General features: G+C 37.4%; 4 protein-coding genes and 1 long non-coding RNA gene across 6 annotated transcripts; 2 read left to right on the top strand and 3 right to left on the bottom strand.

Annotated features, from left to right (window-relative positions):
- Positions 1-22,018: 22,018 nt before the first annotated feature.
- LOC107805332 (putative glycosyltransferase At5g03795) lies at positions 22,019-25,132 on the bottom strand. The gene is made up of 3 exons (XM_016629362.2): positions 24,691-25,132; positions 23,670-24,015; positions 22,019-23,134 (listed from the first exon to the last, which is right to left on the bottom strand). The coding sequence occupies exons 1-3, from the start codon at positions 25,050-25,052 to the stop codon at positions 22,460-22,462; spliced, it is 1,383 nt and encodes a 460-aa protein (XP_016484848.2). The 5' UTR covers positions 25,053-25,132; the 3' UTR covers positions 22,019-22,459.
- Positions 25,133-27,298: 2,166 nt separating this feature from the next.
- Positions 27,299-31,907, bottom strand: LOC107805333 (uncharacterized). 2 transcript variants are annotated; one of them, XM_016629364.2, is made up of 4 exons: positions 31,393-31,907; positions 29,758-30,678; positions 27,806-27,853; positions 27,299-27,724 (listed from the first exon to the last, which is right to left on the bottom strand). In XM_016629364.2, the coding sequence occupies exons 1-4, from the start codon at positions 31,618-31,620 to the stop codon at positions 27,359-27,361; spliced, it is 1,563 nt and encodes a 520-aa protein (XP_016484850.1). In that variant the 5' UTR covers positions 31,621-31,907; the 3' UTR covers positions 27,299-27,358. The 2 variants fall into 2 exon arrangements, with proteins under 2 accessions (XP_016484850.1, XP_016484849.1); XM_016629363.2 differs by having other exon boundaries at positions 27,299-27,853; positions 31,393-31,902.
- A 5,295-nt stretch (positions 31,908-37,202) lies between these two features.
- LOC107805336 (large ribosomal subunit protein eL24) lies at positions 37,203-40,825 on the top strand. Its single transcript, XM_016629366.2, has 5 exons — positions 37,203-37,322; positions 38,892-38,967; positions 39,095-39,196; positions 39,477-39,625; positions 40,444-40,825. The coding sequence occupies exons 1-5, from the start codon at positions 37,312-37,314 to the stop codon at positions 40,598-40,600; spliced, it is 495 nt and encodes a 164-aa protein (XP_016484852.1). The 5' UTR covers positions 37,203-37,311; the 3' UTR covers positions 40,601-40,825.
- LOC142181250 (uncharacterized) lies at positions 40,014-40,248 on the top strand. The gene is made up of 2 exons (XR_012709850.1): positions 40,014-40,120; positions 40,191-40,248. It is a non-coding gene; the product is annotated as an uncharacterized LOC142181250 (long non-coding RNA).
- Positions 40,826-42,470: 1,645 nt separating the features above from the next.
- Positions 42,471-46,897, bottom strand: LOC107805335 (F-box protein PP2-A15). Its single transcript, XM_075254139.1, has 3 exons — positions 46,346-46,897; positions 45,337-45,451; positions 42,471-43,149 (listed from the first exon to the last, which is right to left on the bottom strand). The coding sequence occupies exons 1-3, from the start codon at positions 46,656-46,658 to the stop codon at positions 42,693-42,695; spliced, it is 885 nt and encodes a 294-aa protein (XP_075110240.1). The 5' UTR covers positions 46,659-46,897; the 3' UTR covers positions 42,471-42,692.
- Positions 46,898-72,089: the final 25,192 nt, after the last annotated feature.

Genomic DNA, 72,089 nt, shown 5'->3' with positions numbered 1-72,089 from the left:
CCCCTAGTTGAGATTTTTAGACATAGGGCCTTCATTCCATAGTCTCTTTTTGCCAACATAGGGCTCCAATCCCAAGGTGAGATTTTTAGACATAGGTCCTCCATTCCCTAATCGCCTTTCGCCATCATAGGAGCTCTAAACCCTAATTGAGATTTTTAGACATAGGACCTTTATTCCCTAGTCACCTTTTGCCAGCATAGGGCTCCAATCCCTAGTTGAGATTTTTAGACATAGGGCCACCATTCTCTAGTAGCCTTTTGCCAATATAGGGTCTCCAACCCCTAGTTGAGATTTTTTAGACATAGCGTCTCCATCCCCTAGTCGTCTTTTGCCAACATAGGTTCTCCAACACTTAGTTGAGATTTTTTAGACATAGGTTTTCTATCCCCTAGTCGCCTTTTTGCCAGCATAGGGCTCCAATCCCTAGTTGAGATTTTTAGACATAAGGCTTCCATTCCCTAGTCTCCTTTTGCCAACATAGGGCTTCAATCCTTAGTTGAAATTTTTAGACATAGGGCCTCCATTCCCTAATCGCCTTTTGCCAGAATAGGTGCTCTAACCTCTAGTTGAGATTTTAGACAGAGGGCCTCCATTCACTAGTCGCTTTTTTCCTAGCATAGGGCTCTAATCCCTAGTTGAGATTTTTAGACATCGGGCCTCCATTCCCTAGTCGCCTTTTGCCAACATAGGGTATCCAACCCCTAGTTGAGATTTTTTAGACATACGGCCTCCATCCCCTAGTCGCATTTTGCCAACATAGGGCTCCAATCCCTAGTTGAGATTTTTAGACATAGGGTCTCATTTCCCTAGTCGCCTTTTGCCAACATAGGTCTCCAATCTCTAGTTGAGATTTTAGACATAGGGCCTTCATTCCCTAGTCACCTTTTTCCAACATAGGGATTCAATCCCTAGTTGAGATTTTTAGACATAAGGCTTCCATTCCCTAGTGGTCTTTTGCCAACATAGGGCTCCAATCCCTAGTTGAGATTTTTAGACATAGGGCCTCCATTTCCTAGTCGTATTTTGCCAACATAGGGCTCCAATCTCTAGTTGAGATTTTTAGAAATAGGGCCTCCATTCCCTAGTCGCCTTTTGCAAACATTGGGCTCCAATCCCTAGTTGAGATATTAGACATAGAGCCTCCATTCCCTAGTCACCTTTTGCCAACATATGGCTCCAATCCCTACTTGAGATTTTAGACGTAGGGCCTCCATTCCCTAGTCGCCTTTTGCCAACATAGGGTCTCCAACCCCTTGTTGAGATTTTTTAGACATAGGGCCTCCATCCCCTAGTCGCCTTTTGCAAACATAAGGCTCTAATCCCTAGTTGAGCTTTTTAGACATAGGGTCTCCTTTCCCTAGTCGCCTTTTGCCAACATAGGGCTCCAATCTCTAATTGAGATTTTAGACATAGGGCCTCCATTCCCTAGTTGCCTTTTGCCAACATAGGGCTCCAATCCCTAGTTGAGATTTTTAGACATAGGGCCTCCATTCCCTAGTCCCCTTTTGACAACATAGGGCTCCAATCCCTAGATGAGAGACATAGGGCCTCCATTTCCTAGTCGTCTTTTGCCAACATAGGGCTCCAATCTCTAGTTGAGATTTTTAGAAATAGGGCCTCCATTCCAGAGTCTCCATATGCAAACATAGGGCTCCAATCCCTAGTTGAGATTTTAGACATAGGGTTTCCATTCCCTAGTCGCCTTTTGCCAACATAGGGCTCCAATCCCTAGTTGAGATTTTAGACGTAGGGCCTCCATTCCCTACTCACTTTTTGCCAACATAGGGCTCCAATCCCTAGTTGAGATTTTAGATGTAGGGCCGCCATTCCCTAATCGCCTTTTGCCAGCATAGGGGCTCTAAAACCTAGTTGAGATTTTTAGACACAGGGTCTCCATTCCCTAGTCGCCTTTTGCCAACATAGGGCTTCAATCCCTAGTTTAGATTTTAGACAGAGGGTCTCCATTCCCTAGTCGCCTTTTGCCAACATAGGGCTCCAATCCCTAATTGAGATTTTAGACATAGGGTCTCTATTCCTTAGTCACCTTTTGCCAACATAGGGCTCCAATTCCTAGTTGATATTTTTAGACGAAGGGCCGCCATTCCCTAATCGCCTTTTGCCAGCATAGGGGCTCTAACACCTAGTTCAGATTTTTAGACATAGGGCCTTCATTCCCTAATCGCCTTTTGCCAGCATAGGGCTCCAATCCCTACTTGAGATATTTAGACATAGGGCCTCCATTCCCTAGTAGCCTTTTGCAAACATAGGGTCTCCAACCCATAGTTGAGATTTTTTAGACATAGGGCCTCCATCCCCTAGTCGTCTTTTGCCAACATAGGGTTCCAATCCCTAATTGAGATTTTTGATATAGGGTTTCCATTCCCTAGTCTCCTTTTGCCCACATAGGGCTTCAATCCTTAGTTGAGATTTTTAAACATAGGGCCTCCATTCCCTAATCGCCTTTTGCCAGCATAGGACTCCAATCCCTAATTGAGATTTCAGACATAGGTCCTCCATTTCCTAGTCGTCTTTTGCCAACATAGGGCTCCAATTCCTAGTTGAGAGTTTTTGACATAGGGCTTTCATCCCCTAGTCGCCTTTTGCCAACGTCGGGCTTCAATCCCTAGTTGATATTTTTTAGACATAGGGCCTCCATACCCTAGTCGTCTTTTGCCAGCATAGGGTCTCCAACACCTTGTTGAGATTTTTAGACATAGGGCCTTCATTCCCTTGTCACCTTTTTGCCAACGTAGGGCTTTATTCCCTAGTTAAGATTTTTAGACATAGGGCCTCCTTTACCTAGTAGCCTTTTGCCAACATAGGGTCTCCAACCCCTAGTTGAGAATTATTAGAGATAGGGTCTCCATCCCCTAGTCGCCTTTTGCCAATATAGTGCTCCAATCCCTAGTTGATATTTTACACATAGGACCTCTATACCCTAGTCGCATTTTGCCAACATAGAGCTCCAATCCCTAGTTAAGATTTTAAGACATAGGGCCTCCATTCCATAGTCGCCTTTTGCTAGCATAGGGTTTCCAACCCCTAGTTTAGATTTTTAAACATAAGGCCTCCACTTCGTAGTTGCCTTTTGCCAACATAGGGCTCCAATTACTAGTAGATAATTTTTAGACATAGGGTCTCAATCCTCTTGTCGCCTTTTGCCAACAAAGGGCTCCAATCCTTAATTGAGAGTTTAGACATAGAGTCTCCATTCCCTAGTCGCCTTTTGCCAACATAGGGTCTCTAAATACTAGTTAAGATTATTTTTGAAAATAGGGTATCCTTCCCCTAGTCGTGCCAACATAAGGTCTCCAACCCCTAGTTGAGATTTTTTAGACATAGGGTCTCCATCCCCTAGTAGCCTTTTGCCAACATAGGGTCTCAAAACCCTAGTTGAGATTTTAGACATAGGGTCTTCATCCCCTAGTCGTCTTTTGCCAACATAGGGTCTCCAACCCCTAGTTGAGATTTTTAGACATAGGGTTTTCATCCCCTAGTTGCCTTTTGTTAACATAGGTTCTCCAGCCCCTAGTTGATATTTTTTAGACATAGGGTCTCTATCCCCTACTCGCCTTTTGCCAACATAGGGTCTCCAACTCCTAGTTGAGATTTTTAGAAATAGGGTCTCCATCCCCTAGTCGCCTTTTGCCAATATAGGGTTCTAATCCCTAGTTGAGAATTTTAGACATTGAGTCTCCATCCCCTAGTCGCCTTTTCCCAACATAGGGCTCCAATCCCTAGTTGAGATTTTTAGACATAGGGCCTCCATTCTATAGTCGCCTTTTTCCAACATAGGGCTACAATCCTTAGTTGAGATCTTTAGGCCTAGGGCCTCTATTCTCTAATCGCCTTTTGCCATCATAGGGGCTCTATCCCCTAGTTGAGATTTTTAGACATAGGGTCTCCATCCCCTAGTCGCCTTTTGCCAACATAGGGTCTCCAACCCATTGTTGAGATTTTTTAGACATAGAGTCTCTATCCCCTAGTAGCCTTTTGCCAACATAGGGTCTCTAACCCCTAGTTGAGATTTTAGCCACAGAGTCTCCATCCCCTAGTCGTCTTTTGCCAACATAGGGTCTCCAACCCCTAGTTGAGATTTTTAGACATAGGGTCTTCATCCCCTAGTTGCCTTTTGCTAACATAGGTTCTCCAACCCCTAGTTGATATTTTGTAGACATAGGGTCTCCTATTCTCTAGTCGCCTTTTGCCAACATAGGGTCTCCAACTCCTAGTTGAGATTTTTAGACATAGGGTCTCCATCCCCTAGTCGCCTTTTGCCAATATAGGGTTCTAATCCCTAGTTGAGAATTTTAGACATTGAGTCTCCATCCCCTAGTCGCCTTTTTCCAACATAGGGCTCCAATCTCTAGTTGAGATTTTTAGACATAAGGCCTCCATTCCCTAGTCGCCTTTTTGCCAACATAGGGCTCCAATCCCTAGTTGAGATTTTTAGACATAGGGCCTCCGTTTCCTAGTCGTATTTTGCCAACATAGGGCTCCAATCTCTAGTTGAGATTTTTAGAAATAGGGCCTCCATTCCCTAGTCGCCTTTTGCAAACATAAGGCTCCAATCCCTAGTTGAGATTTTAGAAATAGGGCCTTCATTCCTTAGTCGCCTTTTGCCAACATAGGGCTCCAATCCCTAGTTGAGATTTTAGACGTAGGGCCTCCATTCCCTAGTCGTCTTTTGCCAACATAGGGTCTCCAACCCCTTGTTGAGATTTTTTAGACATAGGGCCTCCATCCCCTAGTCGCCTTTTGCAAACATAAGGCTCTAATCCCTAGTTGAGCTTTTTAGACATAGGGTCTCCTTTCCCTAGTCGCCTTTTGCCAACATAGGGCTCCAATCTCTAATTGAGATTTTAGACATAGGGCCTCCATTCCCTAGTTGCCTTTTGCCAACATAGGGCTCCAATCCCTAGTTGAGATTTTTAGACATAGGGCCTCCATTCCCTAGTCCCCTTTTGACAACATAGGGCTCCAATCCCTAGTTTAAATTTTTAGACATAGGGCCTCCATTTCCTAGTCGTCTTTTGCCAACATAGGGCTCCAATATCTAGTTGAGATTTTTAGAAAAACGGCCTCCATTCCAGAGTCTCCTTATGCAAATATAGGGCTCCAATCCCTAGTTGAGATTTTAGACATAGGGTTTCCATTCCCTAGTCGCCTTTTGCCAACATAGGGCTCCAATCCCTAGTTGAGATTTTAGACGTAGGGCCTCCATTCCCTAGTTAACTTTTGCCAACATAGGGCTCCAATCCCTAGTTGAGATTTTAGATGTAGGGCCGCCATTCCCTAATCGCCTTTTGCCAGCATAGGGGCTCTAACACCTAGTTGAGATTTTTAGACATAGGGCCTCCATTTCCTAGTCGCCTTTTGCCAGCATAGGGCTCCAATACCTACTTGAGATTTTTAGACATAGGGCCTCCATTCCCTAGTAGCCTTTTGCAAACATAGGGTCTCCAACCCCTAGTTGAGATTTTTAGACATAGGGCCTCCATTTCCAAGTCGCCTTTTGCCAACATAGGGCTCCAATCCCTAATTGAGATTTTAGACATAGGTCCTCTATTTCCTAGTCGTCTTTTGCCAACATAGGGCTCCAATCTCTAGTTGAGATTTTTAGAAATAGGGCCTCCATTCCAGAGTCTCCTTATGCAAACATAGGGCTCCAATCCCTAGTTGAGATTTTAGACATAGGGTTTCCATTCCCTAGTCGTCTTTTGCCAACATAGGGCTCCAATCCCTAGTTTAGATTTTAGACGTAGGGCCTTCATTCCCTAGTCACCTTTTTCCAACATAGGGCTCCAATCCCTATTTGAGATTTTAGATGTAGGGCTGCCATTCCCTAATCGCCTTATGCCAGCATAGGGGCTCTAACACCTAGTTGAGATTTTTAGACATAGGGCCTCCATCCCCTTGTCGCCTTTTGCCAACATAGGGCTCCAATCCCTAATTGAGATTTTAGAAATAGGTCCTCCATTTCCTAGTCGTCTTTTGCCAACATAGGGCTCCAATATCTAGTTGAGATTTTTAGAAATAGGGCATCCATTCCCTAGTCATCTTTTGCCAACATAGGGCTCCAATCCCTTGTTGAGATTTTTAAAAATAGGGCCTCCATTCCCTAGCCGCCTTTTGCCAACATAGGGATCCAATCCCTAGTTGAGTTTTTAGACATTGGGTCTCCTTTCCCTAGTAGCCTTTTGCCAACATAGGGTCTCCAAACCCTAGTTAAGATTTTTTAGACATAGGGCCTCCATCCCCTAGTCGCCTTTTGCCAACATAGGGCTCCAATCCCTAATTGAGATTTCAGACATAGGTCCTCCATTCCCTAGTCGCCTTTTGCCAACATAGGGATCCAATCCCTAGTTGAGTTTTTAGACATTGGGCCTCCATCCCCTAGTCGCCTTTTGCCAACGTAGGGCTTCAATTCCTAGTTGAGATTTTAGACATAGGGCCTCCATAACCTAGTCGCATTTTGCCAAATAGGGCTCCAATCCCTAGTTGAGATTTTTGACATTGGGTCTCCATTCCCTAGTCGCCTTTTGCCAACATAGGGATACAATTCCTAGTTTAGATTTTTAGACATAGGGCCTCCATTCCCTAGTCGTCTTTTGCCAACATAGGCCTCCAATCCCTAGTTGAGATTTTAGACATAGTGCCGCCATTCCCTAGTCACCTTTTGCCAACATAGGGCTCCAATCCCTAGTTAAGATTTTAGACATAAGGCCTCCATTCCCATGCGCCTTTTTCCAACATAGGGCTCCAATTCCTAGTTGAGATTTTAGACGTAGGGCCTCTATTCCCTAGTCACCTTTTGCCAACTTAGGGCTCCAATCCCTAGTTGAGATTTTAGACATAAGGCCTCCACTCCTTAGTCGCCTTTTGCCAGCATAGTGCTCCAATCCCTAGTTGAGATTTTTAAACATAGGGCCTCCATTCCCTAGTCGCCTTTTGCCAACATAGGGTTCCAATACCTATTTAATATTTAGACATAGGGCCTCCTTTCCCTAGTCACTTTTTGTCAAAATAGGGTCTCCAACCCCTAGTTGATATTTTTTAGACATAAGATCTCCATCCCCTAGTCGCCTTTTGCCAACATAGGGTCTCCAACCCCTAGTTGAGATTTTTAGACATAGGGTCTCTATCCCCAAGTCGTCTTTTGCCAACATAGGGTCCCCAACCCCTAGTTGAGATTTTTAGACATAGGGTCTACATCCCCTAGTCACCTTTTGCCAACATAAGGTCTTCAGCCCCTAGTTGAGATTTTTTAGACATAGGGCCTTTATCCCCTAGTCGTCTTTTGCCAACATAGGGCACCAATCCCTTGTTGAGAATTTTAGACATAGGTTCTCCATATCTTAGTCGCCTTTTGCCAACAGAGGGCTCCAATCCCTAGGTGAGATTTTAGATGTAGGGCCGTCATTCCCTAATCGCCTTTGGCCAGCATAGGGGCTCCAATCCCTACTCCCCTTTTGTCAGCATAGGGCTCCAATCCCTACTAGAGATTTTTAGACAAAGGGCCTCCATTCCCTAGTCACCTTTTGCCAACATAGGGCTCCAATCCCTAGTTGAGATTTTAGATGTAGGGCCGCCATTCCCTAATCGCCTTTTGCCAGCATAACTCTAACACCTAGTTGAGATTTTTAGACATAGGGCCTCCATTTCCTAGTCGCCTTTTGCCAGCATAGGGCTCCAATACCTACTTGAGATTTTTAGACATAGGGCCTCCATTCCCTAGTAGCCTTTTGCAAACATAGGGTCTCCAACCCCTAGTTGAGATTTTTTAGACATAGGGCCTCCATCCCCTTGTCGCCTTTTGCCAACATAGGGCTCCAATCCCTAATTGAGATTTTAGACATAGGTCCTCCATTTTCTAGTCGTCTTTTACCAAAATATGGCTCCAATCTCTAATTGAGATTTTTAGAAATAGAGCCTCCATTCCAGAGTCTCCTTATGCAAACATAGGGCTCCTATCCCTAGTTGAGATTTTAGACATAGGGTTTCCATTCCCTAGTCGTCTTTTGCCAACATAGGGCTCCAATCCCTAGTTGAGATTTAAGACGTAGGGCCTCCATTCCCTAGTCACCTTTTTCCAACATAGGGCTCCAATTCCTAGTTGAGATTTTAGATGTAGGGCCGTCATTCCCTAATCGCCTTATGCCAGCATAGGGGCTCTAACACCTAGTTGAGATATTTAGACATAGGGCCTCCATCCCCTTGTCGCCTTTTGCCAACATAGGGCTCAAATCTCTAATTGAGATTTTAGAAATAGGTCCTCCATTTCCTAGTCGTCTTTTGCCAACATAGGGCTCCAATCTCTAGTTGAGATTTTTAGAAATAGGGCCTCCATTCCCTAGTCGCCTTTTACCAACATAGGGCTCCAATCCGTAGTTGAGATTTTTAGACATAGGTCCTCCATTCCCTAGTCGCCTTTTGCCAACATAGGGCTCCAATCCCTAGTTGAGATTTTTAGACATAAGGCCTCCATTCCCTAGTCGCATTTTGACAATATAGGGCTCTAATCCCTAGTTGAGATTTTTAGACATATGGTCTCCATTCCCTAGTCGCCTTTTTCCAACATAGGGCTCCAAGTTGAGATTTTTTAGACATAGGGCCTCCATACCCTAGTCGCCTTTTGCCAACAAAAGGCTCCAATCTCTAGTTGAGATTTTAGGAATAGGGCCTCCATTCCCTAGTCGCCTTTTGCCAACATAGGGATCCAATCCCTAGTTGAGATTTTTAGACATTGGGTCTCCTTTCCCTAGTCGCCTTTTGCCAACATAAGGCTCCAATCTCTAGTTGAGATTTTAGACATAGGGCCTCCATTCCCTAGTCGCCTTTTGCAAACATAAGGCTCCAATCCCTAGTTGAGATTTTTAGACATAGGGCATCCATTCCCTAGTCGCCTTTTGCCAACATAGGGCTTCAATTCCTAGTTGAGATTTTTAGACATAGGGCCTCCATTTCCTAGTCGTCTTTTGCCAGCATAGGGCTCCAATCTCTAGTTGAGATTTTTAGTAATAGGGCCTCCATTACCTAGTCGGCTTTTGAAAACATAGGGCTCCAATCCCTAGTTGAGATTTTAGACATAGGGCCTCCATTCCCTAGTCGCCTTTTTCCAACATATGGCTCCAATCCCTAGTTAAGAATTTAGATGTAGGGCCTCCATTACCTAGTCGCATTTTGCCAACATAAGGTCTCCAACCCCTAGTTGAGTTTTATAGATATAGGGCCTCCATCCCCTAGTCGCCTTTTGCCAACATAGGGCTCCAATCCCTAGTTGAGATTTTAGATATAGGGCCTCCATTTCCTAGTCATCTTTAGCCAATATAGGGCTCCAATCTCTAGTTGATAAAATACGGTCTCCATTCCCTAGTCGCCTTTTGCAAACATAGGGCTCCAATCCCTAGTTGAGATTTTAGACATAGGGTCTCCATTCCCTAGTCGTCTTTTGCCAACATAGGGCTCCAATCCCTAGTTTAGATTTTAGACATAGGGCCTCCATTCCCTAGTCGCCTTTTGCCAACATATGGCTCCAATCCCTAGTTAATATTTTAGACATAGGGTCTCCATTCCCTAGTCTCATTTTGCCAACATAGGGCTCCAATCCCTAGTTGAGATTTTTAGACATAGGGCCTCTATTCCCTAGTCGCGTTTTGCCAGCATAGGGTCTCCAACCCCTAGTTGAGATTTTTAAATATAAGGCCTCCATTCCCTAGTCGTCTTTTGCCAACATAGGGCTCCAATCCCTAGTTTAGATTTTTAGACATTGGGCCTCCATTCCCTAGTCGCCTTTTGCCAACATAGGGTCTTCAACCCCTTGTTGAGATTTTTTAGACATAGGGTCTCAATCCCCTTGTCGCCTTTTGCCAACATAGGGCTCCAATCCCTAGTTGAGATTTTAGACAGAGGGTCTCCATTCTCTAGTCGCCTTTTGCCAACATAGGGTCTCTAAACCCTAGTTGAGATTATTTTTAGAAATAGGGTCTTCTTCCCCTAGTCGCCTTTTGCCAACATAGGGTCTCCAACCCCTAGTTGAGATTTTTTAGACATAGGGTCTCCATCCCCTAGTAGCCTTTTGCCAACATAGGGTCTCCAACCCCTAGTTGAGATTTTAGACATAGGGTCTCCATCCCCTAGTCACATTTTGCCAACATAGGGTATCCAACCCCTAGTTGAGATTTTTAGAAATAGGGTCTTCATCCCCTAGTCGCCTTTTGCCAACATAGGTTCTCAAACCCCTAGTTGAGATTTTTTAGACATAGGGTCTCTATCCCCTTGTCTCCTTTTGCCAACATAGGGTCTTCAACCCCTAGTTAAGATTTTTAGACATAGGCTCTCTATTCCCTAGTCGTCTTTTGCCAGCATAGAGGCTCTAACCCCTAGTTGAGATTTTTAGACATAGGGCCTCTATTCCCTAGTCGTCTTTTGCCAGCATAGGGCTCCAATCCCTACATGAGATTTTTTAGACATAGGGCCTCCATCCCCTAGTCGTCTTTTGCCAATATAGGGCTCCAATCCCTAGTTGAGATTTTAGACATAGGGCCTCCATTTCCTAGTCGTTGTTTGCCAACATAGGTCTCCAATATCAAGTTGAGATTTTTAGACATAGGGCCTGCATTCCCTAGTCGCCTTTTGCCAACATAGGGCTCCAATCCCTAGTTTAGATTTTAGACATAGGGCCTCCATTCCCTAGTCGCTTTTTGCCAACATAGGGCTCCAATACCTAGTTGAGATTTTTAGACATAGGGCCTTCATTCCCTAGTCGCCTTTTGCCAATATATGGCTCCAATCCCTAGTTGAGATTTTTAGACATAGGGTCTCCATTCTTAAGTCGCCTTTTGCCAACATAGGGCTCCAATCCCTAGTTGATATTTTAGACAGAGGGTCTCCATTCCCTAGTCACCTTTTGCCAACATAGGGCTCCAATCCCTAGTTGAGATTTTATACATAGGGCCTCCATTCCCTAGTCGTATTTTGCCAACATAGGGCTCCAATCCCTAGTTGAGATTTTAGACGTAGGGCTTCCATTCCCTAGTCGCCTTTTGCCAGCATAAGGGCTCTAATCCCTAATTACGATTTTTAGACATAGGGCCTCCATTCCCTAGTCGCATTTTGCTTGCATAGAGCTCTAATCTCTACTTGAGATTTTTAGACATAGGGCCTCCATTCCCTAGTAGCCTTTTGCCAACATAGGGTCTCCAACCCCTAGTTGAGATTTTTTAGACATAGGGCCTCCATCCCCTATTCGCATTTTGCCAACATAGGGCTCCAATCCCTAGTTAAGATTTTAGACATAGGGCCTCCTTTCCCTAGTCGCCTTTTGCTAACATAGGGTCTCCAATCCCTAGTTGAGATTTTTTTAGACATAGGGTCTCCATTCCCTAGTCGCCTTTTGCCAACATAGGGCTCCAATCCCTAGTTGAGATTTTTAGACATAGGGCCTCCATTCCCTAGTCGCCTTTTGCAAACATAGGGCTCCAACCCCTAGTTGAGAGTTTTAGACATAGGGCCTCCATTCCCTAGTCGCCTTTTGCCAACATAGGGCTCTAATCCCTAGTTAAGATTTTAGACATAGGGCCTCCTTTTCTTAGTCGCCTTTTGCCAACATAGGGTCTCCAACCCCTAGTTGAGCTTTTTTTAGCAATAGGGTTTCCATCCCCTAGTCGCCTTTTGCCAACATAGGGTCTCCAACCCCTAGTTGAGATTTTGAGACATAGGGCCTCCACTCCCTAGTCACATTTTCCAATATAGGGTATCCAATCCCTAGTTGAGATTATTTTAGATATAGGGCTCCACTCCCTAATCTCTTTCTCCAGGAGACACATTATCCTTATTTAATTGCTTTCAGTAGAGAGATAGTGTAGGGTTTTTGTTACAATAACTCACGAAATTTTCCTAGTGAAACCTGGGGCAGAAAAAATTTGTTTGTTTGTTTGTTTTGGTGTCTGAGCAGGTTTGACCTCGAGGCATAGGGTTCGAGACGACCAAAAGAATGAGTCTCAATCCAAAATAAAGAAAAGAAGAAAAAAGAGCAAAAAGAAATGAACTCAAAGTGCTGAAGTAGAGAAAGATGCGGACTGCTCAAGATATGATTAAAGTCACAGGTTTCGCGTGTCCCACCTTGATCTAAAGCTGAAGAATGAACCAGTGGTTACGGCTGACGAGCATCAAGATTCTGATCGGAGTCTACAGCAAGAACAGCCAAGACTCATTATCAAGCTTCAAGAGATTTATAGAAAGGAATCTTGTAACTCGTAGTTGATAGGCTTAGCTAGTTTAGCTTTTTATTTTTCATTTTGATGTAATAAGGAGCTCAGCAAGTAGAAACAGCAGCAACAGAAGAGTAATCACATCTTCCCGGAAGTCTCAGCTACCAAAACTTTCAGAACTACACTGACCTGATTCCTTTATAGCAAAAGATATGTAGGCAGCCTCTGAAGCAAGGTTCGGTCAAATTTTTCAAAAAAATACTTCTCATGGAGTTTCAAACGGGCAAAAATTGCTTGTAATTGCTCATTTTATCTTTGCCCGAAAACTCTTCATTTTTCCGATCAAAGAGGGGCAGCTGTGAGCACGTCATTTTTGCCTTATATGAAATACTCCTATAAAATCAAAGAAAATAGATTTTTTCCGATTATTTGTCATTTTATAGGATTTTTGTAGGATTTTATTAATTGTTTGCATTTTTGCGCACGTTTAATTTTTGTTAAAAAATCATAAAAAAAAATGTCAAAAATATCATGCATTGCATTTAGATTTTTGTTTTAATATTCTTAGGATTAATTTGTTAATTTATTGCTTTATTAAAAATAAAAATCATAAAAATGGCTCATTTTTACATTTTTTCCTTTTTTTAATTTTAGATTATTGATTTTTCACTTTCAATTTAGAACTAAGTGATCTTTATAATTTTGGTAATTAAGTAATTAGTTTAATTTTACATATTTAGATAATCTAGGATTTTTAATTAAAGAAGAAGAAAAAAAATAAAGGAAAAGGAATGAAAGAGGGGTTTTAATACGAATTGGGCTAATTCTTGTACCCAAATCAGGCCCAAAGTTTAACCTAAACCCATTCCCAAATTCGGCACAAAATTTCCTACCCAGCCCAAAAATCGGATCGACCCATTAACCCTTCCCTTCTTAATACCCTAAAACACACATTATCAGACTGGACCTAAGGGATAGAAGCAGAGAACCTTAGACAAGAGCAAAACGGCGCACCCTCAGCTGGGTTCTTCTTCTTCGTTTTTCACCAATCCACAACAAAAAATGAGACTCCCCTCCCAAATTCACATCGAATGAGACACGATTAAACACTCACCATCGGACCGAGCTTCTGGTCCTTCGAAAGGCCAAGCCAAGATCTGGAAACAAAGTTTCCATAAAAAATGGAAAAAACAGAACAGCCAAAAGAAAAACTGAATGTTAGGATTGCTTCAATCTCTAACTCATTTTGATATATGTCATGAGGATTTCAAGGCCCTTTTGATTTTAAAGATTGCGCCTCCTTGTTGTATTGTTGCTGTTCAAGTTTGTTGGGCTTCTTCACTTTCTCTTAGCCTTTATTTGGCTATTTAAGCTTGTATTTGCTGATGTTTAGAGGTATTTATCTCAAAATCTCAAAAATATAAGTGTTGTTTGGATATTCATGTGCTAAAAAACTTGCTGAAATTGAAGGAAATGATATGATTTTTTTTATTAAAATCTGATTCTCTACTTCTTTTAGTCTAGTTTAATTAAAAGACAAAATCCTTAATTAAAAGGTTTAAACAAGAACAGAGCACCATTGGCCGAGTAGTTTACGTTTGGGCAATGCTATTCTCCTTGATATTTAAAGGGCTGTTGATTTTTGTTTTTCATATGAGAAGTCACGAGTGTTGCAAAATCTGAGATCCTGCTGAAACTATTTGTTACTGATTAGCTTGAAATGGAAAGATGTTTTAGTTTAAAATGATGTAGAAATTTGAGGCTCACAACTTTGAAAGCTGCTCTTTGCCAGACAAACAGTTTGAAAAAATGAATTTTATTTTAGTAGTAGGATGAATGAATCATGTATTGGTAATGGAAATTATTCAAATCTTCTGTATGTAATCTGACTAAGTTTTTGATTTTGCTAAGATCTTTGTGCTTGTTGGATTTAATTCGGCCCAGCCTTGTGAATAAGGCCTAATAGAGCCTCACTTTAAAATATTGACATAACCCAATTGTTTTATTATTTTTACCATGTAACTGGACTAATTTGTTTGGGAGGCATCACATGACTAGGTTGTTCCTACTCATTTAATTTGAATATGTTTAGAATTCTTTCAACCTGAAGGCTTTAACTTAACCACGCCCCCATTGTAGGCTAGTGAATGTCCTAATTCTTTAAATAATCATACAAGCTAAAGTCTGGACCACAGTAATCCTACCAACGAAATCCTAAGTCTTTAACCTTAACCATTTATCTCAAATATAGGAAATGAATAATTCAAACATCTAGTTTGCTTTAGGCGCGTAATTAAATTATCGTGGCTATGAGTACAGTTTCCGTGGCATAGTCATGATACCTAATTTCCAAATTCATAGGTGCATTTCATGTAACCCGATTATAACAATTTCGAATAATAAAACCCTTTGAAATAATTCGAGGCATGTCATGCCAAACAAAATTTATAATCCATGGCCCTCATAAGATTAAGTCAAGAGTTAACACTTATATAAAAGGTTTGAGGTGTGCCATGCCCTAAATCTATAACACATGGCACTCGCAAATTTAGATCAAGAACTAATTCTTCTTAAAATAATTTGGAGTGTGCCATACACATATAAAAATTCTTTAATTTATGGCCCTTATATAAATACAAAATTAGTTTAGAAATGCCTTGAACCTTCGTAGTTTGTTTTAGGCGCGTTATTTAATAATTGTCATAATTACGGGTATGGTTCCCGTGACGTAGTTGTGACGCCTAATTACTAAAATTCGGGGGTACATTTATGTGATCCGGCCATAATTTAATCGTTAAAAATTAAACATGTTGTAGATCGTGGGTACGGTTCCCGTGACATGATTCGCAATATGTAACAATAATTAAATAAAAGTAGTTATAAGGTAAAAAAAATGCACAATAGGTTAAAATATGTAATAAATCGGATAATAAGCCAATTTTAATAGTTTAAGCGACCGTGCTCAAACCACGGAACCTGAGAATGCCTAACACATTCTCCCGGGTTAACAGAATTCCTTACTTAGAATTTCTGGTTCGCAGACTTTAAAAATAAAAGTTGAATTTCCTCGATTTGGGATTTTAAAATAAATCGGTGACTTGGGACACCAAATAAACTATCCCAAGTGGCGACTCTGATAAATAAATAATCTCATTTCGAATAATGTCACTTTAGTTGGAAAAACTCCCATATACCCTCGGGTGGGTAAAAAGGAGGTGTGACAGTGAAAAAACCACAACCTACCTTCCAGTAGGATTTTCCCAAATTCTCCACTAAAATCACTGAGCCAAAAACTGCATTTACAAAAACTCTTTTGTAAACCTAGGATTAATTCTAATTCTGTATTGGCACACAACCTCAATTGTTGCGACAATTTCAAGTTAACTCTAACTTGAAAACTCTAAGTACCTAATACAATTGTTTCTAAATAAGCTGAAAGGTACAATGTAAAATCACCTACGACAGTTGAACTAGAATAAAAGATAGACACGTGGAACTGGTTCTTCTATCTGGTTCAAGTAGCTTTAGGTTTGCACGCTTGAAGCACACATAAATTGCTTGCAAAATTGCCTTGCTATTTTGCTCTCAATTCACGTTTAACTTCTGCTTATGTGTATTACATGTAAAAGAGAACAACACTGATATTTAAGGAGTTGGCAATTAGATATTTACTAGGATAAAGATGCTACTCTTCCATGGTGGAAGAGTTCTAGTTGATCTCGTACTCTAACTCTATCCTTTTCCTAAACCGTATTCTCTTTGTGTAAGGAGTCTTTCTCCTTATCCAATATGCAACATTTTCGATCATGATCAGGAGATATCACTTCTGATAAGTTAGGTTTATCTCTTCACGTGCATCTCACATGTTTGAGTTGATCATAACTATGCTTCACAAGATGGACATGGTCCATATCTAAATTCATTTGTCAGTCTTCAAAACTTCACCTTTACTTGGGACAACAAAAATTATCGCCACTGAAAACCTTATGTCCTATAATAGTGACACTAGTCCATTTCAGTCCATCAAAAGATCTCTTGCACTACAAGGACCAAGCACATGATTACCGTACGCTAGTCGCTAGCATATAAATACTGATTTTCAGACTTCTATAGAAGCCTAAGATTAGTAAAATGTGGCAAAATCAGAAATAGACAAGATCACAAGAAGAATACAAGTGTGATATAATAACTGAGCTTACTTAAATTTGTGTCTAATACCATGTAAAAGAATTGAACAATATTCCGAACCCAAAGTTTTGAAGTAATTGCAGGAATAACTCTAGGTATATATGTATAAATCAATTTGAAATCCGATCCCATGTTCATTTTTTCTTTTTCTCGCTTTGGATTCCTTTATTCAACCAAATGTTAACTATTCTTGATTTAGGCAACAAAGAGATATGCATATGTAGCATAGGTTAGCGGAAAGTGCATTTGGATACTAATAAGTACTATAATACTTAATGAAGCCTAACAACAGTGTGGACATAAGAAATGCTAATAAGTACTCCTCCGTTCACTTTTAGTTGTCAGGTATTCTAAATATAAATTTTTATTTTTACTTGTCCATTTTCGACTTTCGTATATCAAGAGAAAAATAATTTTTTTTTTTTTTACCTTAACATTAATTACGCATTCCAAATCATTTTTATATATAAGTATTCTCAATATAGGAACGTGCACTTTAATTTCTGATAGTTCAACATTTGCTGCAACAATTAATCACACCGAAATCGAACTACAAATATGAATTGTATGACCTAATTTAATTTCTCCCACTTCCCAGAAATCACTGAACTCATACATGTGGATTTATGCACAACTTCCCTTAACCAAATAGTACTAGCATATACTGTTGGGAATAAACCCCGTAAAAATAGTATTCACGGTATTAGTGATAAACGCAGAACACTAAGTTATGGTTAAATCAGCAAGAATAGAAATGCAACAATAATGACACCAAGATTTTACGTGGAAACCCTTCTGAATAAGGGAAAAAACCACGGCCAAGAAGAGCAACTGATATCACTATAGCGAGGAATTTTACACTGTGTAGTAACGAGTAAAAAATACTCCTAAGACCACTACACCCTCAAAAGAAATAAACACTCTTTTGCTTTTTCCACCTCACTACAATATCTCTCACACTCTATTTTTCTTCACAAACTATTTTCTTATAGTTTATGGAATACCTTGCTCTCTCTTTTCTCTCTTTTCTCTCTTTGTTGGTGTGTAGAAATGAGAGTTAAAGCTCTCCTTTCATAGCAAAACCTCACTCTCTAAAGCCTACAATATTTGACAATTTACACACCATTTTCACAATTTTAACAAGGTTGGCTACCAAACCAAACCAAGTCAATAAAATTGGCTACCAAATTATACAAATTCAACAAGGTTGGCTACCAAAACAAACCAAGTCAACAAAATTGGCTACCAAATCATTTGAATGAGATGGGCATCATATCAATCTCCCCCTCCAGCCTCATTCATCTAGAGGAGGTAGCACTGTCTTCTAGTTTGAGTGCATGCCGATAAGTTTTTTGCATAGCTCGAACTTGTCTCTTGGTACCACCTTGGTCAACATATCTGCAGAATTTTCACTCGTGTGAGTCTTTTTGACTTGAAGTGATTCGTTCTCCACTTGCTCACGAATCCAATGATATCTGACGTCAATGTGTTTTGTTCTCGCATGGTACATGGAGTTTTTGCTCAGGTCTATTGCACTCTGTCTGTCGCAATAGACAACATAATCCATCTGTCGCAATCCAAGTTCTTGAAGAAATCTCTTGAGCCATATCATCTCTTTGCCAGCTTCAGTAACCGCAATATACTCCGCTTCAATTGTAGATAGTGCGACACACTTCTGCAACTTTGACTGCCATGATATAGCTCCCCCTGAAAAAGTAAACAAATATCCAGTAGTGGATTTTCTGTTATCAAGGTCACCTGCCATATCAGAATCTGTATAGCCCTTCAAAATTGGATTTGATCCTCCAAAACATAAGCATTCACGTGAGCTTCCTCTTAGATACCTGAGTATCCACTTTACAGCTTCCCAATGCTCTTTTCCTGGATTTTCGAAAAATCTGCTAACAACACCGACTGCATGAGCAATATCTGGTCGAGTGCATACCATTGCATACATCAAACTTCCAATGGCAGAGGAATAAGGAATCTTGTCAATTCTCTCTTTTTCCTCCGTTGTTGTTGGACACATCTTCTTGCTCAACTTCAGATGACCAGGAAGAGGTGTGCGAACCAACTTAGCACTTTTCATATTGAAGCGCTCCAGTACACGTTCTAGGTACTTCTCTTGTGACAAGTAAAGCTTCCTTTCGTTTCTCGAACGAGTAATTCTCATGCCCAAAATCTGCTTAGCATGACCCAAGTCTTTCATTGCAAAAGACTTATTCAATTGTTTCTTCAACTCGTCAATCTTAGAAGAATTCCTGCCCACAATCAACATATCATCCACATATAGCAAGAGGATGATAAAATCGTCATCAGAAAATCTTTATGCAAACACACAGTGATCTGAAGAAGTCTTCTTGTAGCCTTGCTCCCCCATAACAGACTCAAACTTTTTGTACCACTGTCTGGGAGCTTGCTTCAATCCATATAGACTCTTCTTAAGTTTGCATACAAGATTTTCTTTACCTTTTGCCTTGAAGCCTTCAGGTTGTTCCATATAAATCTCCTCTTCTAAGTCACCGTGAAGAAAAGCAGTCTTCACATCCATCTGCTCAATCTCCAAATCAAGACTGGCAGTCAAACCAAGAACTGTCCGAATTGAGGACATTTTTACGACAGGAGAAAATATTTCGTCAAATTCAATACCTTTCCTTTGACCAAATCCCTTGACAACCAATCTAGCTTTGTATCTGGGCTTCAAAATATGTTCTTCAGCTTTAACTTTGAACACCCACTTGTTCTTCAAAACTATCATGCCCTTAGGCAATTTCACCAACTCATAAGTATGGTTCTCATACAGAGATTTCATCTCATCTTGCATAGCTTCAATCCATTGATCCTTGTGCTCATCTTCTATGGCCTCCGCATAACATTCAGGTTCTCCCCCATCAGTGAGTAATACATATTTATTGGGTGAATAACGGGAGGAAGGAGTACGAGGTCTAGAAGACCTCTTGAGTGGAATATCTAACTCGTCCACAGCTTCGTGAGTAGGAGCATCTACCTCATCAACATTAGCATTGTTATCCCCATCACCATCAATATGTTGATTTGGAATATGGTTCTAGGCATCACCATCATCATTGAGTCCACCAGTGTCATCCCCATTTGTACGAGGAACTTGATCAAGATTAACTAAACCTTCAGAACTTGAAGATTTTAACTTCTCCGCTTTGTTAATATCTTCAATGGTTTGATCCTCCACGAAGATAACATCACGGCTTCTCACAACCTTCTTCTCAATTGGATCATATAGCCTGTAACCAAACTCATCAAGGCCATAACCAATGAAGATGCACTGCCTTGTCTTGGCAGTTAATTTTGACCTCTCATCTTTAGGCACATGTACAAAAGCTTTGCAACCAAACACTTTCAAGTGGTCATAGGAAACATCCTTGCCATACCAAACTTTGTTTGGAACATCACTTTGCAAAGCAACCGCAGGGGATAGATTAATAACATGTGCGGCGGTCAACAAAGCCTCACCCCAAAAGGAATTCGGTAACTTTGCTTCAGAAAGCAAACATCTGACTTTTTCTATCAATGTCCTGTTCATCCTTTCTGCTAAACCATTAAGCTGAGGAGTCTTAGGAGGAGTCTTCTGGTGTCTGATACCCTGTTGTTTGCAGTATTCGTCAAACGGTCCACAATATTCACCACCGTTATCAGTACGAATACACTTCAGCTTCTTTCCAGTTTCTCTTTCAACTGAAGCCTGAAACTGCTTAAAGACACCTAACACTTGGTCTTTAGTCTTCAAGATGTAGACACAAAGTTTCCTTGAACAATCATTAATAAAGGTAGCAAAATAAAGTGCACCACCTAAAGTTCTTGTCTTCATTGGACCACATAAATCTGAATGCACCAACCCAAGCAACTCTGTCTTTCTTGAAGGAGGATGAGACTGGAAAGAAACTCTTTTTTGTTTTCCAGCCAAGCAGTGCTCACATTTTTCTAATTTTGCACTTTCAAAATTTGACAACAATTTCTTCTTGGCCAGAACATTTAGTCCTTTCTCGCTAATGTGGCTAAGCCTCTTATGCCATAACGTTGAAGAGTTATGTCTCTCAACGGCATTCACCATATCAACACAGGTAGAGGCCGTAGTCCAGTATAGGCCACGACGCTTTTCCCCACGAGCCACAATCATGGAGCCCTTAGTGAGCTTCCACTTTCCAGCACTATTGGCACTGACATATCCCTCATCATCCAAAACACCAATAGAGATCAAGTGCAAACGAACATCAGGTGCATGCTTTACATTGTTTAAAACTAGTTTAGTTCCAAAACTAGTTTCCAAACAAATTGTTCCAACACCATCCACCCTAGATACAGTCTCATTACCCATACTCAGAGTTCCAAAGTCACCTTGAGTATAGGATGAGAAAAATTCCTTCCTTGATGTCATATGAGATGCGGCACCACTGTCCACAACCCAGCTTGACTCATCACAAGCAATATTTATCAGATCCGCATCAAGGACTGTAACAAGATCTTCTGTAGTGACGGTGGCCACACGATTGCCATCTTCTTTCTGTTCTTCCTTGTCTCTATTCTCCTTTTTCAAAATCCGGCAGAACTTCTTTGTGTGCCCTTTCTTCCTGCAATGATAGCACTCAATATCTTTAAGTCTGCTTCTGGATTTGCTTCTATTATGTTCTCTATTTTGAGAACCCCGATTCTTGTTTCTCCCCCTATAGTCAGTCACCAAGACATCTGATGAGGAGGAACCCTGAGATTTTCTTCTCATCTCTTCATTTAGAAGGCTGCTCTTGGCAAGATCCATAGAGATCACACCATCCGGAGCAGAATTTGATAATGAAGTTCTAAGAATTTCCAAATAATCTGGTAGGGAACCAAGTAGAAACAAGCCTTGAATTTCTTCATCAAATTTAATGCCTATAGCAGATAACTGGTTCATGATCCCCTGAAAATTATTCAGATGATCTGTCATCGCGGAACCATCGTGGTATTTTAAACCCAACATCTGATTTATCAGAAACATCTTGTTGTTTCCAGTTTTCCGAGCATACAAACTTTCAAGGTGCTCCCATAGGGTCCGAGCATGTGTCTCCCCAGAAATATGGTTCAAAACATTATCGTCAACCCACTGTCTAATAAAGCCGCAAACCTGCCTGTGTAACAGATTCCACTCTTCATCTGATTTATTATCAGGCTTTACAGTGGCGAAGACAGGTTGATGAAAATTCTTGACATAGAGCAAATCTTCCATTTTGCCCTTCCAAATGGCATAATTTGTGCCATTCAAGGTAACCATTCTACTAGTGTTGGCTTCCATCGTTTATCACAAATACAAATACTATTTATTAGGAGACCAAAGTAATTCTTTTCTGATGTGGAAGTTCAGACTGTGCTGCAACCACAGAGCATACTCAGATAGAACCTTGGCTCTGATACCACTTGTTGGGAATAAACCCCGTAAAAATAGTATTCACGGTATTAGTGATAAACGCAGAACACTAAGTTATGGTTAAATCAGCAAGAATAGAAATGCAACAATAATGACACCAAGATTTTACGTGGAAACACTTCTGAATAAGGGAAAAAACCACGGCCAAGAAGAGCAACTGATATCACTATAGCGAGGAATTTTACACTGTGTAGTAACGAGTAAAAAATACTCCTAAGACCACTACACCCTCAAAAGAAATAAACACTCTTTTGTTTTTTCCACCTCACTACAATATCTCTCACACTCTATTTTTCTTCACAAACTATTTTCTTATAGTTTATGGAATACCTTGCTCTCTCTTTTCTCTCTTTGTTGGTGTGTAGAAATGAGAGTTAAAGCTCTCCTTTTATAGCCAAAACCTCACTTTCTAAAACCTACAATATTTGACAATTTACACACCCTTTTCACAATTTCAACAAGGTTGGCTACCAAACCAAACCAAGTCAATAAAATTGGCTACCAAATTATACAAATTCAACAAGGTTGGCTCCCAAAACAAACCAAGTCAACAAAATTGGCTACCAAATCATTTGAATGAGATGGACACCATATCGTATACTTCACATGAATCGATAATTCATCCTTATTCCTTAGTGTCATGAACATGAATATTGAGCCGTCTGAGCCAAATGGAATGAAGAATCATATGAAAAACATCATATCTTCTAGGAGGAAAATTTACCTCAAAATGTCTCCTTACTTGAAGTCCTCTCTTGTGCATTTTGATGTACTGTCTCTGAGGTATTGCATTCAAGATTTTCTTCAGATTAGGTATATCGTTCGAAGTCATTTCAACAGCAAAACTTTTCCAGTTCAAAACATCACTAAAGGGCGCGACATAATGATCCTTTAAGAGTATCGGAACACAACCCATGTAAAGTGCCTCGACCATTCTCGGACTAGCCACTTCCCAACCACTCGGGCAAATACAATACTTACTCTTTCTAATCATGCCATAGTACGACACATTCTTCGGAAGGTACTCGTGTATTTGCACGTCAGGATCATCGTTCTTTCCCCAATGCTCCATTAGCACTTGCCTTATGTAGCCATGAATACCTCCGGCATAGAAAACTAAAACAGAACGATGTGATGGAGACGGCCCTCCAATTAAACCATCGGTTGTACCTTGAGGGAGATAGATTTCTGGCAACGATACATCCTTTGAAGGATTGAATCTTTCAGATGTGTTTGCATTACATAGAACTCTTATTGAGTTCTTGTACAAGTAAGGATTAGCTAACGAAATTCTAGGCCCCTGCGATATGGAAAATTACATAAGAAGAATTAAGCACCGTCTCCCACAAACATCAAAGAAAACAACCTCAAAATAATCCAAAGACTTGTAATCAAATTCTGCATAGCCAATTATCACGAGACATGATTCTTAGGCCATTTATCGACTATCAAGCCTCAGGCATGAGCGGAGCTAGGTAGCGGAAGTGGGTTCACCCCTTCGGCAGAAAATTACACTGTTTATATAATATAAAATTACATTGTTTATATATATATATTAAACTTTGAATCTCCTTCGCTTCTTCAGCATATGTTTACTTTTTAAATTTTTCGAATCACTTTAGTGAAATTTCTGCCTCCGCCACAGTCCCAGGAATGAGGAACCTTATGCTATTCTTTAATTCTTTTGACAGACGTGGAGGCGAATGGAGCCTATTTTACATGGTTCAACTAATCCAGTATTTTCGACACAGATATTCAACGTAAGAACTTAAAGATTGAAAATATCAAGTTTAAATTCTGACTAAAATAGTTTCTGCAAATTAGATATTCCTTACCCAATCATGGCAAGCAAGCATAAAGTGATCTGATCCAAGGCTTCTGTTCCAATAAGGGTATTTTCTTGAGATATTATCAATATAATCTGCTGCTGTATTCCGCATAGGACCCCATTCCCGAGAATCGACAACATAAACATAGCTTACTATTGACAATACACTGAAGGGGAGGAAGTAAACATGAGCTTTTTCAGGATCATTAGTCCTAAACTTGCTAATCTCAAGCTGATGAATTAGAATTCCTTCAATTCCCAGTATTCCTTGACTAGCACTATAGTGAAAAACAGGGGGTTCACCTTCCTCATATACATATATCTTGAAATGTTTTTCCATTTCCAAGTAGCTCCTACAATTCCCAAATAAAGAATCTTAATTTCATAGACAAAAGTTTAAGAATTTTAATTCCAGTAGTCAATTCCATACTCAAAAATTCAAGAATCTTTGCACCAGCTCAATTCTATAGTCAAAATTTCAAGAATTTTAATTCCTCACAGCAACAAAAACATAACCAGTATACTCCCACAGTGTAGGGTCTGAGAGGGTGATGTGTACGCAGTGGCATTAGCCAGAATTTTCACTAAGAGGAGTCAAAATATAAATAAATAAGCATGCAAAAAAATCAAGAGAAATTAATATATAGTAAATATAGATCAATATTTAAAATTTAACCATCTATGTAATTTTTGGACGAGAGGATGTCAATTGGCTCCCCTTACTAATGAGTGGCTATGCCATTGCTTAGAGTTCGATAATAAACATTTCTCTGAAATAATAACAAGAAATCGCAAGAAAAGCAATTCACAGCACGTTTGAAAAAGAAAAAGAATAGTGAAGAATTTTAATTCCATAGTAAAAAATTCAAGAATCTTTGCACCTAACTCAATTCTATAGTCAAAATTTCAAGAATTTTAATTCCATATTCAAAATTTCAAGAATCAATGCTCCAGCTCAGTTCTATAACAAAAGTTCTAGAATCTTAAGTCAAAAGTTTTTAAACAATAGTAAAAGCTTGTAATAATACCTGTGGAAGGCAATGGGATTCCAGTAAATTGGACCAGTAGGAACATACTCAGGATCATCAAATGTTTGATTTTTACTCTGAGCTTGTTTTATAGCAGCTCTTGCTCGTACAAGGCCAGCTTCAAGTCTCTCTAAACTGCTCAACTTCTTTTGTAATTTAACAATTGGTTGTGAATTATTCAGTTGGCTCTCTTTCTTGGAAGAAACATTTGTTGCTAAAAACTGAGAAAAATTGCCAAAAGAAAGGACTAAAGGGAAAGTACTTGAACTTTGTAAACCAAAATAAAGAGACACTAAAATCAATGAAACTGAAATTAACCACACAACTCTGCTACTAGAAGAAGAAGTTGCAGTAAAATCCATTTCTTTGGCGTTACTAATTGAACTCAGTATTATTTCATATTTGCACAAAATGACATGACATAAGTTTACGTATATTCTGGTTTGACATCTATGGGGTAAATTTAAAGCAAAGGAAGCGGCCACATCTTGGGGACAATCAAATACACATGACGTATGTCTCCTGCCATGCGTCTTTGTTTCCATGTTATTAGTTTAATTGTCACCTTATGGCATATTTTCCAAGCAAAAATAGTACTCCTAGTAAGAAAAGGGCGAATATTATTTTTACACGATACATAAACTATTTATATTCTATAGCCGTAAAAGTATATATAAAATTTATATATTTTTTGTATATAATATACATAAATGTATATATCTATATATAAAAATATATATATTTTTTCGACTATTATTTTAAAAGCGGCTATACAATGTTTTTTTCTATTTTGGGAAAAATTAGATTTATAATCCATTACATGTGATGCCCATGATGGAGGGAGGGCTGATGAGAGCGGGTTAAGCAGGACTGGCAGGCTTCTAGACTGGCAAACTTCTGAAGAAGGGGTACACATATCACCTTAGCCGAATCTCATCGGAATGGAAGAGGAAAGTGAAGAACTATATAAGGCATGACACAAGTTCACATCTTACGCGTGCTTTTAGGGCTCGAGGTGGCGCAGCCCGAAAAAGACAAATTCGTACGAGCCTAGACACAAAGCAGTAGAAATGGCGTGGTATAGCCACTTTTTAATATGGTATTTAATTTTTATCCAGTATTTTTAATGCTGAGCAAAAATAACCACTACTCTAATAAAATTAATATGAAAAGACTTTTTTACCCTTTCTTCATGAGTGCTGTGTAAATATTAAAGACATAGTGTCCTTAATATTTACACTGCACACATGAAGTTAAGGACGTCATGTCCTTAACATTTACACTGCACATATGAAGTTAAGGACATGACAGGACACTTTGTCTTTAATATGTACACAGCATTCATGAAGTTAAGGACACCATGTCCTTAATATTTACACAGCACCCATATCTAGCATAGGGTATTTTTGTCCGGGCGAATACAAATTTATTAAGCACTGGCTAAAGAGTAAATATATTTTAAGCAGTGGCTAAAGAGTAAAGACATCTCTAATTTGTAGTGGCTAAAGAGTAAAGACATCTCTAATTTGTGGCTAACTGTGCACTTTTCCCCACAAAGCACACAATACGTGTTATGGCTTGGATCGTGACATTACAAATGTTATTTCTAAGGGAGGTCAATATAACATCACATGCATGAGATCATTAAATAAATCAAAGAAGATCTTCATTTTCTTTTATTAAAATTATAATCGGTCATAAGAAATTATTATTTCCTCCTAGAATTTAATTTTGTAACCAAAAATGCATCAACTCCTCATTTTTTGCTAAATGAAATGGTGGAAAATTCATCAATATAGCGAAGAAATTACAAATAAACGGCCAAATAAGATAATATTGGTAATTGCATTTTGAGTTCTCTCTACATCTCTTCTCTGGCAAGGAGAAAAGGTTTGACTGACAATTAAGGAACACTCAAAAGAGAAAATATTCAAGCGACATCCGTTAAATGCTTCTTTATTCCTTACCGAGGAGTGTTTCTATTTCTAAACTTTGTGTTTCCACCACGATTATATGAAAAGACTACCTTTGTTATTATAGTAAAACAGTAGAAAACAGAAGAGAGTTTGGGTGCTAACTTTTGAAGAAAGAATTTGAGCTACCATATAATTTCTTTCCATTCTTAAAAACTTTGTTTTGCTAAACCTAACTAAATAAAGAATGGAGTTTCACAAATAATATAATGCAAACCTGCATAACAATCTTGTTGGAAGCAAGGAAATGCAACTCAAGAGACTCAGAGTTATAAGCATATTAAAGAAGTAATGGAATTTATATTGACTTGCCAAGAGTTCAAATAATATAAAGGGCAGTATGGTGCACTAAGCTCTCGCTATGCACGGGGTCCGGGGAAAAGCCAGACCACAAAGGTCTATCGTACACAGTCTTACCCTGCATTTTTGCAAGAAGCTGTTTCCACGGCTTGAACTCGTAACCTCCTGGTCACATGGCAACAACTTTACCAGTTACGCCAAGACTCCCCTTCAAGAGTTCAAGTAATATATGGTGCTATAATGCATTCTTAACTGTACATGGCTTAATTACTTAAGACACAACATGACGATATACCAATAATATATAGATTTGATTTCTTAGTGAGATGAACTGATTAAAGCTGTTGTATCGAAGTATCATTAATTTGACCAAGGAATTTGACAGTTTTTTAGTCCTAGTTAATAGCCATATTCCCCATTACAACCTCCATAGCCTCTGTCCTTTCCTTCACACTCTTAATCTTCTCAGAGTTTCCAGTATCAGTGACTTTAGACTGTACATCAGGCACGCGAGGTTTCGAACTGTTGGGACCTGCGTTTATCCATGGATGAAGAAGGCACTGAGCTGCAGTTGGCCGTTTCTCTGGGACAAATTCAAGTATTGGGATCAGGAAATCAGCCAAATCCTTTGCATCTTGCTCGCTGAATTCGTATTTCTCAACGAGGACCTTATCTAAGGGCCAAAAGCGTAACCGTCTGATGTGCCTCAAGTCACCATGTCTATTGAAGAACTCACGTGAATAACGGCCACCCAGGGCAATCTGGAAAGGACATAACATGTTGATAAAATGACTGCACGCAAGTGTAATAACTTTGAAGTGGTTAAAGGTGCTTTCTCTTACTTTTCGGGGCATTGTTCCGAGAAGCTCCATCATTAGTGCTAGGTGGTCCTGCCAACCCGAGAAGCTTTGAGTAAATATATGTAGGCTATGCTCAATGTTAAATTAAGTACTAAATCATAATAATAGTGGCTTTGGCAAGATTACATCAACAAAAAAGAACCATACAGAGATCTTTATATCCAGGATAAGGAAACTAGAAATTCATTATAAAAAGGAATTGAGTTATGAGTCAATCCAAATAAAGGTCATCTCCACATTTGGTCAAGTTCTATTTTGATCGCATGTATTTCAATTTGACACAGAGTTCTAGGTCCATCTAGCTCCCAAAACTTGGAGAAGACCACGAGGTACGAGATAGTTTGACATACACTAGGCATAGTTTCCACAATCCTCGTGATTAAGCCCTTTCTAGTTGCAATTTCACTTCTCTTCATCTTCTACCGGCTAACTCCTTGCAATATCTATAAGTTCCTATTTCTACCTCTTGCACTTCCCCCCACCCTCCCAATTGTAAATACTTAGTGACAAACTTCATATACGCAGTTCTCCGTGAATAAGTGGAGAACATGGATTTTAAGACGGGTTTACTTGATTTTTGTAGGTTTCAAATTCACCAGCAGCAAAAGAAAGCTAAGGTTAGATTAGCCAATTCAGCTTGTAACTAGGAAGCCTCTTGGGCGTCACTCTACATTTAAGGTGCAAGGCATGCCATGAGCATCGGTCCAACAGCTGGAGTGTTCGTCCAACGAATTCTTGCACCTACCTTTACCATCCTTGGGTTGCTTCCGGCATGCACCGCCTAAGGGATGCACCTGGAAAACACCTATTACTAGTTAGTATCACCAGGTTTTTGCTGACCAATTTGTATACCTACCTCATTAAGACTTCTCAAATATCTTGCTTCAAATTTTCTTTTCAAACCTTTCTGGTTACCCTTTGGAAAGATAATTCAAGCAGCAAGTTCGGAGATAGCATAGACTTTGTCGAACTCACTTTTGCTCTTTAACAAATTTAAGTATCTTCTTTTCATAACCGTGGTGTCCGGGCCAGCTTGCGCACACCTCGACTAATTTCACGGGTTACCTACTACTTCCCATCAGCTCAGGTACCGAGTAACTCTATTCAATAAAACCACAAAATATGAAAAACACAACATGTTCTCTTAACCCCTATTTGGCAATAAAAGAGCAAAGTCAACATGACATCACATAAAGAAACTAGAAAAAAACACCAAATGCATATTCGACCTCCTTTTTCATACAAATACTACTGGCTTGTGCAAATACCAAATACATTCTGCGGAATGCACTTAAGGAATGTTACTCTCAAATACATAAAGCTCAAAAACTGCTATAGAACATATTGAGTTTAAGCTTCTGTTGTGAAATAATCTGTTCAAAAAATTAAATGTATGTTAGCAAGTCCGTAAAGCTCACAAAACTATAATATAGATTATTTAACTCAAAAAAGACACATAAAATTGAATATGTACCAGTCGATAGAAATTTATGTTCAACGAGAAGGATTAAACAAATATGTAGGGGCAGTGCCTGTAAGCAAAAGTAGATGAACAGTTCTTTTGTTGTTTTAACCCATGTTTAGCCATAAGATGGTTAATACCCCATATATGCTTTTAAATAATCAAGCTTCCGGAAGAAACCAGATGAACTACACGCCAACAAGTATCTCCTGACTAGACTATTAGTCTGCCAGTATATCCTTACTTCAGAAGGGTAATATAATTCTAGCTCATAGAGAAAGAACAGACGGAATTCAGCTCCTGCCCTCCCTTGCTCACTTAACTCCATAGCAATGTGCTTATTGTATTTTTAGTATGAAATGACCAAGTACCAGGTCAATACATAGTCCTTTCTTGAAACATAGAAACAGACCTTGGAAAAAAAAGATATAGTAGTAACTGTCGGGGAGTAATGCATTCATAAATATCATACCTCATCTCTATCGAAGTTGTCACCACTGTGAGGATCAAACAACATATCACCAGTGGCAAGCTCAAAACAAATGCAAGCAAAGGACCAAAGATCTGCTGAGGTTGAATATTTTGACCCAAGAATAACTTCAGGACACCTATACTGCCTCGTCTGAATATTATCTGTGAACTGTTTGTATGTCCAACAAGCATTCCCAAAATCAACCAATTTGCATTTTAGGTCAACAGACTCCAATGTCTTCCTCCTTCTAGAACCACTGCCTCTCTTGGAACCCACATGTTCTTTCCCACTAGCTGTTGCAGCATCAGCATTAGACGATCTATTAACACTAGCTAAACCAACAAGCTGATCAATTGGGAAATCTGCATTTGATTTTGCATTGAGAGACGACTCAACAGCTTTCTTCCCTGCAAAACCTTGAGCTGCTTCTTTGGCCTTTCTTCTGATCTTCTTCTTTTGGTTCTTATTTACATTCCCATTGAATGTTACATGACCCTTCACGTCCTTATTGTCAGGAAGAATAAGAGGGGCTCCTGATTTTCTCAGATCCTTAGACGGATCAATCATGGAACAGAGAAGAATGTTCTCTGGTTTCAAATCAGTGTGTATGATAGAAAGCTGTCGGTGTAAATAATCCAAACCCACTAGAATATGGAAACAGAGTTCTTTAACCTTGTGAATAGGAAGTCCTTTGTAACCAGTATATTTAATAAGTGTCAAGAGATTGTCACCCAAATTCTCAAAAACCATACACACATGTTGGCCGTTTGGACCTGAGTGCTTAAAATGATCCAGTAACTTCACTACACTTTTATTCCCGTCTGGATCACCCTCTGCAATCTGCTTTAGAATTGTTATTTCATCCAATGCTGCCTCCGTGTAGTGCTGTGCGCTCTTTTGCACCTTCAATGCTACAAATTGCTGCATTATTGACAAAGACATATACACAAACAAGTTAGTACTTGCCACAATAGAAATAAATTTCGTACAACTCAAAGTGACTATCAAGTCAAAAATGCAAACCTTAGTCCTTCCAGTGAGAACTTTGCAAGAGCTATAAGCTAACAATCATGCTTACGCACAATTAGGTGAGCTAGGCCAATTCTAACATAAGAGAGCACTTAATAGACAACAATTAATAGATTAAAGAGCTAGAAATAGAAGCCCAATGTAAAGCAACACCTGTCAGGAAATCACAATTAATCAAAGATTCAAGGATTTATTCATCCTCTAATACTCATTAACACTAAAGCTCATAATCCGAATCTTCAGTTTAAACAATGAATATGTAGTTCAAAAATATTTTCAAGATTTATAGGGATTTAAGTTATATACAGTGACACTGTAAACTATTTCTACACCATCAGCTCAATTTAACCGGCTAAAACATGTAATTGCTCTATTTTGTAGGTTACCATATCAAGCTCGCAATGAAGATTTACATGCCTTGTAAGTCAACATAACCCGATGCTGTAAAATTTTACACTCTGACAGTGCACGGAACTTAAATTAATACTATGCCTGTATCCATTACCATAAAAAAGAGGTACTCCACAATCTCTAACATTAAATGAAGATATATCGACAGCACCAAAAGATGAATAAAAAAGAGAAGGTGAAAGCGAAAAAACGTACGGACATGAGAGTATCCCAAGCGAGCCAAACAGTGGAGAAATGGCCCCAACCGAGCTTGCTCTGAACGATATAGCGGCCGCCTTTGAAAGCATCGCCTATTCGAACGGCATGATAACCTCCTCGCCTGTAATCATCTGTGCCTTCATCTTCTGAAGAAGAAGTACAATCATCACTACTCTCTTCAATCATCTCATCCTCTAACCTCTGATCCTCACCGTATCTCTCCATTTTTTATCAAGCACCAAAAATCAATTCTGTATATCAATAGTTAAAGTGGATTTACTAGTTGAGTTCTCGTAATTTGTGAAGCTTGGTGAAGAATTTTCTCAACCAATTTCCTCTGTTTCTGTGATACTTTGTTTGGACGCGTTGTTGAAATTGCATAATCAACTATTTATGTGGGTCTTGGAACTTTCGCAGTTAAAAAAAGGGAAAATTGCATTCATATACGAAAACGCCCTTGTGCTAGAGTCTTGTCGGGAAGAAACAGAGGGCTGAAATGAAGACGGTGAAGCAAGTACAAGTGGACTTCCTCCAGATATATCACCAATAATTAATTCAGTGATAAAAAATTTATTTTTAAAATATGAAAGGAGTAAAAGCAGATAAATTATTCTGTTACAGTGAGATATAAGGGGTCAATGAATCTCTAAAAATTGAATCATTATATTAAATTTTTAGGTATAAATGTTAAAGTGTACCAAATTATTACCTGGATTTTTAAATTTACAAAAATAAGCCCAAAAAATAATGAACCATAGCCAATAAAATTATATACGAATTATATATTTTATATATTGAGATTAAAAATAATAAAGCATTAATTTTTTTCATTAGACCTTGAGGTAATGGAAAAAAAAAAACAAGTGCACATGTAATTAACACCAAACTTCTGTATCTCCTGAAATCTATTTTGCTACTCACGTTGAAACTAATTTAGTTCCAATAACAAGTTACAAGGTATTCCAGCAGTTTTGAGTAGCAAGTCACGTAGTTTTGATTCGCAAGCCACTACATATTCGATATTTTTTCTCTAATATGATTTAAATTTCTCTTATAGTTACTTAATCTTTTAATAGATTTTGTTCTTGAGTCTCAGTTTTATTCATATCTTTCACTCGTGTGATTTTTATTTCTCTTATTTTTGCTGAATTTATTTTACATTGTTGTAAACTAGAGCTATGGATCTCTATTTTGGCAGTATTTCATAATCTCTTGATTCATCATATTTTGAACAGTAAAAATATCTAGAAAGTTTTTGGCGAAATTAGGGCAAGTATGCATATTATCATATTATAACTTCTACTAGTGACACTTGCATAATGTTTTTAAAAATACAAAAATTAACTGAATCGTATTGATACCAAAGAGAAAGACGAGATGATTGGGACGATTTCAAGAAATTTAATTTTATTTATGAGCATTTACAACTTGTTAGAGACATTGATTTGGCTACTGAGTGATGTGTCTCTTCCGAATTGAATGATGGGATTTCGAGTATTGACTTATGTTTCTGTTCTCATTGAAACTGCTCCATCTTTTGAAAAAAGAAATCGTAAAAAATTATATATGTAAGTTACATAATATAGCCCACAAAAAAAAAAAAAAAGAGTTACATAAAATAATATGACTCGTTAACTTTTTAATTTTTGAATTAAAAATATTTGAAAATCATATTTACTTCTAATTTTATTTTTTTTTAAATAATTATGAGATATAATGGTCGGCAAAAGGATTATAAGATTAGCAATAAATAAATAAATAAATAAATAAATAAATAAATAGAGCATCTTATCTTTTACAAAAAGAAGAGGTTCCTTCGCTTAACCTTCACTATGAACGCACAATGATGATGGAACGCAATCACTACTGGATTTAGGAGTTGTTTGGTATGATGTATTAGGTAAAATAATGCATGTATGCTTTGTATAATAATAATACTTTGTTTGATATACTTTTTGAACCTATGCACTGGTTATACACCTTATTTGATATTATCATATGCATAACTAATGCATAGGAAACCATGATATTAACAATGCAATGAATTTTAATGCATGTATTAGCTTAGTTAAAAACAAAATTGCCCTTGAAATTTTATGTATGATAAAATATGCTATTATATTAATGCAAGTTTGATGTAAAGTTTGATACTCAAATTACTCCCACTATTTATATTTACACTACGCCAATTTCTTCATTGTAAATTTATAAATTTGTACTCTACTACTACGTACTAGAATGCACTTGTAATCAACTCATTTTTTTTTTTAATTCAAACTTTCTTTGCCTAATAATCCAAGAAGTGGAAAATAAAATTATATTCTTAGTAGATAAATAAATACTTAGCATATTTTTTTTTATAAATAAATATTCAGTTATATACTATAATTAGGTAGACAAATTAAATAATTTTTTTAAACATTTTTCATATAAAAACATTCCTCAACATATGTTTTCTTTTTAAAGATAAAGTGATGGACTAGTTATGGGGGTATTTTTGTAAACAAATAATTTTTTTAGAAATTGTGCAATGCTTTAATACATCAAACCAAACAATTAATAAGAAACATATTAGCATAACTAATATCAGCAATACTAATACACCATATTCAGCATTATTCTTATACATTCTACCAAAAGATATATGCTAATGAAGTTTTTGAAGTACTTTTTAATTAAACATTTATTTCAAGACAAGTCAAACTAATACGTAATTTGGTTTTCATCTTGTGCAGGTAAGATAAAATTGAATACGGATGGTAGTATCAAAATGCAAACGGACGATTATCTATTTAAAAAAAAAAATATTTTACATTACCAATGAATTTTAACACGTAATAGCATATTAGTTATTGTTTTTAAGATTATTAGTTAATTTATTTACCCAATTATATAAATATTTTTACATCATCCCGTGCATAGATCTGAAACTCAATCATTATTATTGGCTATCAATCATCTTTTTCATTCTTATATGGTACATTTATTCATGGCTCGGCCATCTTCCGCACTTCTCACGCTTCTCCAGCTTGGAGCGATATAACTTGAGATTTGCCACTTTTATTTGGAAGTCCAAGTGGCTAGCAATCATCATTGTTCTCTCTTTTCATATGTAAAGATAAGGTTGAATTATTTCCTCTTTTTAGTGGGACTATGAGTACACAAGAAATCAATTAGCATGAAAATTGCTTCTTCACTATAAAAAAAAAAGGATTTTTCATAAATCACTATAGAGCCTAATAACTATAATTTGTTTAATTACCACTTGTAGTTACTGTTCAATTATTACAAACTTATATCACTTGTATTTATTTGTGCAATGAATACAACATATGTCAACTCTATTCATTCGTGCAACGAATGCAACCCATATAAATTGTATTCGTTCACGCAATTGTATTCATTTGTGTAAGAAATACAATATGTATCAATTGTAACCAAAACAAAACACAAGGGTGTATCATATATGATACAACTTGTATCATATACTAAAGATACGATATGTATTTCGCGCAACGAATACAACTAAGGCGAAACACAGAAATACAGAGATACAGAAAAATAATGTTCTTGATGAGATTCGAATCCAAAACCTTCACTAGCTAAGCAAGCGCTCTAACCAACTTAGCTATAAGAGCTTGTTTCTTTTTTGTTTCAGTTCAAAAGAATTAATCTATTATTTCATGAATTTGATATAAAATTCAAATATAGCTACGAATAATGATAAATTTGTTGAAAGTATAGTTACAAATGATAAATACAATGTAAATAATTGTTGTGTCGCGTAAGTTTCTCATAAATCACATAGATATAATGTGATATATACTATTACATATATGTATAATATGTTATGTAGTGTGGTAGGAACCTTCCTTTTGTCGAGGAAGTAGGAATCTTCCTTTCAAGTTTCAAGTTTCAAGTACTTGTTCTGAACTACACTTGGACCACACTGCATACCAATCACTCAAGGCTTTAATGTGTATATATCTTTTTGGTAAACAATTCACACGAAGAATTTCATCCATCCACATATAGTCTGATAGTGAAAGATGCTATGTGATGATTGAAGGATTAAGCTATTAATCAAAGTTTAATGAAATTCAAATGTTGATATTTCCCTAGCCTAAAACTCGCAAAAACCATTGATCCAAAAAGGCGATGAATCGACAATGTTATTTACACCAGATATCCACATTTTCAAAATTAGACGTGTGGTCTGAATACTAGTTTTGAATTTTAAATTTCAGATAAGGAGGTCACATTCAGAATTCATGATCTAATTTTGACAAATTAGCCATTTCTAAATATTATGCTTTAAAAAGTGGCTATTTGTGCAAATCAGCCTGTGCGGCATACCTCATTTATTGAGAACATGTTTGGTTTAATGTTCACAAATAAATAATCATGGTATATAGAAGTCGTAATAGTTATTTAAATTTGGTTTTATACGTCATATTCATGTATAGTTAATCAGCATATAAGGTTTTGCCAGTTTTGATTTATTTTATACCACTTATACATGGGTAAAGTACCCAAAAGGATAAAATCATGCTTGTCTTTTTCCGAGAAGCCTAAGAAGGTCAAGCATCCAAGGGTACAATTATAAAGTCATTACTTTTAATTTAAAACATAAATAAATATTTAAACAATACTCTCTTCGGTGCACTTTAATTAATTTTTTAGTTGATTTTCACACATATTGAGAAATCCACATTTTAACATTAATTAACAATAAAATTGAGCATATTAACCTTAATTTATCTATTGAAAATACAACAAATACTCCTATGCCTTTTATTCTAAGGGCAACTTAGGAAAAAAGAAGTTAATTCCTTCTTAATATCTTGAAAAAATAAATATTTTGAACCGCAGGAAAAAGGCTAAAAAATCAATTAAAGTGGACCATATGGAGTATATTGTATACCCAATTTTCAGATAAGGAGGTCACATTCAGAATTCATGATCTAATTTGACAAATTAGCCATTTCTAAATATCATGCTAAAAAAGTGGCTATTTGTGCAAATCAGCCAGGACGACATACTCACATTTATCGAGAACATGTTTGGTTTGAGGTATAAAAAGAAATAATCATGGTATAAAGAAGTTGTAATAGTTAAATCAATTTTGGTTTTATATATATCCTAGTCACGCGTATTGTTTTGCCAATTTAGGTATTATTTTATACCACTTACATAAGAGTAAAGTATCCTAAACGGATAATCACCCTGGTCTTTTTCTAGAATCCTACGAAGGTTAAGCATTGGAGGCTACAATTGTAAAGTCACTACCTATTAATTTAAAACATAAACAAATATTTTAAATGATATCTTGTATACTCAATATACAGTGATCCAAACACCAAACAAAGAAATAATTTTTGTATTACAATTCAAGTATTAGTAATCCCTATATTATTTTAATCTATATTTTCGAACCAAACGATCCTTCAGATTTTGCAACGTAGAATAGGGGAAAGTACACAAACAACCATTCTTAGAACTGTTATTTAATGATTAGTCAGTATTTTTTATCTTAAAAATTTAAACTAAAAATTTTAATTTCATGATAATTAAAGACATTATATCATAAAAAATTGAACAAAAAAAATTAAAATTCATGATACATTGGCTAATTCCTAAATAGCAGCCCTTTAGAGTGGCTACCTGGTGTCATTTCCATCGTAGAATCTCCTCATATATTTTATTGGGCCTCAAAATTTATGGAGAGGCCCAATATGTGAAGACTTTTCATCTAATAAGCAATCTAATCCCATGAAGCCCACCAATAGTTTGGCAGATGATTTGGACTGGAATTTCCATCTTTTGGGCTTTTAAGCTCTATTTTCCTTATATAATGATAGGTACATCATTAGGGTTTCTCTTCATCGAGCGGGAGGGCACGCAACAGCATCAGCCATGGTTCTCAAGTAAATTTTCTGCCGTCTCTTTCGCACTCTTGTTTGTATATTCTGTATGCATTTTTGAATTCCTTTAATACATGCCATGGTTTCTTACTGTACTGGTTGTCGGTGTTTAAAACTTGGTAAGTGTTTTGCAAATGATATCTTATGCTCCTTTACATTTACCTAGATTTAGCTCATGGAGAAGAATCGACGTTTTTGGAAACGGTTCAAAATCTATATTTATATGCATATTAATGTAGATGAGAATCTGTAATTATGGGGAAAATGTTGCTCAGATATACAAATAGGAGATATATCTAGTCATTCAAGGAGCAGAATAAGTTATGACTGCGTAGTGATTGATGATACTTTTGAGGATGAAAGGTTTGTAACAATATGTGAATGTCGATTGGAGCGATTGATATGGGTAAGAGTTTGAGATATTAGTAATTTTGACTTTAGGGGAAAATATTTTCATGGAGAGAGCTTAGGGAGAAAATGTTGCTTAGGCATAGAAATAGGAATAGCATAAGGAACAAGGATAGTGGGTTGATTATAATCTATGAGTATTAAAGGTTTGCAACAATGTCGCGACCAAGGGTGTGGACCATTGGTCAATAAAGTGGGAGGAAAATTATGAGGTTTCAGGTCCAATTGAGACAAAAACCACTAGGTGTTTCTTTACCTGGTGCGTGTGAGGTAGCAGGTATGTCGTAGAATTAGTCGAGATGCGAGCATGCGAGACCCAAACACCATGGTTATCAAATAAACAAAAAGAGGTTTGTAACAATGTTATATGACAAATGGTGCATGTGAGGTAGCAGGTATGTCATAGAATTAGTCGAGATGCGAGCATGCGAGACCCGGACACCATGGTTATCAAACAAACAAAAAGAGGTTTGTAACAATTTTATATGACAACTGGTGCATGTAATATGGATAAAAGTTGAGATATTTGCAGTGTTCACCTTTAGGGGAAATAATCTCCGGTGGAGAACATTTTCCAAAATTTGATATATCCCAAAGTTATCATATCAAACACCCTAATTCATAGCTAGATTTGACAAGGTTGAAGCTTGCTCTTGAAGGATTATTTTTACCTGCAATTTATTTTCTTATTTGAATGCTTACTCATGCATAGAGACTGGTGATTTGGTCTTCTAATTTTCAGTATATTGCTTCTCATTATCCATTGAACATGATATTCCATAGTTCTTTTTTAATTATTTATGAGGTACTCTAAATTGTAGTACTTGACTTTTATGCTGCTTATGAACCTGCATTAGGTGTGAACATCATTGCTGGCAGACAGCACTCTGCAGTTATTTTCTTGGTCATCTGTGATGTTTCTACTAGGCTTACACAAAATAGTAGGGTGATTTTATTCAATGTTCTACTAAATCCCATATGAAATCGTGTTGTAATTTCAGAATGGGTATTGCTCCTGAGAGATTAGTAACCACCACTTTTATTTCATATGAATTTGTTGGAGCTTGCTCATTTCCTTTAGTTGGGCTATTCCCCTGGTAATCGTACAAGTTACAACATAAATTCGAACTGATGAATATAATTGTTTTCTTACATTGATTGCAGGACAGAACTCTGTCGTTTCAGTGGTGGCAAGATTTACCCTGGGAGGGGCATCAGATTTATTCGTTCAGATTCTCAGGTATTCTTTCAATAGATAACCTGCCATATTTGTAGTCGGGTATGATTAATTTGTTTGTATTCTTAGGAACAGGAGGAAAATCCATGCTAGTTTCCATAATCACTTTATGATATTTTGACTCTTTTAGGTGTTCCTATTCCTCAATTCAAAATGCAAAAGATACTTCCACAACAGGCTGAAGCCATCAAAACTTACTTGGACAGCTATGTATAGGAAACAACACAAGAAGGTGAGTTTTCAGTAAACCTTCAGAGTTCAGACCAGAATGTATAACTTACTCAAACTCCCTTTTTTTTTTGCTGTTTTGCTTTTAAGTTGCCTCTAACTCTGAATAATGATAATTTTGTTTTGTCTCATAATCTAGACTATTACTAGGGAATATGCCCTTTCATAAGTTGCCTCTTGTTTTGCTTGAAAAACATGCAATTAGCTACTGAATTTTCCTAGGCCTTTTCTGTTTTTGGTTATTATGCTAATATAATTTTGTAACCTGTGTTTGCTTACATTAGGATATTGCACAAGAAGCTGTCAAGAAGAGGCGACGTGCCACCAAGAAGCCTTACTCTAGGTCCATTGTGGGTGCAACCTTGGAGGTTATCCAGAAGAAAAGAACTGAAAGGCCAGAAGTTCGAGATGCTGCCAGGGAGGCTGCTCTTCGGTTTGTTTCTACTAATTCCTGTTGTTTATGTGGGCGCATGCCCACGATGTGCATCTAGTTTGTGTAGCTTTTGGCAGTCTTATCTGATATCTTGTACCAGACTTAGTCAGGTATTAACATTTTCATCATGTGGTTAATACAGTTACTAGTCTGGGAAATTAATGGTGTCTATCGTTACAGATTTGCTGATACCACTAAAGCACCTTCTGTTCCATATGGGCCCAACATGAAGTAACTCATTTCTTCTCTTGATAAAAAAAATCCTTGTGTGTTAAAATCACCTAAATCCTAAAGCGTCATATAGATATCTATTTCCTCGTCACAATGTTTGATGTATATCCTGGTGCAAAGAGAATGGATTATCATTTCTTCTCTTAAAGTTTAAGTCTGACACATTCCTGATTTTGTTTATCAGTGTGCATACCAATGCCTTGCATTTAGTTCGTGTGTTTTTTGGCAGTCTTATCTGATAATCCGATATCCAGACTTAGTCAGGTATTAACATTTTCATCCTGTGGTTAATACAGTTACTAGTCTGGGAAATTAATGGTGTCTATCGTTACAGATGTGCTGATACCAGTCAAGCACCTTCTGCTCCATATGGGCCCAACATGAAAGTAACACATTTCTTCTCGTGATAAAAAATTAACGTGTTAAAAACACATAGAGCCTTGGGTTAAAGCGTATATGCGATACCTGGTATATCATCCTGGTGCAAGGGGAAAATGAATTATGGTGTTAATCATTGAAGTTTAAGCTGATGCTTGTTTTTGGCGCAGATGGGAGTAAACTGATCTGTGTCTATGGCTTTTGCGCAGTGAAATTAAGGAAAGGATTAAGAAGACAAAGGATGAAAAGAAGGCTAAGAAAGCAGAGGTGACGGCCAAGTCCCAGAAAGCTGGAGGAAAGGGCAACCTCCCCAAAGGAGGTGCATCAAAAGTTCCTAAGCTTGGCGGTGGCGGAGGAAAACGTTAAGCTGCTGTTCATTTTGTTTCCTTATTAGCAATAGAGTGGCTTGTTTGAAGACACTGTAAACGACCAATCATTTACAAAAGTTACATCTGCAGACAAAAGTTTCTCGTATACAATTTTGCATTTAGTTAAAAATGCAGCTATTGATTCCCCGCAGACTACTGATCAATTGTGGGTGCATCCTCTGTTACGGCGTCTTTTTTTCACTCAAACAATATGTTTTAGAAATCTGTATTTGCTTCAAATGTGTGCGATAGCTCATACAATTTTTATATATTGTAGCACTTATATTCCTTGTCAAACGGATAATGGTAGCAAGACCTGGCCTCTTTAGCTAGTTTAACTGGAGCTGCTAAATTTTTTAGGCGAACCAAACCTTAGTTAAAGCAAGCTCTGATTAGTATAGTTAATTTACTAGTTCAAATCATATGCAATTTGATTGTATAATTTACTAGTTCAAATTATAACCTAAATTTTGATGAGGTTAAATAATTTTTAAAACACAAAATAAATTTCTGGCCAATGCAAGTGACCTTTCAATCACATTATTCCAATCCCTTTCATAAACGACACATCTGCAGTTGCTTCCTTGCTTCTCAGCCGGTGGGAGTAGGCAATCATTACACGGTTTCGAAAACGGTGACTGGTTTCTCAAAATTGATTTTGATTTGGATTAGAGGTCTTTTTCTTTTCTTTTTTTTTGGGATGAGATTGTGCGAATAGTATAAGATTGTGGAAAAGCTCCGCCGAAATATAATGACTCAAGGAATCCATTCACAATTTAATTCTAGAACAATTTTATGTTCACCTAAATTGAACACAAAGACGAACAAAAGTCTTGTGCCTTTTAAATACTCAACCTTAGTGTACCTCAAGTAAGAAGGCTTAGACAGACGAGTGTTTTTATCTCTGCTGGATATAAAGTTGAGATCTCATAATTTTTAACTCACTTCATTGATTATTAGGCCACATCTTTGGGTTTAGAATGACTCTTCCGACTTTGCTTCCTTGATGACTCAATCTCCTGATTTGAGTTCCCTCGCCAATGGAGCAAAATCGGGTATCAAAATAAGCGGAACTCCTATAATAATAGGAACTCGAAGTATATCATTCGTCAGGACCACTAGTCTACATTATGAAGTAGGTGACAGCTTATATTTGCTTTCCTATCAGCGTGAACAACTGTTCTGGTAGACTTATATGCTGAAGTTGTTGGATTGCTTAATAAAAGACAAAATCTAATGGCCATGCTAGTAACCTCAAGAGAATATTTTGAAGGCGCCAAGCCAAAAAGTATAGATGGATCTTGTCTACATTTGTCTATTATATTGTTGGGACATAAACCCTCCACCCGAAACAAGAAAAACCAATCTTACAATCTTTGCTTTAGATGTTTCTTCATATATTTGACAAAATCCCTTAAAAGTCCCACGTAAATACATTATGCGACAGGAAGAGACTTGGTTGGGGGGAGAGGATAAGCTAGTATTAAGTCTAAATTGGAACAAGGATTAGCCAAGCAGATGTCCCAACTATAGAATGATAAGAAGAGAAGAAAACTATGGCCATCGCATGTAACAATCAGAGACAACTTTCCTGCAGTTCAGAGCACATTGACTTACCATTAAATGCAAGTGAATCCAGCACATAGAAAAGGTTGTTAATGATCAAGATGTCATAATAACCAAAAATCACATAACAGAAAGACTATAGTAAACAATAATACAACATAAGTGTAGTAGAGAGAACGAAGGGAGGATTCTACAAAGTTGAGAACTTAAAGTGCTGAAATGTTCTATAGAAGTGGAAGAAATGAATCATATTTTTCTGTACATAAAATGACAAAACAGCTAGAACTTTTCTCTAATGAAAATGAGCAAAGTATATTTTCTTGATCTTCTGCAAAACGTATTCTATTCTATGCAACAAAACTGGATCAAGTACATAACAGTAACATTTACATGGAGAAAGACCGACACACCTAAGGCAAAAAATTTACAATGACATTCTCCACAAAAGAGAGGTTTTAAGGCGGCAAACCCAACAAATTTTTTTCTGGGAGCATTGACAAGAAAACATGTCACTTACAGATACTTCAAACCCCTTTGCTTGTATGGACTTTCAGATCACTGGGGGTAATTGATACAGAATCTACACAAAGCCCACCTTTGGAATGTGTGCAGTCAATCTGTTTCATTGAAAATCTAACTTCAGTCACCGGATCTGACGAACTGACAATAAATTCACCCACCTTGTACTCAATCCAGCTCCCACGCTTGATATTCCCATTTGCATCATCTTGCCCAATGTCATCTAGAAAGAACTCACTAACTGCATATTGCCCATCAGAAGTAGACAGTTCAAACCGTACTGGCCCCAAATCCCATCCATGAGTATGCTCAAAGTTGCAAGCACGCCGGCCGAGTCTTTTGAAAATTTTCCCAAGGTGAACTCTGAATGTTAGTGTGTATATATCAGGAGGAAAAGGAAACTTCACCGTGCCGCTTAATTCAAACCACCATACCTGCTGGCAATATGCCACAACATGGAACCTGCAAGAAAAATTGTCAAAGTTTACGATATCCCTCATCACCAGCAATGGTCAGTTGTGCAAAAGTAAGAAGGAAAAACTAGTACTTTCATGTATAATTCAATGGAGAAGAGGAGGAGACTTGAGCAGGACCATCTGCAACCCCCCCCCCCCCCATAAAAAACCCCACGCGCACACACACACAGCCAGAGAGAGAGAGAGAGGATAGCATGAAGGGTTAACCGAGAAGAAAGCTCGGAGTTCATGAGCTATCACATATTGCAACGAAGAGAATAAAAAGGAATTAGCATGCAACAGCAGGTAGTACCACAATCTGGTACTAGTGGTTCGGTTTATATTCTCAAGAAAGTGAGTTCATTGTCGAAAGGTTGAGTCCTAAGAAGGCAATTGCTGCCATTATTCAGTCAGCTAGTATGAATCAAAATTAGCCAAAAAAACAATATGTAAGTTAACTTCAGTTTTACCAGAAAAATAATATTTGACATTTTGAACAGACAAATGCTCCAATAAAATCCTAACACAGCTAAGTCAAAAAGTCATGTAGCTACGAAAGCAGAAAAACGTCCCAACTACAGCTTATAATCCTGGGTCCACAATTCGATCTTATTTTTTTCTTTCTTTTCCCTATTATGTACAGTTCTATCTAACTACTTCAACCTATCAATTGATGATGAAAATCCATGTAAATGCACTCAGAGTCAAGGCTACATGACTTATTTAAAGAGGGAAAAAGGAAATACTCTACAAGACCAGTTCGTTGCACGGGTCTGCTGTCTTCTTGTTTCTTCAGGGAAAAAGCGCTTTCAGATCCTTTAAGAACATTGCTTCAACAATTTCTCAACTGGATGAGCAACTGGTGTTCTTATAAATTCATTTCATGTTCCAGTTCATTCAGGAATATACCATGGATATTGATGCAAAGAAGATGCAAGATGGAAGTGTTAGGCATTGAGCATTCAAATCCATTACCACATTTTCATATTGCTAATACATAGACCATAGTTTCACATGCTGCTTCTAGCTACACCAGTAAGTAAATAAGATAAACGAGTTAATGCTGATCGTATATTTGATAGAAAAGATTAATTAACGGATTGATTTGGTGCTTTATACAACAGAGCAGGCCTGACAAGTTAAAGGCTTCAATTGCCACAGAAGTGAGTTGCCAAACCACCAAGCACACTTCCAGACTATGAGCATTAAATAAGACACATCCATTAAAATCTTAATGTTCTTAATTTATCCAATTCTCAGTTATGAATTTTCAAGACAATGACATATTCAATAAAATAAATCAAAATATGACAACATAACAGCCATTTTCCCATAGATGCAACTAATACACATCAGATATCTCGTTCTAACCAGAAATTGGAAGAGGTATCATTACTTAAAATGGAAAATATTTTATTGCATTTGCCATGATTTGTCCGAAAAAGATGCTAAATCAGTCAAATTTTGCTCTTCCAAGTACAACCTCATCTGTTAGAAAAAGATGTCGAAAGCAGCCCACTAATAACTCTAATCAGGCAAAAAAGCTGAGGGCACTGTAAGTCAAGCGATGTCAACACCATATACTGGCAAGTAAATAAGAAAATTTTCCACTTAAAAATCCGCCCCAGCACTCGGGTTTAGAGAGAAGGCTGAAAGTGAAGCTAAATAATGACTACTCCAATTGAGTTTGTTTTGTCCATTTTTGCCTCTCGGTGAACACATAGACCTCTTTTGCACATGTCCCCAAGAGAATGGCCTAGTGATTGAGGCAAGGGAGGAACAACTTGGAAATTTTAGGTCCAAATTTCTTCTATAACACTTGGTCTGCTCCAACCTTAGTAGGCATGGTTACATTGGCAACCTATGCTTGTGGGCTAAATAGGTTGCCCAGTGGTCAGTGGACTAGTCTAGGTCAGCATAAGCTGGTCTGATACCACCAATATTTTCAAAAATCATATAAAACATTAAAAGAAAAACTTATTTTAACATGTATTGCTCATAATAATTTTATCCTGTGATGCATGGGGAAATCCCAAAATACGTACTTAGCCCAATTGATTAGGAAAAAAACTAGCTACTAATATCATTTCAGAAGTGGATATCCAATCAGTTCAAAACTTCAAAATCATTTCATCACTGCAGCAATAAGCTTAAACAACATTGTTACACAAGGGTTTCAACCGACTAATCTAACCTTGATTCTTGTGTAGGAAACCAGTTCCAGTGTCTCCTGTCTTCCATACCAGTTATCGACATCGCTTTCGAGGATATCGACATGCAAATCCTTCCACTTATTCTGTCCAACCATACTTCCTGCATATTCTCCCCCATAAAAAACATACATCTTAGTGAGATCAAACATCACTCCAAAACATTGTAGCTAAAATTGAACTCATAAAATATACCAAATTCAACTGCTACAAGAAGATCAACTTATTCCTCAAACTTTCTTTCCCAGACCTCAAGAGCAAGAGTGAGGTGAACAGTACACACAGAGAAATTAAGCAGTGGTAACTTTACATTTCATAATCCTTCCCCATACAAGCAAAGTGAACACAATAGAAAAATACCGTACCCAAAAACTAATAGTCATAGCAGGTTGGCCTAGACACAACCTTTATCAATTTAGAGAAAACCATACTTATCGTTAGCCAACACCACTTACCCATTTGGTCAGGGAAGATATGGGGAAAAAACTATAAAAAAAATAATTAAAATATGAGTAAATAACTCATCAGTGTTATCACTGTTCCACATTCAAAAGGCAGAAGGGCAAAGGAAGCAGCATAAAGTACGAATGTTAACCACAACAAATATTACCACTCTATTTTGTGTGTGTGTGTGTGGTTTTCCAGCAAATGCTCCATACCTACTTTGGGGCACGACTAATCTGGATTCGCATTGGAAGTCCCACTTTTAGGAGTAAAGAAATCCCTACCAAGGCAACTCCATTCCAGGCTCAAACCCAAATCTGGTTAAGGACGGAGGGGTACTACCACCCCACCACAATCTTTGGTGGTACTACTCCAGTTCAACTTGAAAACTAAACTTGCATACTACATACTTCATATATCAGCTAAAACATCAAATGACAACTACGGAGCAGCCCCAGCATCAATTTTGACCCAAAAACCCCATCATTTATAAATTATCCTTCAGAAATAAATGTCAGCAGAAATAAGGAACTTCACAAAAAATTCAACATGCCTTATTGCCATCATCAAACGGGACGGAACGAGCGAGGAGCGCAAATATGTCTTTCTTACAGAGACCCTCGTAATTTTGCCGAGGCAAAAGGTCGAGCAGTTGGTGGTAATTACAAGGAAGTTTAGATTCCCAAACAGCGTCAGAAGAAGCAGCACCACGAAAAGCACGATTGAGACGAGCAAGGTTACAAATCTCCGGCGGCGTTAGGTACATGAAAACGCACGCCACGCAACTTTCCGGTATATCACCTAGCCCTGGTCTGCCGTCGGCTGACCCGTTTTCCGTCAGGTTAGATAATGATGCGCCCATGCGATTTGGCAGTTTTTTTTTGTTTTGAGGGGGAGGCAATTGTGTCAATTCATTATTAGTCCCGGTGGTGATGCGGTGGTCGCCGGTGATGTAAAGTGGTGGAGTGAAGACGGTGAATGGCCGAGTGCGGTGGTGATCAGTATGGAAGAGATGCGTGAGAATTTTCTTAACAACCCGCTTTCGTAATGTGGAAGATTTCCGCAGTTTACAATTTGCTTTCTCCCTTTTATTACTCTTTTGAGAATATTATAACAGAGAATTCTGCCTAAATATCTTTCCGATATTTTTCAGAAGGGTATAATATTTAAATTTATTTGTTTTTTTAAAGAATATATTACATGTATGAGTAATAATTATCTCATAAAATATATTGCTATTATAAAAAGGGACACTCAAGTTGTAGCTACTACCAGCAGTGTCATCCTTATCCAACAACCTAATAATAAAAATTATTTGAAATGATTCTAATAGATTGTATTTGGTCAAATAACACAAGTATTTGTGTCCGTATTAGAACAACAATTTATGCTTGACTGATCTTTTCAAATGCAATTTTAATCATCAAATTATGAAAAAAGGACATGTGTATATTTACCTTGCAAGTGATATTATTTAAAAGAATAATGCTTTACTTATTTATTATTAGGGACTTTAACTAAAATTTTCAATTTATATAATTAAAATGTTTCACTTTTTATTTGAGATTTGGTTAGATATACACAAAGAAAGAGTTAGCGAAGATAATGGTAAAACCACTATGGAGGAGAATGGAACAGAGGTGGAGCCAGGATTTGAACCTTATGGATTTGGAATTATAATCCTTTTAAGTTACTGGATTTTAAATTAATAAGTTGTACATATTCAATGGATTTCAAAACAAATACATAGTTTGAAAAAAAAATATTGAATTCGGCCGAACTCGCATCCCGCACTCTACCTCCGCCCCTGAGGACAATGTTCTAATAGTTTATTTTTCATTAGAAATCAATAAGCGGTAGTATTATAAATAATATTACTAACAAGTTTATTTTGGTCTTGAAATTAATTTTCTTTTTATGCTTCTCCTTTTGAGTAATTTGTACTCTCTTTTCCACATCAAAAAATTATTTGTGAAAATATAACTTTATATCCATCAATTTCAAATTATTTACTCTTTAATGTTCAGGCCCAAACTATTTACTACTCATATCCATGCGCCCCAAACTATTTACTCGGGTTTTGTATAAACTCTTCCACAAGAAAGAATCTGAAATACAGTGAAGCAAAAAAACCAAGAAATAGCAAAGAAAAAGGTAGCCATGGATGCGGAAGAAGGAACACAACAACCCCAACTAGTTCTTGCGCACAAACTCTTCCTTTTGACACACCCAGATATCAATGACTTGGATAAAGTTCGCCTCCGTGAAGAAGACTTGGACAAACTCTTCCATTTCCCTTATATCCTTATTCAAAAAGAAATTAGATATGATTATTTGAGAAGTTGACTTCTGGCAAGTTTCAATTCTACTCCACTTTTTCTTGATTGTTCTTTCCCTAACTCTTTCTCTTGCCTTGGCCCTTGAATTTAAAATTTTTATTTTGAAGATTTCTTGTTTGATTCAAAGTGGGTATTGTTAAATATTGCTTATAGTACCTTCTGGAAGTTCATACTGAAATTTGATAGCATTTGGAGCTGATTTGAGGTGATTGAGATTGAATTTTTTAGTTGAAAATGGAAGAAGAACACAACTACAATATACTGTTACGGTATACAATATGTTGTAGGAGTATATAGCTATACTGCAATAGTATACTATTATAATTTACAATATACTACAATGGTATATGGTAATAATCAAAGAAGAACACATTTACCTAACAGTATACCGCTACAGTATACAATATACTATAGGAGTATATAGTTATACTGCAATGCAACAATATACTATTATAGTATACAATATAGTATTATAGTATACTATAATAATATGCAATATACTGTAACAGTATGTTGTAATAGTATACAATATACTATAATAGTATACTTATTACACGTAAATTCACTTGTCTTTTCTCTTTTAATTTGCTTTAAGTTTTTACCCAGCGTGAGGGGCAAACTGAAAATGCAAAATAAAATAAAATTATAGTATGATATATAATGTAACAACATACTTACAATTAGATCCTTTTAGAAATTTTTATTGACAACTGATATTATTTCAGTTTAATAATTGAATTAATTTTTTTAACTCTTTGCGTACAATTGTATACCCTGTTGGTATAACTATATACTATACTGGTATCATATGTTAGTTAATATTTTTTGATTGTATTAGCTACATTTAATAGATACACAATTTGATTTTTCTTTAGTAATAGTATAAAAAAAGAATAATAAAAAATAGTGAAAACAGTAAATGAAATTAGATTATGAAGAGAAAAAGAATATAAAAAAAGAAGTTAAATGAAATTAGAAAAGGAAAAAAGAAAAAAATAGAAGAAGAAACCGAGAAAAAAGAAAAGGAGAAAAGAGAAAAAAAAAGAAAAGAAGCATAGAAATAAAAAAGAATTGGAGAATAAAGAAAAAATTCCCCACAAAAACTACTATGAGTAGGAAATATAGTTAGTTTATGGGTAGAAAAATAAATGGGTAAATAAGGGTAAATAGTTTGTTTTTGTGGGTAACTGTGTCAAAACCCCAATGCAGCTCAAAATCACTTTTCCTTTTTCGACTAATTAACACATTAAATTTCCAAAAATATTGCATTTTCAAAAGAAAATAAAAGTACTTTTAGCTATCAAAAAGCCTAGCAAACATGCTATTTGTATTGTCGTTATAATAATTTAAATTTTCACATTTTGTGAGCCGTCAACAACTTTGTTGGCCTCTTGGTAAGACCGACTAATCTTCGACATGTCCACATTAAAAATAAGTAATTTACAACCATCAAATATATGTCGATATAAAAAATTATTATGCTCGAGTAGAGTAAGTACAACATGTAATTTCACATCAACTTTAAGTGGTAGTATAAGTTATTTTTTCTTCGTTATAAAAACCTTTTAGAAGTGCAAGTAATTTGCCGTAGTATAAGTTATTTTTCTTTGTTATACATAAACCTTGTAAAAATGCAAGTAATTCTGAAAATATCGTCATGCCTCTTTCATGATTTCTTTTTTCTTCGTTTACTTTCACTATATATATCACATGTCCTTGATCAATCACATAGTGTTTCCCAAATGGGTTTATAATATGGTTAAAGAAAACTACTTTATCCTTAATCTTAGAATTTGCTCAGATTTTTTTATATTTTTTTTTAAAAAGAAGCTAATGTAGCCTACTAAAATCAAGAATAGACCATTTCCTAACCTAATTGAAAAGAATTTGTGAGTTGTGTATCATATGGAACTTTAAAAAAATAAGTAGGTAGCTTAGTATAGCCTATGGGGGCTCAAATTACAGACTAATGACAATGAAATTATAAGAAAATTAATACATTACCATTCTCCAATCACCACAAAGTTCCTATTTCACATGCTTTTCAGGGATATATGCACCAAATAATTTCTAATGTAAAGATATTTGACACGAGTTTTTAAATTTTCTCACTTTCTTTATATTTTTCAATTGAGAATAAAGCATGTTTGATAGGCTCTAATTTTTAATGCAGACATGTTATTTTCACGCGATGAACGTTGTAAATTATTTTAGAAGATAAAAGAAACCAATTAGCCAAATAAATCAAAAAAACCAATTACTTTAATTATTTAAAAAAAAACAATTAGCCAAGTAAATATTACTTTTCATATATTTACTAATGACAATTTGCCAAATAAATAAAAAGAAATCCACCTTTTTTTGTTTCGAATTAAACTTTTTAATTATTAGATCTAGTACTAAACTTTGTTCCTCGATTATTTGTGACTACATTTCACGAAATTCACATATACGTTTGGACTTTGTCCTACTTTTATAAAAGTTGACCAATCACGTAACAGTCTTTTTTTCTGTTACATTTTTATTTTAACTGATTAAGACTAATTGTGGTCCTCATTCCTTAAACATAATTATGGTCTCACAATAATGGCAGCCTAAAGCTAGAGTCTATTAGGGTACGTGTTCTATTAAGGTATTAAGAAAAGGGAAAGGTTTGTTAATTGTGATTGTGATTTGTGCCAAATGTATTTATATATTTATTATTGAAAATTTTCAAGTGCCGACTTCTAAAAAATTTCAATTGCATTTTTGCCTTTAATTCTAAACTTCGTATGATGGACTTAACAATGGCAGATAGTTTGTCAATTTAATTATTGCTTTCGCATATGTTTGCTACCCAACCAAGAAAGTTACGTACATAAATTTGTACGCCACCGCAAATGAAACAGTATGTTTTGTGGAATTTGATATTCTCGTTTTATTCTTTTACTGTTATATTTCCTCTTTTTTGGGGAAAAAAAAATTTTTGAGGCCGAAAAAATACGATCACGTCCCAAAACTGGAGAGCAATGACCGATACATGTTGAGTTAAGGAAAATGTGTTATTATATAATCTCATTTAGGTCACCTACCGTGACAAAAGAACTTACGAAAAAGCAAAAATAATTATATCTGCTAACTAATATACAAAAAATATACATTGATTATGGATAAAATATGCCTATCTTTGTATTTTATATACTAATATAAAAAAAATTGCAACTAGTACTTTTTAGAGTGGCTATACTTTATAATTTTCACAAAAAAGAATATATAATTGTCACCATGGCCTCTTGTAAATAGTTGTAATCTAAAATTAGTTTTGAATTACGGAGATAAATATCTCCCTTGGTGCTTGTATTGGTCAAAATCTGACCACCACGACCAGGTTGTCCGACACCCTGCCTCAGTAACTGGGCAGTGAAAGTCAATAGAGCCCACTTCATTTCTCCTCTGTGATATCCGACGAATCGAAAAGAGTAATGTCTAAAATCACGACCAGGACACATTAGTGACAAGAAAATGCTGAGACAAACAAAGGATAAAAGGGCCTCAACTATATATAGCCAAAAGCTCTCAATTCGGAGGCTTCTCCATTCTCTCAAAAAAGGATGACAAAAAGCTCCTTTCTTATATCTTCAAGAAAAAGAGGAAATGACCTCGAAGAATATAAGTAAATTTACTTCCTCATCAATTGACGAGAACGACAATGTTGAATTTTAATAAGATCAATCATGCCTCTTTCGTCCCATATGTAATCATTATTGTTGACTTTTCGATCCGGAATTAATTATGTTTGACTATGATTTACCCCTTTATCTTTGATTGATTTGTTCAAAAAGGTTTTAATATCTTTTGAGTCAAACAATTTGGCGCAGTCTGTGGGGATTTCTTAGTGAAAATTTCCTAGTTTCTACCAGATCGAAACCAAGAAATACAATCACTCACAAAAAGGAACGCGGAGGAAAAACCCAACCCACGCGAGACTCAAGAGCAGCGTAGAAGAGGAAGAAGAGCCAAGCAAGATCACCGGGCTCGGAAATCTTCGCCCCATCAACCATCGATATACTAAACAAAGCAAACGATGTTACCGACCTGTATTCCCCCACTAGTCCACCAGGCGGGAGCAAAAAAAATCTCATCCTCACCTCCCACTATTTGTCTGAGCAAGCACATAACACCCGTATGGACGAACATACACAAGAACATCTCGATTGAAGGACAAATTGCTTCAACACGGCTGAAATACCTCGTGCCGGCAACATCTCTAAGCTAGATGGCATGAGTCAGACAAGAAAACCATAAGGCGTACACAACACGAACCTAAACGAAACATCAACACCTCGTATTCACCAACATTGCTCCATTTGGTGCAAGCAATACCAAACAGACTGGGACTCCCACGAAAGATGTCCAACTCTCTAGAAACCGGGACTGACGACCAGCTGTTATTTCGATAAATTTGAAATAACACCCTTTAAGGCTAAGGGTCTTCGCCAAAAGAAAAGAAGAGTTCGACCTCGATCGAACGATGACGGGCTGTTATTTCAATAAATTCAAAATAACACCCTTTAAAGCTAAGGGCCTTCGCCAAAAGAAAAGAAGAGTTCGACCTTGATCGACCGACGACCGACTGTTATTTCGATAAGTTCAAAATAACACCCTTTAAGGCTAAGGGCCTTCGCTAAATGAAAAGAAGAGTTCGACCTCGATCGAACGACGACGGGCTGTTATTTCGATAAGTTCGAAATAACACCCTTTAAGGCTAAGGACCTTCGCCAAATGAAAAGAAGAGTACGATCTCGATCGAATGACGACGAGCTATTATTTCGATAAATTCAAAATAACACTCTTTAAGGCTAAGGGCCTTCGCCAAAAGAAAAGAAGAGTTCAACCTCGATCGAGCGACGACGGGCTGTTATTTCGACTAGTTCGAAATAACACCCTTTAAGGCTAAGGGCCTTCACCAAAAGAAAAGAAGAGTTCAACCTTGATCGAACGACGGCGGACTGTTATTTCGATAAGTTCGTAATAACACCCTTTAAGGCTAAGGGCATTCGCCAAAAGAAAAGAAGAGTTCATCCTCGATCGAACGACGACGGGCTGTTATTTCGATAAGTTCGAAATAACACCTTTTAAGGCTAAGGGCCTTCGCCAAAAGAAAAGAAGAGTTCGACCTCGATCGAACGATGACGGGCTGTTATTTCGATAAGTTTGAAATAACTCCTTTTAAGGCTAAGGGCCTTCGCCAAAAGAAAAGAAGAGTTCAACCTCGATCGAACGATGACCGACTGTTATTTTGATAAGTTCAAAATAACGCCCTTTAAGGCTAAGGGCCTTCGCCAAATGAAGAGAAGAGTTTGACCTCGATCGAACGACGACGGGCTATTATTTCGATAAGTTCGAAATAACACCCTTTAAGGCTAAGGGCCTTCACCAAAAGAAAAGAAGAGTTCGACTTCGATCGAACGGTGACGGGCTGTTATTTCGATAAGTGCGAAATAACACCCTTTAAGGCTAAGGGCCTTCGCCAAAAGAAATGAAGAGTTCGACCTCGATCGAACGATGATGGGCTGTTATTTCGATAAGTTCGAAATAACACCCTTTAAGGCTAAGAGCCTTCGCCAAATGAAAAGAAGAGTTCGACCTCTATCGAACATCGACGGGTTGTTACTTCGATAAGTTCGAATAACACCCTTTAAGGCTAAGGGCATTCGCCAAAAGAAAAGAAGAGTTCGGCCTCGATCGAACGATGACGGGCTGTTATTTCGATAAGTTCTAAATAACACACTTTAAGGCTAAGGGCCTTCACCAAAAGAAAAGAAGAGTTCGACCTCGATCGAACGACGACGGGCTGTTATTTCAATAAGTTCGAAATAACACCCTTTAAGGCTAAAGGCCTTCGCCAAAAGAAAAGAAGAGTTCAACCTCGATCGAATGACGACGGGCTGTTATTTCGATAAGTTCGAAATAATGCCCTTTTAAGCTAAGGGCCTTCGCCAAAATAAAAGAAGAGTTTGACCTCGATCGAACGACGACGGGCTGTTATTTTGATAAGTTCGAAATAACACCCTTTAAGGCTAAGGGCCTTCTCCAAATGAAAAGAAGAGTTCGACTTCGATCGAACGACGATGGGCTATTATTTTGATAAGTTCGAAATAACACCCTTTAAGGCTATGGGCCTTCGCCAGAATAAAAGAAGAGTTTGACCTCGATCGAACGACGACAGACTGTTATTTCGATAAGATTCGAAATAACACCCTTCAAGGTCAAGGGCCTTCGCCAAAAAAGAGAAGGGTTTGACCTCAATCGAACGACGATGGCCCGACATATTGATAAGTTTGAAATGACACCCCTAAAGGTCGACAACCACCGAAAGAAAAGGAAAACCGGGACTCGTCAGACGAGTCCCTATCTTGCACCAAAACCATGAACAATTGAAATAAAAAGTGAAGTATAAGGAAAATAGCAAATAAAAGAACTTTTATTTATGCAAAGTCATAGTGTGGGCTACCGTCGCTTACATATGGCCCAGGCCAACCAAAGAAAATGAACAATTGACAGTCGACAAACAAAATGAAAATAAAAACAAAGGACAACATTCTTCATTCGGCGTCATCACCGCCGTCACCATCACCACTATCATCACCGTCTCCAAGAGGTTCTCCATTACCATCATCCGCATCCCCATTAGCTTCGGGTGTCGCCGCGTCATATCCATAGTTAATGCGAGCCTCCCGAGCTTTCGCTCGCGCTTCTTCATAAGCATCCTCAGCCACGGTGCCTGCCTCCCACAAACTCTTATATATGTCCCGCTGGGCTTCATCATAAACCCAGAGCTCATGCATTTGGCGAGGAACGGCAGTGGAAGATGACTGAACCTGAGCCTGTAATTGCTCATTTTCTGCCTCCAGAGCTGCGCCCCGATCTCCCAGAACTGATGCCCTTGATCAATCACGCCAAATGCACTCCTCGAGCCTCGCCTCCTTAAGGGTAGCTATCGCTCTCTCTGACTCCTGTTCGGATTGGAGTACGCGGATGGTGTTCTCCAAGGTCGTCGCCCTCGCCAAAGCCTCGGAAAAGGTACTCTCAGTGTTTTCCAATCCAGCGACTTTGCTCTCAGTCGCGGTTAATTTTCTCATCCACTCCGAGCTCATCGCCTCGACCTTGACCAAGTTCTGGTCCATCTCTGACTGGATCGACCTCAACCTACCCTACAAATGCTCACACTTCGCTGTGATCCCCTTACCCAACTCGAGCTCCTCGTCCTTAATGCGAAGTTGATCCTCGAGTTCGCTCTTGCTGCGATGGCCTGCATCAATTCCTGATCTCTTTTCTCCAACTCCTCACCAAGAGCCCGATTATGGGGATCCGTCCCCAACCACTCATGCATATCGCGACACCTGTAATGGTAGCGACGGTATTTCTCCAGCATTTTCAAGTAAACCCTTGCCCGAATGTTGGCCCTGCGAATGCTTTCCACTTCCACCATGCATGTCTGGAAAACGTAAAGACGGGGTTAAACTAGTACTTTCGAAAAGGGTGAAAGCATAAAGCGAAAACAAAATGTAACGTGCCCTTAAGCCCATGATGGCTACCTCGACCCTCAACTCAGCATCGGGAACATCCCGAAGGGACTCGTTCTTAGCTTCGGAGCATAACAGGCTGAATTGCGGTACCAGATCTTCCCCCTCCTCCAAGAGATTAACGCCGGAAGGGATCTGAAGAATACAGGCCGAGTCCCCCCGCATTAACCACTGAATGAGTGAGACTCTCCTCAAACATCCTAACATCGTCGGGGTCCAGGTCTGACTCAGACTCATAGTCATCAATCACCACATCTTTTCCCCTTTCTGCTACTGAAGAGGAAGCACGACCCATTGCAGAAGATGAAGGCACGTCTGAAATCACAACAGCAACCCCAGAGGTCTAGTTCTCTACCGCGACAAGGTGTTGATCATCAACAACGGCAGAGACTTCTGATTGAGCCAAGACGACAACAGGAGTTTTTGATTGCTGATCGCGGGCACCAACAACTCCAACGGTTTGCTCCGTCCATATGGGAGGAGCCGCAGTAACACCCTCTTCGGAGCCCGTCAGGGGAGAGTCATCTAGATGAATTACTGTTGGGGGCGCCGTCTTAAACTCTACTCTACATCTCTTCGATGGGCCCTCTTCCTCTCCAGTAGATGGTGACTCATCCGTTGGGCGAACGACATTGGTCGGGACCTTGTCCTGGGAAGCGGCCCTCGCTGGAATAACCAAGGCTGAAGATTCAATTGAAGCAGCCCTCGACGAAGGTCGTACAGTGGATATTGCGATAGGGAGAGCAGATGCGGCCGGCTAGCGAAAAGCTAGCTGAAGAGCCCTTGCTCTCCGCACCCTCCCTAGCAACGACGAACGATGCATAAGAGGCTAATAAAAAAAAAGAGACCAGTAGATAAAGGCGTCATCTCACCTGTAAGGGGCCTGCATCCAAACCTCTCATGAAAGGTCGACCATGCGCGAATTCCCTCTATATGAGGAAGAATGGCCTCCACTCATTCACAAATCCCTTCGACAGGAGGCGGGGGCAATCTCTCAGCTGCAAAGACGAGACAATTTAGTACTCGCAAAAAACAGTCGAACATTTCACTAACTAAAGATGCAGACTTACGTGCGAAGTTCCATCTCTCAGGGAATCCCGTTAGGTTCGCCACAATGTGTTCGGTCCTCACATAAAAGTAGTTCTCGTAGAAACGACGGTTGGTCCTATTGTCCATATTCACCACCAGACTCCTCGACCCCTGAGGACACATGTGAATCATCGAACCGCGGATCAGTTGAGGAGCAAAGATGCTGAGCATATGGTCCAAAGTGACCTCATGACCGACAAGTTCCGCATACTTGAGCAGCATAAGGAATAACTTATACAAATAAGGCGAAAGTTGGGCGGGGCACACTTCGTAGAAACGGCAAAAATCCACCACCAACATGGGAAGAGGAAGTGTGTACCCTACCATAAAGGGGTAGGCTTAGAACACACAGTACTCTAGACGGTCGAAGTGAACTATGTCGTTCCCCTCCACCGGCCGCATATTGACGTAATTGGGGATTCCCCACCTTTCTTTCAACTCTACAATCCCCCTTTCCCTCATGACGGAGGGGACAGGTTCCGGTTCTGCCCCTCCGCTAAAACTGAAGTCAGTCGCCTCTCTCCCTAGGCGAGGTAATATCTCAACCACTGAGGGAATCTCCTCATCCTCTGCCGCATCTGCCCCTCCGGTGACTTGAATAGAACTCTCCGGTACCGGATCAGCGGTAGGAAGATTGTCGCGAGAAGAATCGCCAGGCATTTTTTAGCAGAAAACGCGCCAAAGAAGTAATAAGAAGAAGAGATGAAAGATTTCAGTGGACAAGAAATTAAGCAGAAATTCAAGGTATCAGAAAAAGTTATATCTGAAGAGCTCTCTCAAGCGAAAGAAGAAGTGAATCAATCAAGTGACAAATTCCCTCTATTTATAAGAGACATAAATTCCCCGAGCACGAAACCTAAGAGTTGCCATCCGAATCTGATAGGGCACAAAACGTTTTAGTCTCCCAGAAATGTGTGTCATAATGGTGGTAACCACAAACCAACGTTTCAGTGCCAACCGACGTTTCGATTTCGAAACCGCCGCAAGGGTCCACGAGGATCGAAAGAACACCACCACTCCGCTAAAAACCCACAGAATGCGACTAAGGAATGGAAATTTGTAGGCTACATTTCTCTCGACTTCGTAATGAACATGATCCGTCTACCGAAGTTCGACATAGGATGACCCCGACAGATGGAGGGACGAAACCGCCTCAGTAACTGGGCAGTGAAAGTCAATAGAGCCCACTCTATTTCTTATCTATGACATCCGACGAATTGAAAAGAGTAATGCCTAAAATCACGACCAGGACTCATTAGTGACAAGAAAGTGTCGAGTCAAGCAAAGGGTAAAAGTGCCTCGACTATATATAGCCAAAGAAAGCTCTCAATTCGGGGGCTTCTCCATTCTCTCAAAAAAGGATGACAAAAAGCTCCTTTCTTATATCTTAAAAAAAAGAGGAAATGACCTCGAAGAATCACTACTAGAAATTCAAAAAAAAGCGACCACAAAAAGCAACCAAAGTTGGTCGCTTACAGGTCAAAAAGTGACCAAAAAGCGTCCAAACTGGCTTGGTCACTATTTTGCTGGTCCCTTTACCTTAGAGACCAAAGTTGGTCTCTAAGGTAAAAGGACCAAAAATTTCGGGTAAATAATATACCGACCAACTTTGGTCGCTTTAATATTTTAATAATATAAATTTAGCGACCAAAGTTGGTCTCTATATTTAAATTACATTTTTTTTATTTATGATTAATCAAAACATAGCGACCAACTTTGGTCTGTAAACCAAATATTATATTTTAAAATCTGGAAAATAGCGACCAAAGTTGGTTGTTTTTTTTTTTAAAATTTTTTTTTCTTAAACATGAGCGACCAAAATTGGTCGCTAATTTCAAAAATTTAATTATTTTTTAAACATAAGCGACCAAAATTGGTCGCTATTTTCCAGAATTTATTGTTTTAATAGAATAGCGACCAAAGTTAGTAACTTTTTAGGAAATCTAGGTTAATTAGCGACCAACCTTGGTCGCTTTTCTGGGTATAATTTTGGCAGAAACTGCCTGTTTTGGCAGTTACACCACCTGCTAGCATACCAAATTTCCTATTACAAGCAACAACAACAATAATACCAACAAGAACAACAACACAACAACAACAATAACAACATAATAACAATAACAACACAACAACAATATTAAAACCAACAAAGTATAAAGTTCAATAGAACTAACACGTTAAGCTAACAAAACTAAGTTAACGCTTATTACAAGCCCATTCAAAAACTGGTTCAATTGTCTAGTTCAAAGTATATAAAGTACTCCAGGAGTGTTCTTTCAACATCCTTGTCCGAAAGTTGGATTGCCTCGCCCGACTCATTAGGTGGCTGACTGCGTATGAATTCCTCCACGTCAGTTGTGAAGCGACCCTATAAGAAAAATTACATTGAATTAGTATTTCAAAATTTATATAAAAGTAAATCAAAATACTTAATGAAAAGTAAAAAACTTACATGTACAGTCGAGGCTCGGCCCTCGACCCACCTTTCTGGATCAGTCTTTTTCTTCTTCTTTACAATATGAGTCTCATTGAATAGCTCATCTTGCTTCATTGGCATCATAAAGCTGTCTGGTGGCTTTGGTGATTATCCTCGTAGTACTATTACTCGGGATGAACTTGGATATAGAGAATAACTTGGATACAGTACCTGACAGGGCGTGTCTTTGATCAATTGTTGTTCTCATTAGCGACAATGATGATGAGAAGGCAATGGCATGTGTTTCAAACAGTGATGGTATAGGTAGGAATTTAATATTTCCTATAAATAAAAGAAGAGGTTATAGAAGAATTCTCTACTTAATTTTCCAAGAGGAAAAGAAGTTTAATTGAGAGTGACAAGGTTGATGGTAATGGAAAGTTGTCCGTTGCTCATGGCAGTTCACATAAAACGGGGATCATAAGACTCTGTGATGACAAAGACAAAAGGAAGTTTTATTCTCAACTTTCTTCCAAGTCTGATCTGTACAAACTTAATGGGATTGGTGATATTTCTTCAGATTCAAACAATGATTTGAGTGACAAAAGTATGGAAATGATAATCAAAAGAATTAAAGGTAAAACGTTTTTCTTGGAAGAGAAGGATGTTGAACTCTGCATGAACTTGATATGTGCACTTTATAGGTAGCAGATTTCTCCAAACTTCTCTTTCTTCCTAAAATTTCAATTTATAAACTAAAATTTGATACATAAACTAAAAGTCCAATTCATATCCTAAAGGTTCAATTCATATCCTAAAGGCTCAATTCATATCCTAAAAGTTCAATTCATATCCTGAAGGCTCAATTCATATCCTAAAAGTTCAATTCATACACAAAAATTTCATTTCATATCCTAAAAGTTCAATTCATATCCTAAAAGTTCAATTCATATCCTAAAGGCTCAATTCATATCCTAAAAGTTCAATTCATACACAAAAATTTCAATTCATATCCACAAAAGTTCAATTCATATCCTAAAGGCTCAATTCATATCCTAAAAGTTCAACTCATACACAAAAATTTCAATTCATATCCACAAAAGTTCAATTCATATCCTAAGGTTCAATTCATATCCTAAAGGCTCAATTCATATCCTAAAGGTTCAATTCATACACAAAAATTTCAATTCATATCCTAAACCCTAGATTCTAACTAATCTATCAAGATAATACAAAGTATAATTCAAATCTAACTAAAATAAATTCAACACTATTTAAACTAATTAGTTAATAAAATTAATTAACAAAGCTAACTAAAACAGGACCTAAACCCTAATCCTCAATAAAATACAATGTTCAAAGAATTTAAACACTAATTCATATCTTTAAACTACAATATTGAAATAATTGAAACAAAAACTAGAAATAACAAAGATTCAAGGTTAATTCAAACCAAGGTTTTTTTTAGGCGGAGAAGGAGAGAAAGGGGCAGCGACAACGGTGGCTCCGGCGGTGGCTCAAGCGGTCATAGTGGTGGCGGGGTTTGGGGGGATTGATTTGTGTGAGGGAAATAGAGAAGGGGAGGGGAATGTGTTGAGAGAGAGTTGGGGAAATTTTGTTTTAGAAAATAAGAGAATGGGAAGGGGAAACTCGTTTTTGAGTCTGTTTTTACAAAAAGCGACCAACATTGGTCGCTATTTTTGGTAGCTAATTAAGTTTTGATTGTTTGACCAAAATAGCGACCAACGTTGGTCGCTATTTTTGACTGTTTGACCAAAATAGCGACCAACGTTGGTCGCTATTTCTAAAAAAAATTAAATAACTTTTTTTTCTATTTTGGTTTTTAAATATTATAAGCTATAAAAAATCTTATTAGCTATAAATATTTTATTTTATTTAACTGCAATTATTATAAATAATTAAAAACTATAAGCATAATTTTAAAAAAAAATTATGTTAACTAGGTAATTACTTTTAATAGATTATAATAGCATGTATGTAAATGAACTTTTTAAGTTATATTTAAGTATATGAGTAATTTCGTACACACGCATAAACTATATTGTAATTGATGATCAATCTTATACATTACTACATACGAATAATTAATGAATTGATAAACCAATATAATATTATTTTATGAGTGTGTATATATATATATATATATATATATATATATATATATATATATATATATATATATATATATATATATATATATAGACACACACACACACACACAGACACTTCACTGTAATACTATAACGTATATATAACTTGTTATAGTATATGTTAGTGTGTGTATATATATAAAACACACACTTTGTGCTACTTTAACTACATATATAGCATGTTATAGTATATGCTACTGTATTTATTATTTGTATTATAACAGAGTTAATGAATTACATTCATTCATCACTAGGTTATAAGTCGATGAATCAATTATAACAGATTAATTGATATAAGTCGAGACGTTTTGTTTTTAATATTCAACGATGCATTTGAGTAGGTTATAAGTCGATGAATCAATTTACACACAGATATATTTGATGAAAAATTATATATGCTAATTAGGATCTTGACAAGTCTATCAATCTCTAAAAGAACCTCGAGAGCAATTGAGTATATTTTAGTGTATTCATCCCTTGTATTACAAAAGTGTTAACAAATTACATTTATATTATTTAGATAGTAAATACAAAAGTGATTTTTAATTTTGACCAATGTTGCCTGAAAAGAGACCAACTTTGGCCGCTAATTATCCAGAAATTAAAATTAGCGACCAAAGTTGGTCGCTAAATTTAAATAAGATTTATTTATATTTTATATAATATTTAAAATAATAATATAATTGTTAAACGTTAGAACTGGGTCCCAGATTAGCGACCAAAGTTGGTCTCTATCTGCTTCCCCTTTCGTAAGCGACCAACTTTGGTCGCTAATTTTGAATTATATTTATTTATATTTTATAATTTTTTTAAATAATAATATAATTATTAAAATTTTATAACTGGGTTCCAGATTAGCAACCAAAGTTGGTCGCTAATTTCAGTATTTCTTTGACCAAGCAAGTCTGACCAGTCCGGTCAATATTTTGACCACATTATCGACCAAAAAGCGACCAACCTAGGTCACTAATGTATTTAGAATAATTATTTAATTATTTTCTCCAATTTAGCGACCAACTTTGGTTGCTTTTCATGACAGACCAATTTTGGTCGCCAAATTTTGGTCTTTTTTTCCGGATTTCTAGTAGTGAATATATGTAAATTTACTTTTTCATCAATTGACAAGAAAGACAATGTTGAATCTTGATGAGATCAATCATGCTTCTTTCGTCCCATATGTAATCATTATTGTTAACTTTTCGATCCGAAATTAATTATGTTTGACTAAGATTTACCCCTTTATCTTTGATTGATTTGTTCAAAAAGGTTTTAGTATCTTTTGAGTCAAACCGAGCTAAGGAATTAATTGAAGAAGGATCTTCGTAAGTAGTACTCGTAATATAAGTGATAAAATGAGACGAAGAAGTTTTATTTTGTGTCTCATACAACTTACACTAGTTGTATGAGGCTCCTTTTTGTCTCACAAATTTGTGGACCCCAATCTTACACTTCTGGGTCCACAAAAATGTAAGACAAAAAAGTTGACTCATACAACTAGTGTCAGTTGTATGAGATACAAAATAAAATTTTCCAAATGAGACGATATACGAACTATAGTTTCTGACTGTTAAAACCCAAGTACTAAATTTTGCTCTTTGCATTAAAATCAATAACGAAGAGATTGGACATGTGAAAAACATGGGGGGGGGGGGGGGAATAGCAGTACATGTGACAGTATCTATTTGAGTGATAGTTCACCGAAGATGAAGTTAACAAGAAAAAAGATAAGTTATGGTTTTAAACATATCATGGAATCATTATGCATTTTTAAAGATGTTATTAAAAGTAAAATGAAAATTTTAATAAAACTATACTACTTCATTTTCATAATATAAAACACTTTTTTTAATAAAAAAAAATGGACTAGTAATAAACAAAGAGTGTCACATAAAATAAAATTGAGAGAGTAACCGATTATTATCACTAACTTCCTCTAATCATGCATGAAATATGCCGTTGAATAATGCTTCTTGACTAGCTAGGCATCTTAAATTTACTGTTTTTAGCCATGTAATCAGGGGCGGAGGGAAAGTATTATTTATGGGTTCAGACGAACCCAGTAACTTTTTGCTTACACCCTGTATTTGTACTAGAAAATTTATTAAATATGTATATATTTAATTGCGAACCTAGTAACTAACGAGCTATGGATTCAGTTATATATTCAGAACCCATAAACTTTAAATCATGGCTCCGCCTCTGCATAATACACGTTGAACTCCTTTAGTATTAACTTTATTGATTTGGGTATCACTAAATATTGATTACTTAAGATACCAATAGCTACAATGGAGTTGTTTACATTTTAATTAGAGCAGACAGATAGCTGCAATATGACAACTGACATGATTTCCGAATATTTTGACAAAAAAACAGAGAAATGAAAGGAGAAAAACTTAAGATTGTTGGGGTTTCCCGTTATGTTTTATTCATTTGCACTGCAAAATATGGATTTGTTATAATTTTATTATTGGTGTCAGATAAAATGATGGGATTGTGTCAATATTGAGTTATCAATATGGGTAAGGTTTTGTCTTTTTTAAGTCTTCCTTGGACCTACGTTAGACAAAAACATGTCTGTACGATGTTTGTTTGTAGTGAAAATCTGTGGTGAAGTAACACAATCCTCCCAAGATATGGACGACCCTATTGTATTGGGAAAAAATTGAATTTACATTGAAGGTGATGTGGCATGACACGAGAACTGGTCAAATGGTCAAAACATGATGATCAGTTAAGAGGCACGAGTGACAACAAATACGGGGAAAGGAAAGCTAAATAGGCACGAAAGGCAATTCGAATAATACAAGTTTCGTACCTATTTAGGTCATTTAAAGCCAAACGATCAGAAGGCATTGGAGACATGAATATGATGACAAAAAGGAGTCCAAATTCAATATTAAATACCCAATACGTTAGAGAATTGGTATTAAATAGGAATGATTGTGTAACGTCTTATTTAATGTCATTTATTGCTCATAATTGTCTCATTAAGGCTAAGGTATTACTCCTTTATTTAGGATCAACTATAAAAGGAGGAGGTCAGGTCATTTGTAAGGACGGAGGATACCATCAACATTACATTAAAATACAAACTTATCTACTGCTTATTTGTCATTCTCAAAAAGTCTATTATTTCTTTTTCGTCTCCTGATTATCAGTAGCCCGAATTTCTATTTGTCTTTAACTTTGACCAAAAAATCATATTTTTGGTTAAACAAATTGGTTCCGTTACCGGAAAACTGATAATCTTTTCTTTGAAGCTACGTTTTATTCGTCTTTTATCAACATGTCAAACAACAACGACAATAACAGTAATAACACATTGGGAAACCATGAAAATCAAATCCATCAAAATCAAGGTGACGTGGTTCTCTCCCCTCCAGATTCACCACGTTAATCTCGTGAAGGCACTCCTGTTACTGAATCCTGTGCTGATCAACAAGAACAATTTGAACACTTTGAAGGAGGTACAAATGGAGCTTTACAAAAGCTAATTGATGCACAGGTCGGCAAAGCTCTTCAGGCTCTAGTTAGTCGATTGCCTGTTGCACCACCCACACCAACTCCTAATAATAATACATTGGAGAATCCCCGTTCTGGTCTTGTTAATTCTGGGAATGGAGGAACCACCAGTGAACCACAGGAAGGGGGACCAGGTAATTCAAATAATTCCTATTTGCAAAATTTAGTACTAACCTTGCAGAAACATATTAAGGAACAAAATGAGCGTATTGAGCAAATCCCTGGAGTTCCGCCTGTAATAAAGGGAGTTGACATGGATAAATACTCACAACAACCTTGGAAGCCAAGTGTTGCTCCCCTTCCAATTCCGAAAAAGTTCAAAATGCCTGACATCCCGAAATATGATGGTACTACAGACCCACGTGACCACGTGACTGCATTTACAACAGGCGTGAAAGGCAACGACTTGACCAAACAAGAAATTGAATCAGTACTGGTGAAGAAATTTGGAGAAACACTCACCAAGGGTGCATTAACCTGGTATTCTCTTTTATCTGAAAATTCTATAAATTCTTTTGCTGAGCTTGCAGATTCTTTTATTAAAGCACATTCAGGAGCTCAAAAGGTTGAGAAAAGAATGGAAGATATTTTCAAAATCAAACAAGGGGATTCAGAGTTGCTCAGAGACTTTGTTGATAGATTCCAGCGTGAAAGAATGACTCTACCCCGTGTGCCTGACAACTGGGCTGCAATAGCTTTTGCAAGTAATTTAAATGACAAAAGTTCTAAAGCCACGAGAAGACTCAAAGAAAGCCTTCGAGAATTCCCTGCAACCACGTGGAATGATGTTTACAACAAGTATCGTACGAAGCTGCGAATTGAAGAAGATACCGTACCTAAGTTTCATCATGAAGAAAGGGGTGGTTCCAGAAGATTAGAAACCGAAAAAAGATCAGGTAAAAACAGGTACGATCCATATATGGGACCTGCAGGAAAAGACTCACGGTCAAAACAAGATAGCCAGCAATATGATAAAAAATCGAGGAACAAGGACTCTGGTTCTTCATCGAAATTCAGAAATGATCGGAACAGACAAGAGTCACGAGATGATGATAGAAGTTTAAAGGCACGATTCGGTGGATATAACTTTAATGTCACTACCTCCGAGCTCGTGGCTGTTTTGAGAAGCATGGGAGATAAGGCACGGTGGCCAAAAGAGATGCGGTCAAATCCAAATAGACGCAATCCAGATCATTGGTGCGAATTCCACAATGATCACGGGCACAAAACTTCAGAATGTAGATTCTTTGCAGAGTGAAGTGGATCATCTATTGAAGCAAGGGTACCTCACCGAGTTATTTAGTGAAAAAGGTAAACAAGCCTATATAAAAAATAGGCAAGAGCCACCAAAGCCTCCTTCACCCAAGAGAACAGTGAATGTGATAAGTGGGGGAGAAGATATTCACGGCATAACCTACACAGCTTCCAACAAGGTTTCTAAAGTAACAATTACACACGGGAAACAGGTACGACAGGTTTTAGAAAATAAAAGTATTTCATTCGATGATTCAGATACCGAAGGAGTGATAACTCCACATAATGATGCACTGGTAATATCTTTACTTGCACATGATACTAATGTAAAATGAGTTTTGATTGATCCAGGGAGTTCCGTAAATATTATACTACTAAGGGTATTACGTGAAATGCAAGCTGAAGACAAAATGATACCCAAGGCGCATACCTTGTCAGGCTTCGACAATTCAAGTGTGGTAACAAAAGGAGAGGTAATTCTAACAACTTTTGCTGCAGGTGTTGTTAAAGAAACTAAATTTCAGGTAGTTGATATGGAAATGGCCTACAATATGATCACGGGGAGGCCTTGGATCCATGATATGGATGTTGTTCCATCAACTCTACATCAGGTTGTTAAATTTCCATCACCGTGGGGGATTTGTCAAATTCGAGGGGATCAGCAAACATCCAGGAGTATCAACGCTGTAACAAATACGAGTACCGTAAATAAAGAAAAATAGCAATTACAGGAAACAGTTGAAGGTGCCAGCAATCAAACCTCAACTGAGCAAGAGAAAACAGATTTAGACTCGAGACCTAATACAATTCAAGAACCTGAGGAGAATGAAAATATCAAAACAACCATCGAAGAACTCGAGGCTGTGATATTATTTGAGCATTGGCCTGAACGAAAAGTTTATGTTAGAGCTAATTTAAACTCAAACATGCGAGGTATGTTAACTGAATTTCTAAAATCTAACGTGGACTGCTTTGCTTGGTCCCATGCTGACATGACAGGAATACCACCGGATGTGATAACTCACAAGTTAAACGAAGACCCATCCTTTACACCAATAAAGCAAAAGAAAAGAAAGCAAGGGGCTTTCAAAAACCAGGTGATTCAAGATGAGGTCCAAAACCTATTAAAAATTGAGTCAATCCACGAGGTAAAGTACCCTAATTGGTTAGCCAACACAGTTGTTGTACCTAAGAAAAATGGTAAGTGGCGAGTCTGCGTAGATTATACAGATCTTAATAAAGCTTGTCCAAAAGATTCTTTTCCTTTACCACATATAGATCAATTAATTGATGCAACTGCAGGACATGAACTTTTAAGTTTTTTAGATGCATATTCAGGGTACAACCAAATTAAAATGGACCCTAGTGATGAAGAAAAAACTTCTTTCATCACAGACAGGGGGACTTACTATTATAAAGTAATGCCCTTTGGTCTCAAAAATGTTGGGGCAACTTATCAAAGGTTGGTCACCAAAATGTTCCAGGAACATTTAGGAAAGACAATGGAGGTATATATAGACGATATGCTCGTCAAAACCCAGTAGTATCATGATCATATTTCTCATCTATCTGTAACATTTGAAATTTTGTGAAAATTTAATATGAAACTCAACCCAGAAAAATGTGCATTTGGAGTTTCATCAGGTAAATTTTTGAGTTTTCTTGTTTCTAACCGTGGTATTGAGGTAAATCCTTCTCAGATCAAAGCAATAGAAGAAATCCCTGATATCCTTACTAATAAAAAGGAAGTTCAAAGATTAACTGGAAGAATTGCAGCTTTGGGGAGATTTATTTCCAAATCTTCAGAAAAATGTTTTAAGTTTTTCTCTGCACTCAAAAAGCAAGATTGTTTTGAATGGAATGAAGATTGTCAACAAGCCCTTAGAAATTTGAAAGCTTATTTGTCAAAACCACCGTTATTGGCAAAACCAAAGGTGGGAGAAAATCTTCTCATCTATCTGGCTGTATCTAAAGTTGCGGTAAGTGCTGTTTTAGTCCGTGAGGACCGAGGTAAACAATATCCTATTTATTATGTAAGTAAGTCCTTACTAGATGCTGAAATACGATACCCACTGCTAGAAAAGTTGGCATTAGCTTTGATCATGACATCTAGAAAATTAAGACCTTATTTTCAATGCCATCCCATTGTTGTAGTTACTGCTTTTCCGCTTCAAAATATTTTGCATAAACACGAACTGTTAAGAAGATTAACAAAATGGGCTATAGAACTAAGTAAATACGAAATCATTTATCAACCAAAGACCGCAATAAAATCTCAAGTACTAGCTGATTTCGTGGCTGATTTTAGTCAGGGGATGCATTTTGAAGCAGAAAAAGAATTACAAGTTTTTAATGGTGCAAACCCGGCGACTTGGGTTTTATTCACTGATGGTTTATCTAATGTAAAAGGAGCAGGTCTGGGTATAGTTCTCATACCACCTACGGGTGAAACTATTAGGCAAGCTATAAAATGTCATTCTATAACTAACAATGAAGCAGAGTACGAAGCTGTAATTGCAGGTTTGGAATTGGCAAGAGAACTCGGCATAACACAAATTATAATCAAGAGTGATTATCAACTCGTGGTCAATCAAGTGATGGGGACTTATACAGCCAGGGAAACTCGAATGCAAGAATATCTCAAAAAGGTACGGGAACTAATTAAGCAATTCCAAACTTGGAAGGTAATGCAGATCCCAAGAGATGAGAATGTGGAGGCAGATGCTTTAGCTAAGCTTGCATCTGCAACTGACGTAGCAAACGACGCAAATGCTTCAGTCATACATTTATTTCATTCCGTTCTCGAACTTGATAAGAATGAGGTAAATTTTAATCATTTAACATGGGATTGGAGAAACGAAATTATTGCTTTTTTACAGCACGGAACCGTGCCTATTGACAAAGGGAAGGCTCACGCTCTTCGCAAAAAAGCCGCTCGATATTGTTTATATCAAGGAAATCTTTATCGAAAGATGTTCGGTGGACCACTAGCAAGGTGTCTCGGACCCTCTCAAACAGAATATGTGATGAAGGAAGTGCACGAAGGACATTGTGGAAATCACGCAGGGGGAAGGTCACTGGTAAGAACATTGATTCGAGCAGGATATTATTGGCCTAAGATGGAAGAAGAGGCAAACAGCTTCGTGTCCAAATGTGATAAATGTCAAAGATACGACAATAATATGCACAGACCAGCTGAGTTACTACACCCTGTTATAGCCCCGTGGCCCTTTATGAAATGGGGAATGGATATCGTAGGTCCACTACTACAAGCAAAAGGTCAGGTAAAATTTCTACTTGTACTCACAGATTATTTCACTAAATGGGTAGAAGCAGGAGCATTTAAACAGGTATGAGAGAAGGAAGTTAAAGACTTCATATGGAGAAATGTAATATGCCGCTTTGGAGCACCAAAGGAGATCGTGTGTGACAATGGACCACAATTCATAGGAGCTCAAATCACAGAATTTCTTCAAAGTTGGCAGATTAAAAGGATAACATCTACGCCATACCATCCAGTGGGTAATGGACAAGCGAAATCCACTAACAAATTCATTATCGTGTGTGAAGAAGAGCATTTAAACAACTTGATTTGATTGAAGGAAGAAGAGAAGCTGCATTGATAAGAATGGCAGCACAAAAGCAAGTAATTGAACGATATTACAATAGGAAAGCACGCCTCAGATTTTTCAAAATTGGGGACTTCGTGCTTAAAAAGGTGTTCCAATCTGCAAAGGCTGCTAATTCAGGAAAGCTAAGTCCAACGTGGGAAGGACCATACAAAGTTCGTGACATTGCGGGAAAAGGAGCATACGAGTTGGAGACAATGGACGGCAAAGTTTTACCCTCACATTGGAATGCCGTCCATTTAAAGAGATATTACTTCTGAGAAAGTACTCACGGTCAGGTATCGCCATGTTAAATTTTTTCTTTTGAATTATTAACGTTTTACTAACGATTTTAGATGCTAGGCAAAAACCCTAACTCGTGCCAAATGATGAGTCACGACCTGCAAGGCAAAATGAAGTATTCTAAAATTCCTAGCCCAGGGTTACAATTAATCTGATGGAAATACACACGAGTTAGGCAGTCTTCATTTATAATCGCACCTTCGAGTCCCATATATTTTTCTGTTTCAGGAAAAGGACCAAATTGAAAGAAATAAACAAGTGCTCGAGGCTTCATACTTCACCGCTCCAACACTTGGGGGACTACATATCATATACAGATATGTGTAGAAAAACAGATACGAATATCGAACAAAGGTCGGCCACAAAGAGACAAGTGTTGAGAAAAAGTTACGAAGTCTTCAGCATTCATCATCGTGTTCAACAAACACAAGACATTCATCATAGTGTTTTTCCAGAGGGAACAACAGAGTCATCTCTCAAACTCATAAACGAAGTCACCTCTCAAACCCTTCCTAATATATAAAGATAGGGTCATGACTATGTACTGAAATAGGTTATGAAGAGAAACCTTGTTTATTTTATATTATGTAAAAATCTGTTGCAAGAAAACAGTTACGAGAAAGTTATAGATGTATTTTAATACATGTAATAATCAAAAGAGAAAAAAAAACTTGTTAAAGTTCATGAATAAAAACTTGTCAAAGTTGTTTCATACAAAACGTGTGTATTCCTATTTCTTTCATCGTATTATAACACCATTATGAAGTTGAGACGCCTTCTTCATTAAGTGTAGATAAAATAAAAGGGCCCTCTTTTATAAGTCTCATGTTGATAATCCATGAGAAGAATCATAAAACATTTTCAAAGGATAAAAATGCTAAGTTATTCTATAAGTCCTAGATAAATAGGCAAGAATAGAATATACAGAAGTACCGATAAAACTTCTTAATATAAAAGACTAAGTACAAACTTAGTCAGCAAAATATTTGTTTTATACAAATGCCCCATTACGATAACTGGGGACTTCATCAAAATATCCCTTAAAGTTACCAAGGGATAACACCACCAGTTAATAAAAAAAAATAGTAAAGTTTGAAATACATTCAACTAGTCACTGAAGGGGTTGGAACATCAGAAATTGCAATCTCATTTTCAGGGGCAGTCACAGGCACGGTAACAACTTCTGAAGGAGCAGCAATAGGAGCGGTTTCAACTAGGCCTGAAATGTTAAAATCACCGGGGGAAGCAAGAGTCACGGGAACTTCAGCTTCCATGGACTGTGTCATAGAAGTTTCACCCTCAGGAGCTGGAATTGCAACTCCAATTGCCGCTGTAGCTACTTCTTCATTTAAAAGCTCTTCTGCCCCAGGAGTTCCACGTGCAGGAGAAGGAGTATCAAGTGGTTATTGGATTTTTTCAATAGTGTCTAAAACTTTGGCTAATTCAGATTGCAAATCAAAGTTTTCTTGAGTAGCTTCCATCAAAGCATCACGACGAGATTTTAGAAAAGCCCAACTTACCTCTATGTTGAAGTTCTCCTCAAGAAGTCCATATTCCCTCTCCCACATAGCAAGATCGTTCTTCAATATCTAGTGTTCAACTAAGTGGGAGTAAAGGGAAGCTTCAAAGGAGGCATGAGAACTCTTCAAAGCACGTATTTCGTCAGAGGAGATCCTTAAGTCAGCCTGAGCTTGAGTCAAGCTTTGCACCAACTCCCCTGCATATTCTTCTTTCTTCTCCACAAGTGCCTTAAGCTCCCTAATTTCTTCACTAGCCTTTGATAGTTGTTTTGAAAATGAGTCCTCCAAAAGCTCCTTATCTTTTTCAAGTTGGCTTGAAGAAGCCTTGGCAATTGCTAGCTCAGAAGTCAAACCACGCTTTTGCTGCTCCAGGAAATTTCTACTTTCTTGCAACTCCTCTATGGTCCTCTGAGCATTCTCAAACTGGGTATCCTTGGCTATTCTCCTAGCCTCAGAGATAGCCTTCGCAGACTCTCGATCCTTCTTCTCTAGAGTGGAGACTC

Source organism: Nicotiana tabacum, chromosome 5 (assembly GCF_000715075.1).
Source record: "Nicotiana tabacum cultivar K326 chromosome 5, ASM71507v2, whole genome shotgun sequence".
Lineage (NCBI taxonomy): Eukaryota > Viridiplantae > Streptophyta > Magnoliopsida > Solanales > Solanaceae > Nicotiana > Nicotiana tabacum.
The sequence above is the reverse complement of the archived record's forward strand: the minus strand, read 5'-3'. Positions and strand labels throughout refer to the sequence as shown.

Bases quoted from the DNA above. Each gene is read 5' to 3' on its own strand.
- LOC107805336 (XM_016629366.2), top strand. The intron at 39,197-39,476 runs GTGAGTTTTCAG...TGCTTACATTAG, and splicing joins ATAGGAAACAACACAAGAAG to GATATTGCACAAGAAGCTGT. The intron at 39,626-40,443 runs GTTTGTTTCTAC...GCTTTTGCGCAG, and splicing joins GCCAGGGAGGCTGCTCTTCG to TGAAATTAAGGAAAGGATTA.
- LOC107805335 (XM_075254139.1), bottom strand. From the start codon at position 46,658: ATGGGCGCATCATTATCTAACCTGACGGAAAACGGGTCAGCCGACGGC. The intron at 45,452-46,345 runs GTTGAATTTTTT...ATATGCAGGAAG, and splicing joins TGATGATGGCAATAAGGCAT to TATGGTTGGACAGAATAAGT. The intron at 43,150-45,336 runs GTTAGATTAGTC...TTTTTCTTGCAG, and splicing joins TTTCCTACACAAGAATCAAG to GTTCCATGTTGTGGCATATT.
- LOC107805333 (XM_016629363.2), bottom strand. From the start codon at position 31,620: ATGGAGAGATACGGTGAGGATCAGAGGTTAGAGGATGAGATGATTGAA. The intron at 30,679-31,392 runs GTACGTTTTTTC...TCAATAATGCAG, and splicing joins CTTGGGATACTCTCATGTCC to CAATTTGTAGCATTGAAGGT. The intron at 27,854-29,757 runs GTATGATATTTA...TCGGGTTGGCAG, and splicing joins ACAACTTCGATAGAGATGAG to GACCACCTAGCACTAATGAT.
- LOC107805332 (XM_016629362.2), bottom strand. From the start codon at position 25,052: ATGGATTTTACTGCAACTTCTTCTTCTAGTAGCAGAGTTGTGTGGTTA. The intron at 24,016-24,690 runs GTATTATTACAA...TGGGAATTGTAG, and splicing joins AATCCCATTGCCTTCCACAG to GAGCTACTTGGAAATGGAAA. The intron at 23,135-23,669 runs GTAAGGAATATC...TCCATATCGCAG, and splicing joins TGCTTGCTTGCCATGATTGG to GGGCCTAGAATTTCGTTAGC.